The 72,089-nt window shown below is 45.8% G+C and overlaps 1 protein-coding gene across 1 annotated transcript; it reads right to left on the reverse strand.

Moving 5' to 3' along the window:
* Positions 1-26,723: 26,723 nt before the first annotated feature.
* LOC146812606 (uncharacterized) lies at positions 26,724-46,871 on the reverse strand. The gene is made up of 5 exons (XM_085615176.1): positions 46,713-46,871; positions 43,833-45,044; positions 35,782-35,887; positions 35,502-35,587; positions 26,724-27,236 (listed from the first exon to the last, which is right to left on the reverse strand). Exons 1-5 carry the CDS (start codon positions 46,869-46,871, stop codon positions 26,724-26,726), a joined length of 2,076 nt encoding a protein of 691 aa, XP_085471302.1.
* Positions 46,872-72,089: the final 25,218 nt, after the last annotated feature.

The following is a 72,089-nucleotide window of genomic DNA, read 5'->3' on the forward strand; positions in this document are numbered from 1 at the left end:
AACATGTAAAGGGGCTGTTTTGACAACTCCCTCCCACATAGTCATGTGGAGGGAGTCCCCAAACATCCCCCAAGTGCAAAAACGGTTTTATTTTTTTTTCGGCAATTTCGCGGGGTACGCTTACCGTACGCTTACGGTAAGCGTACGGTAAAAAAATAAAAATAAAAAAAACACTATCCACACTTACCCCACCCCCTGTGCTTTTGGTGGCCGAAGGCCACCAAATGTGCTGGGCTTATTACAATGGAAAAAAACACTATCCACACTTACCCCACCCCCTGTGCTTTTGGTGGCCGTAGGCCACCAAATGTACAGGGCTTATTATAAGGGAAAAAAACTTAGCATTTAAAAAACCGTACTAATTCACTGAAAAAACCATAGGTTTCACACACGTTATAGTTAGGAATTAGCATTTAAAAAACCTTGCAAATTCACTGAAAAAACCATAGGTTTCACACATGTTATAGTTAGTGGAAATTTTACTGATAAAAAACCAATGAAATTGCCCCGTTATAGTTAGCGCAGGCAACTATAACTCACGCGACCGCAATCCTCTGCTGATGACATATGTGTCTTTAGGAAAAAAAAATATTTGTAATATATGTATAGCTAAAAATGTATGGAAGAAGACATGGGCAAATAAGTGTCTAAATACAGTATTAGCATCAGCAGAGGATTGCGGTCGCGTGAGTTATAGTTGCCTGCGCTAACTATAACGGGGCAATATCATTGGTTTTTTATCAGTAAAATTTCCACTAACTATAACATGTGTGAAACCTATGGTTTTTTCAGTGAATATATATATATATATATATATATATATATATATATATATATATATATATATATATATATATATATATATATATATATATATATATATATATATATATATATATATATATATATATATATACAAAACACCTCATTTATTCAAAAGAGAGGAAACCGGCACTCTGTTTGTTTTCACTGCGGCTTATTTATTCTTGCATGAGTGTTATCATGTACACTTTTTGACTGCCAGCCGCAGCCTTGTTGCCGATTATAAATATATATATACACACTGCAGCTTTCACTCTGTAGTTATAGTTATATTACAGTTGCCATTGGAAGGCATTTTCTGTTTCTTTAATAATTGTGGCGACATTTGATGAATCTACACAAAATGTTCCAAAACCAAGGTCATCCATTTTGGCTCCTTCATGGAAAGTTTTGCGCTGATTCATCAAGCAGTGACAATATAAAGGGGGCCCCAAAAGATTGATGTATACTAATTCCCATCTGTGTCTTTGCTCTCCAATACAGATAATATGGCTGAAGGGAATAACACATATTTAGCAAACAGTTAGAACTTTACTCAGAAATCATGCTTTTTGTGTATTTTGTACTTTGAAGTAAACGTAGTCAGCCACTTTCTAACAAAATAGCATTTTAATGGGGGCTTGGGACATGAAGGGGCTAACTGTCAGAAAAGGTGTGACATATTAGGGTGGTTGGTCCCGTGGGAGTCTCAGAAGATCATTGTGACACAAGATGTCCCCCCTGGGCTCGGTGAAGTTCAAAGGCTTTGCGCAGCAATGGGTTGGGTGACATAGGTGGTTGGGTGGAGGGCTTATGACCAACCCCCACTGCGTGCAGCCTTTGGGCATCAGGTGCTCTTAGCCTTTATCTTATTTTTCATTGAATGCTATATTCACCACAAGCTTTACTGGTTTCCAACAGTGCACCATATATCTTTGAACATCTACAACCACACTTGGCTTACTCTTTTTCCATTCTATGCATTCATGCTGTATATACCACAATCAACTTGAGTAACAAAAGAGAACGGAACTGCTAATTGCCCTGGCCATAACTCTGAGTGGGCACACAGGCTGCACACAAGGAGAGAAAGGTATCCTGATTTGGAGTTGTGATGGTGAGGGGCCTTTGAGATTGTTTGCAGTAAGGCAACCAGGAACTATGGGAAAGTGTATATGGTTCTCCCCGGGAAATTTTACTCCATTGGTTTGGAAAGGGACAGGAGTCATCCACACCCATTAGCCACCCATTAGACGGTGCCAAGCATAAATGTAGCATCCATATGAACTCTTCTCAGAACACTTTGTGAACCTCCGGAAGAGAAGGATCAAAGGAGAACTGGACCTGCAGTATCTGACCTTAGAGAAACATTGAAGGACTGGCACTCCTCGAACCCAGTACAAAATTGTGGACTTCAAGAGTCAGTTGGCTGATCTCCTAAGTGGCTATAGGGACACAACAAGCTGCAAGAGGCCTTTTCCCTAAAATGTCCAACTGACCAGTTGCAAATGGATTTGGACTGAACATAGTCTCTTCCTGACACCTGAATCTCTAGGTGCATATCCTGAGCTCCCAGGGGTCGAAGAAGTGTACTCCTTAGGTTGCTGGGGCACCAGAGGAAACTTTTGAAACCTTTTGCTCCAGAGCTTCATATGGACATACTGTGAAAAGTATCTGAGCAGTAGTTCCACTGCGTCAGATTGAATTTGTCCCACTCAGGCTTCTAGCACTGTTAAAATAAGCATTTGCACTGAACTAGGTCTCACATTTACGAAATTCTCGTAAATGTAAGACCTATTGCATTGCAAATGCTTGTTAGTAAAAGCGCCCATATGGCGCTTTCACTTTAATATCAGCGGCACCACTTTCCTTAGACGAGCTACGTCTAAAGAAAGGGCATGGCTGCCCTTAAAGTGTAAGTGCAGTATGGGGCACTTTTACAAAAAAAAATAGGATTTGTTTGTCAAGTTGACAAATAAATGTTTTTTTTAGGAAAAACGCCCCATGCTGCGGTTTCACGTTAATGGTAGCTGCGCCCATTTTCTTAGACGCGGCTCATCTAAGGAAAGGGGGCAGCCTCCATTAAAGTGAAAGTGCAGCATAGGGGGAAGTTGTAAAAAAAGAATATTAGAAATAGTTTAAAAAAACATGTAGCTGCGTTCGGCGCCTCAAATAAACCAAAGGCCCGGCCGCCACTGTACGAGCGTGTCGTGCAGTGCTATGAAAAAAACAATTAAAGCATTTGGTGAGAGCGTGTAATGCCTGCAACAGCTTGCAGGAGCAAACTATTTAAGCAAATAGTGCTCGGAGGCTGTAATTAAAGCCTACTGAGTAACAACACATGTAACAGGGGGTGTCCTCATGGGAGGTTATAAAATAAGACAAGGCAGTAGTAAAGGAGGAACAACTAACCCTATTGACCAATGAAAAGCCACAGTTTCCAAAGTACAATGACACAAGCCAATGAAAAATATGCGCTGCCCAGGCTCAACCTAAAAATGACTAAGTATCTTTCTGCGTTGGGACATAGAAATTTTTCAGCATGAAATATTATATGGGACGGTAAGGTTTTTAAATGTTACCTAACCCCTTTGTCTTGAACCGGCCAGGAAGGTAAGAGGGTTAAAAAAATGTCTTTTGTTAGATCTCTTTTCCGTCGGTATGGCAGGCCAGATGAAGAGTTCTGCAAAGGTGAGCGGGGCCATCCTGCTGCATTGGCTCTTACAGTGATCTGCTCATTTTTCGTTTCCTCCCAATGTTTGGTAACATTGGGCGCGTTGGACACCGAGAAACTGCTGATCATGTGGATAAATGGCACATTCATGTTTTTTAAAATGTTTCCTACTTCAAAATGTATAACCCATTTTCCAGTGATCACAAGCATTCAGGGTTACATACATAGTTAAAGCATGTGCACTCAAATTTTGGTTGACATTGACAAAATATTCAAACAATAATTCACATTTTTCTGAATTTTTGTTTATTTTTTTCGGAGTTACTCAAGGAGACGCTTTCTTGTTGGAAAACCAGGACCCATCTCATTTGTAAAGGCGACACGTTTTCAAAGTTTTGATCTGCTTGAGCAATCTGTGCAGATTTAGGCTTGCTGACCGATTGCATACTGCCACTAGCATAGAAAGGGTGCCATGGGCCCTGGTGCAAGCAAGGAAAATTGCCCATTGGACTCTTGTAGGGGTGGTAAAATACAGCAATTCTCATGGTACGATGGGGCCTTCAGGGCTCTGGGCCCCATGATCATTGCGCTTGTCCCACCAGAGATAGTTATGCCCCTTTTGTACTGCATGTTGTTTTCTCGAAGTCTGGTGGAAATTTCACAAACATTCTCACTCTCTCTCTGTCTTTCTCTTTTCTTCTCCCCATGTCTTCCTCCCTCTGACTCTTTCTATTTCCTATATCTGATGCCATTTCCTCTCTCTCACTATGATTGTCCTATCCATTTTTATCTCTCAGCTTCTCTGCTCTCTCGCCTAGTGAGTGGGCGTTGCTACTTAGCACATAATTGCTACATCTAAATCATTCTCAGTGTGATTGTCTGCAGTGCCTTGTATTCCTGGTGTGATAGTCTTCAGTGCTCTGTTATTTCTTCCATCACTCTCTACTGCACTCTTGAATCTTTGAATCTATGACTGCTAAATGCCTACTTACATCATCAGTCCATTGTCTTCAAGGCAGCTCCCACCATTCCAGTGTTCTAATAACTGTTCCAGACAGGGACCTTTTTGCATGAAAATAAAATATAATATTTATACACACTTGTGCTGCAACTATACTGATAAATGGCTAGCATGCTTCATGCTCAGCACATTCTTAACACGTTTATGTAACGCAGATCTCCCATTGTACGGCTGCCCGTAGCTTACATTTCTAATGATGAATTAAGAGTAATAAATGCAGAGTTTATCTCTCCCATACAGAGGAGGTTCTGCGAGGCCACCCACTAGTGTTGGTAACTAGCAGGGATGGATTGGTCATTTATCCAAACAGGCATTTCCCCGAGGGAGAGGAGGTGGGTGGAGGGGCGGGGGGCAGGGAGCTGGAGCCAGGCTGATTTTAAAACCCAAGGCCACTGCCTCTGTCACTCTCTCAGACTCCCTGGATTTTACGGCAGCAGGCACAGGGTGGGGGGGGGGGGGGCAAGGCAGTGCCGTAACATAATATGATGTGTGGGGGGCTAGAAATGTGGTTCGGGCAGGGCTTTAACTGAGCTGGGTCCTGCCAGTGTTCAGCACCGACAGTTCTAAATAGCAGGTACTGAGACTGGTCCCTCTCGGGCTCTCCATTTTTGCCCTCACAGCAGGGTAAAAAAAAAAAAAAAACCTGCGGTAGTGCCACCCTTCACTTCCTTTGAGGTAGCTTCAAAGAGACTCATAATAGTACTTTCAGTCACATCATTTCAGAAAGTAAGCATTTTCAATCTTATATAAAACGAATCTATAGTTGTTGCTTATTTATCTTATGCAACTAACAACCATTGACAAAGCTAATAGTCCTGGCTTGTTGTTGGTGTAATCTTCCTTTTAATATATAGCTGAATACAAGGACAGGAGCCGCAAAATACCAATTGGGTGGCACACCATACTTAGCTTAGTTAGAATGTGCGCCCCTCCCTCTGAAAAGTGTGGGTCCCCTCCCCTGCAGTGGTTGGGAGGCCCTGCGTTACTCCTTGGGGTGAGGAGGGAGAGAGAGAGAGAGAGAAAAAAAAGAGAAAAACTAAAAAAAACAGCAATAGTGGGGCTGGTTTGGACATTTCTGCCGGATCAGCATTTGGTTCCCAGTTCAGCCATAGAGATTAGTCCAAACTTCCCAAATTTTTGTATTCCAGTAACAGCAATAAAGCATGTTGGGGCATATTATCAAGCACGGCGTTAAAATTATCGCCGCTTTAGCGGCAGAAAACTGCCGCTAAAGCGGCGATAATGGCCTTGATAATATGCCGCAGAGAATTCCAATAGAAGCCCATGTTGACACCAGAACATGGGCTTTTCTGGGGCATATTATCAAGCCCATTATCAACGCTTTAGCTGCAGTTTTCTGCCGCTAAAGCGGCGATAATTTTAACACCGTTTTTTCATAATATGGCCCGTTGTTTTTGGGGGTTACTTAACCCCTTCAGTGCCCCGCCCTTTCCCCGCCCTGTGCCGGCCCTTTCATTAGTTTGCGGGGTTCATGACGAGATAGTCTCGTCATGGGCGCAGCGCAACCGCGCTCCATGACGAGACCATCTCGTCATGGGCACTGAAGGAGTTAAGTCTATAGTTTCAGCAGTTTTTGGCAGAGAGTAAGGAGGGCGGTCCATATTATTACTATGGATGATATTTTGAGGGGCAACATTTACCTGGGCATTTATTTAAGGAGAATTTTTGTATTGTTTTTGCTGATTTTAGTTATTTTCTTACTGACATGAGAGTAAAGATGGACAATGTTAAAAGCGATATTTTAATCACCTTTCACAGAATTGCATGCTGGGATCAGCAAGCTTGCATGCTGACACAAGTATTGGGAAATATTTACCAAAGTTTTGCAAGGGGGCTCACGCGACACAAATCAATGCATACTCCAACTCTGACAAGCTTCCATGCACAAAAGATTTTTTCCACCAAAAATCTGCACAAGTGCATTGCTACATGGTATTGCATTACGTAGCATACATTCCAGATAAAGGTTGCAAAATGGTGTCATGGGTGGGATCTATGCAGTTATCCATTGGCGTTTAGGCAAACTGATACCTCTTAAAGTCACGCTAAGTTCTGCAACCTAGAATTGTGTGGAATACTAGTTCAAAATGAAAACTCGTGCAAGCAATGGGCAAAAGTTGTGATCAGCAACAATTCATGATTTTACAATGTACAATACATGTAAAACTTGAACAAATGTATACAAGTTATGCAATGTATCCTTCGATTGCGGTTTATTTAAAGACAATTGTACTCAAGGGTATGCTTCGTGCACAAATGTCATGCCAGATACTGCTCAATAGATTTTGCACCTTGGTACAACAGTAAATTGTATGTCCGATTATGTCATCAGCACGCAATGTTTTTGAGTACAGCACAGCATGAGTTTGAGCAAATCGTCCAACACAGCTGATTTGTGTGCAGATTTACATTGTGTTAATGAGTTGCTTAGTAAATCTGCCCCATAGACCGGATCTTGCACCAGCTTGCAGATAGATTTTGCACCGTGTTTTGCTGATTTCACGTTACATGAAGTATGCTACATTGTGCCCATGCTTGGTTTCATATCAGCTTTGGGTAACATGATATTGTTTGCAAGACTAAGTGTGCAGGTTGACTACACTGCATGTGAGAAAATGCCCGTGCTTCAAGGCTTGCATCAGGCGCTCTATTGACTGCACATGAGCACACAGGTGGACTGTGCATGTTAGACCATTTGAAGAAGTGATGGTCTAAGCAGCTTATTGATTTCTGACAAATATATCTCCTGCTTAAACATTTTGGACCAGTGACTAGATTGTATGGGGCTTATTTACAAGCCCCTTGCGATGCCGGTACGTCACTTTTTCCCATATTAAAAGTGAAGCACTGGCGGTGCAAAATACTTGTAAATAAGCCCTTGTGTATTATTTACATACTTATGATGTATCATGGTGCTAGCAACGAAGATGTAGGTATGGAAATTGGACATGATGCAACCCATACGAAGAAGCAGGAGCAGGGATCAGCTTGCAGTTTGCCAAAAGGAAATATGGTCCCCAATGGTCCCAACCTACAAGAGTGGGGATTTCATTAGCTCAGTCGTATGAGGCAGAAAGATCGGCCCATATAAGGGAGAAGCCTGAGCTCAGGAATCTTGAGGCAGTGGGGAGAGACAGGTATCAGAGGTCTTTCTGGTACTTGCAGGTTTAATTGTATTTAGTGAAAAATGTAACATGTGCTGCGCCAAGATTGCATGGTGCTGGAATATAGTGGTCTACCATGAATATCATACACTAAATGTTGATTAAAAAATAATTTCTCCATTAGAATTTATAACCATTTGGACGGCATTTTTGTAAAGGATATATAGGGCACCATATTTATGTCTGTCAATACTTCTGTGCAAGATATTCTGAAATATAACTGACAAGATATGGCAAAACATAAGGACACTTCTCAGATCCTAGCACACAGTTTGCCCCAGTGTCTAGAGAGACACAGCACTGGCTGCACCAACACGGGTGAAAAACTAAAGACTGTTACTGAAGAAAGTGTTATCATGCACTGCATTTACCATGATGCATTGGGGCAAACTGAGTGCTGGGATATGAGGCAGTGTGTGCCCACCCTACTCCGGTTTGAAAAGGCTCCCTAGAGCTAATGAGCTGATGAGCTCTGGTTGATGCACCTGCGCCCATTAGTGGTACAGAGACCTAAGAAAACTTTCAGCAGCATCTCCAGCATTACCAAAAGGATGTGTTTCTCTCTACTGACATAGGACAAGTATTCTGAAACGTGTCTACAGAGACACAGCACTGGCTACACCAACACGCACTGCATTTACCATGATGCATGAGGGCGAATTGAGTGCTGGGATGTGAGATAGTGTACTCCCACCCTCCTTTCATTTGATATGGAAAGACATGCATGACCCTCAGGTCATAATCCAAGCTATGTAGATTGAATGGATTAACCCAGATATGTAGATTGAATGGATTATGTTCCATTTTTCATCAGGTGTTTGTGAGAGCATTGCATTGTGTGCAGGAGCATATGTGTAGGGTGAACATGTGATATGTGGTCATACCATAGTCTGCTTTGGAATTCTGTGCCAGTCATTGTGTTGTTTACACAGACAGCACAACCTTGCTCACATTTGTTTACAGGAGGAATTTACGGAAGAATTTCCCTGTATGAAGGAGTATGGGGGCATGCAGATTTGCTGCTACACAGAAAGGTTTCACACGACATTGTAAACTGATCGATTCTGCCTTGATGTTGGACCTCCTGTCCGACCCACTATCTTTCCTGTCAAGTGGACTTGGATCTAAATCCCACCAGGTAATGTTCTTGCATTTCCTGTGACTGCTTCCTCTAGCAGAATTCTAGGCTCCACTGTACAGGAGGGACCCTCAAAGTGAACCAACACCCATAAATGATGTTGGCTACTATTCCCTCACCAGGCTGTGGGAGACTGACATTTGATGCCAGCTGATAATCAATTGCAGGGGTCTATTTGCCTGCACACCTGTGTGGTAAGACACCAGAATATTGTGTTTGAAATCATTTACAAAACTAGAGCCCCAATGGAGTTACTAGTAGAAATACTACACCACATGGGCCAATATTTTTGTAGTCAATATTTATGACATGATATTTCTGTCAGACAATATATTTGTTGATGATATTTTAGCCTACACACCCTGGGTAAAGAGGCTCCAGTATTTAGACCCCTTCTCCTTCTTTATGTGTTGTGGAGCGTGTGCAGTGCTTTGCAGCAGTAACGGTACGTCCCCTGCCAAAGTGGGGGGGTGGGGTGGGCCTGGATCAGATGAGGGATGCAGGAGGTAGGATGGAGGAAGGAAGGAGGTGGGAGGGGTTTGAATAAAAAAATAAGAAAATAAAAAAAATTATAAACTTAAACTTAATTGCTCTGGGTCACAGATTCCCAGCCTGGACTGCGGCCAATCCTGAGGCTGCTCTCACATGAAAGCAGCTTCAGTATTGGCCTGAGTGTCGGCAGCTTGCTCTCCCAGGCAGACTGGGAGCCTGTATCTACTCTCTCCAGCCCCAGCAACGCAGCTGAGGCTGGAAAGAGCTTCACTGCGCATGAGGGGTTTGGCCGGGCTGAGACGGCCAGCCAAACACCTCATGCACAGTGAAGGGAGTGCCCACCACTCCCCCACCATCAGTGTCATCCCCTAGACTCGCCCCCAAGACAGGTCAGAGTCCTGGGGGTGGGTCCAGGGGATTAAAATAAAACGATAATAAAAAGGGTTTAAAACTTGTTATATTATCGTTCAATTTACTGGTGGTGGCAGGGGGGGCGGCGCTCCTCCGCTCTTATGGAACGGCCGCCACTGCTTTGCAGTACTGGTGCAAACTGGAGTCCATTTAGAAGGACAACATGACTATAAGACAAAACCTGATCATTCTCCCTGGAATGTGTCCCTTCCTGTATTCTCAGAGATGTCACTTTTTGTCAGGGAGTAGGTGTAGGTAAGTGTGTTGCTGAGACATTCAGCCAGCATTAGGCCCAAATTAGAAGAGCCAACCCACCTGCTGTTCCCTGCACTGTGAGAGTTGCTTCCTTGATGAGGTATATGCTGGCATTTGCCATTTGTAAAGAATAAACATCAAACACACTAGCAAAGTAAATTTACAATATTTCAGAAAATCAAAGAAAAAGCAAAACAAATGTTAGCTGTTACAAAAAAAGACATTTATAAGTGAAGCAGATTTCAAGATACATTATTGCCAAGCAAGAAACACACTTGAGAAAAGTGAAGAACGCTTGCTTGAGTTTAACGAGACAACAATATCTGAAAATGTAACTGATTCACTTACTCAACAAGGCGACCCGCAGCGAAATGCGCTCTCTCGCAGATGTACTCTGGCACTGGTGTCATTTAAAAAGATGGCAAACAAAATGGAACAAAAATACATTTGATATATTGCGCTGATATGCTTGCAGAAAATTGAAAAGTGTCTTGAGATCGAACGTGTGAATATTGCAAAAGTACAAGTTCCGTAATTGCAGGTGCAATGTCAGCAGAAATGAGGCCACATACTGCTTAGAGAAATTGAACTATATTCTTGAGAAACAAGAAGAAAATTGGTTGTGGAAGTATAGCAGCATAACCTTCTTTGTAAATGTAACCATTAGTCGTTGAACTGAACTGAACCTGGACACAACAACATCATTTTGGACACAGTGTTTGGGATGACATTTTCAGACACGGTTATTTGATGGGCGAGCAAACTCGCGCCCCGGCTCCAACCAAGGGTTTATGGGGTGAAATGCCTGTCTTGCATTTTGTCCAAAGGGACCGCGTTTGAGGGTGGATGAAGTTTTAACTTTGTTAAAAAGTCCACGGATGTTGGAATATTCTTTTTCACAAGGGTGGTGGCAGATTCCTGACTTAGCCAGAATTTGTCTGTGGAGAAGTTAGTTTCGACCTCCAGCATATGTTCCACCAAGGAAGGGTAGGACATCGGCTATGGGGGTTCCTGACATTGGCTGCCAACAAGCTTGTTTTACTTCCTTCCAATCAGCGCTGCCCTTAGTCTGGAGCAACAGCGGGCCAACAGCTGCTGAACTGTAGCTGTGCCTTGGTGGATCCATTGTGTTGGTAATCCTGCACTTTAGACTGGATCCTCCAGCGGTGGGGTATTGCCAGTGCTTGGCTGCTCACAGTTTCAGTGCCTGGATACCCTCACAGGTGACAAGCAGCACTCTACAAATCCATCTTACACTGCATTACAGTTCTGAGTTGCACAGGAATAGTTGTCTGACTGTGGTGCAGAGCTCCTTTATCTGCACTCCTTTAGCGTTTCACAAAGGTGGCAATATTTAAGAACAAATTACACAAAGGGCCCAACTTAGATCTTGTCGGATGGGTTACTCTGTCATATCCTGTATGCAGAAATATAAATCTTATAGGATATAATGGGATTACAATTTAGGTGAACAGGATATGTATCACCATTCTGACGAAGTAACCTGGCCGCTGAGATCTAAATCAGGTCCAAAGTTGCAAGATGCTCCCCATTGTAACTTTACACACCACAAACCTCCCAGTGAAATGGCTGTATTTTAGTAATTTTTAATAGCGATATGAGCCGTCTGCCTACAATGAATAGAGAAACATTGTACAAGGATCATTGAACCTTTAGAATTGTATCTGCACACCACAAAAATATTTTGTGCTTAGTCAGGCACTAACTCATCTGGAAATTAATTGACAAGTTTACCAGTTTTGCTGCTATCACAGGCGTGGTCCAGACAAAGCAATTTCGTATTATCTTCTCATTCTAATTAGCAATCTCATTTTAGTTTCTCCGGTTGACTGTCACGCACACAGCCCCGTGTTTCCAGCACCACAGTTGGACCATAAAGGCTGTGGTAGACTGCAGCTGAACGAGCAGACAAAATATTGAACCTTCTCACTGGCACCGGGCACTTCACAGCTTCATCATTGTTACTGGAAGCCCCTGAACACCCAGAGTGGAAATAACCTTTCACCATGAACTGTAATGGATTGGGAAAGTGCTGGGATGTGCCCAGTTGAGGGACTATTGTGCCAACCTGGCCTCCTCCATACCCCTTTGGTTTCTGATGCTCAGGATATGGGACACGGGATTCCAGACTCCACGGGTGAGGCTTCAAAACAAGACCCATGGCACAGCTTGAGTTTCACTATAGACTTTGAATAAGTCCCCGGTATTAGCATCTCTGACACACTGCTACAAATATGTTCACCTGGCAATTACAGACTGACCATGAGAAGAGGATCTGGAAAATGTAAGGGAAGAAGAAACTGTGGTACACAATTGAGAAGCAAAGACAACTAAATCACAGAGCACCATTATTCATTTAATTCCTGATTGTCTTTACTTGGTGTAAGGGAAGTTCCCTTCCCCAACTACCCTGTGACTAACACTTTAGATGGTAGGACATGGTCCTTTAGCTGCAAATAGGCAAGGGGACACTTACTCTCTCACCTGACGCAAGGTAAGTCTACTTGGTTCTTTCCTGGACATATACATCTAAACCATCAGGGCAAAGGCTTGGTGAGTACTATGTATGCAGTTTGCAGGGGTTTTATTGCCTCAGGTGGTCAACCTTTATTGAACTTTGCTGGATCCCCTTAGACCGGCCTTAGTTGTTGTGGCAAACAGCACTCCATTCAATGGCAATACATAAAACAGCACTCCATCCAATCGCAATCTATCAAACAACACTCCATCCAATGGCATTTCATCAGCCAGCACTCCATCCAATCGCAATCTATCAAACAACACTCCATCCAATGGCAATTCATCAAACAGCACTCCATTCAATGGCAATACATCATCGGAATATTAGTTAACTTAACTATGCATAAACCCCATTTAGACCTTGCAACTACTCCGGCCCATTCTAGTTAACTGTCCAACCGCCTGTTTACATTCACATTAACCAATAACCACTGAAATGTGAACAATAAAACACATTTTTTAATGCTCAGCACGTCTGGCAGATTATAAAAATACATTTAGGAATGCTTGGAAAATACAATGTTTCCGAAATCATGTTACTGCATTGGTTAACGTGTTAAGCAGTCTTACATACACTTTTGGTAGTGCATGTGCAATTTAAACCACTCCAAAGCGCATTGTCATTACACCCGGAGGACGTTGGGTAATAAAGTTTATATGTACATGTATCAAAGGTTTCACCCCTCTGGAAAAATAAATGTTCTTTTATGAAAAATAAGCTAGGTTTTTTCATAAGTAGAAGATGCCGCCACGAACAAATTCTCACCTAATATATTTTGATTCTATCCATGCACATTTCAAATGATAGTAACCTCCGAATAGAGGGGCATATTAGCAACGAACTGCGATAAAGATCGCAGGGCGCACTACGTGCGATTTAGCTTAACGCCGGCTATCGCCTGATCAGATCGCCGAGATATCGCGTTATTTACAACGCTTATCTCAACGGCGATGTGAAATCCGGTGATAGCCGCGAAATGCAGGATTATCGCTGGGAATCCAGCGATAGGGGAATTCTTGCTGATAGGGAGATGTGGATTTAGCCACTCAATCCACCTCCCATGTCAAAGATAGGTTAGTCAGGAATGTAAATACGGAGAAGGACAGTTAGCGATCATTTTCAATCTGTTTTCGCAGGGAATGCCTACTTTGCATCTCATTAGAGATGCAAAGCCAGGTGTGAACAAAACTGGAGCTGAATCAAGGAAACACGCGCTAGCTTGTCCTTGTAAATAATGCAATATAATTATCGCCGCATATCGCCCGAAAACGGACTCGAAAGCGGCGATAATTATTTCGCCAGCCCTTGATGATATGCCCCAGAGTCATGCAAGAAGGAAAACAGTTGTTTGCTGAAAGCAGTTCCCCTGCACCGGTGCAACTTTGCAAATAGTAGGGACTTCTGCATGGAACAGTCAAGCAGAGGCAGTTCAGCTGATTGTGGAAGTGGTTTCTCTGAGCTTTCATTTGCACAGCCGGAGTAGTGAGAATTCTCAATGGAGAGGATTCAAACTTGATGTCACGCGTCCAAACTGTAGCAGAAACCAAACTGAAAAAAACTAAAAAATGTCTTTGGGGCACTAATGGCTTAATCACAGTGCAAAAAGAACACAGCATCAAGAGCATCCCAGATGAAATAAAAAAAATTGGTAATTGCCCCTGCTTCCACAATAAAGTATTTGGGAGTGATCTCTATAAAATACTGCCTGGTGCCAACTATCCTTTCCAGTAAAGGTGTGCAATGGTGTCAAATCGCATGAGCAGCAACTTTGCAATCTCTTATTTTCAATGTTCAAGCTTCACAACGTGTGAGGATCACATTTTTAAAAGACAAAGGTGGAATCAGTAGCTCTTTATGGCAGGAGGCCACATTCCTGCTGCCACAAGAGGCCAACCATAACAATCGCCTTTTGACCGCCACCGCCATCCCTTCACTGAGTACCTTCCACTGATGGCAAAAACATGGAAAGACCCCGGCTCTTTTATGCTCAGCTCACCACAATGGTAAAGCACTGTGGGCTGTATCCAGGGCCACTGGAATTATGCGATTGTGGGGCTGCGGCGATTTTTGCATGATTAAAGATCTGCTGCATTTCCCACATAATCCACCACCTGCCGCATAATCTGAAGATTTTAACCCAACGCATCTTTTGTTTCTAGCTCAAATGGTTCAAAAGTTACTATAAATGCAGCAATAGCTGTTGCCACACAGTTTACGGCTCTTTGCAAAGCTGCACTGGTCACCTCTCTGTAACTTATTGCTATATTTGTGTATTAAACTAGTACTAATGAGGTGCAACCAATGGTCAGACAGTGTTTCCTAGTCTAAAAATGACGCAATAATGAAGTAATATTGCTACAAAATGTACTGCAATATGCCGCATAATTGTCCTTTTCTTGCTGCATAATTTACTTAACCCTGCCACATAATGTGTCCCTCTCCTGCAACATAATTCCAATGGCCCTGGCCATAGCCCTACAGGAGGACTAGCCCTGACGTGCACTCTGCTCCACCATTTTGCTCCTCTGACCATAAGCGTCCCCCACTCTTTCACCAACAGCTCTTCCTGCCCCCCCCCCCCCCTTGGGCACCTCTTCTTTGGGTGACATGGGGAGGTCTGTATGCTGGGATGATCTTTTGCTTCTAGATACATTCTAGAGCCGGAAACCATCACGAGAGAGGAGGAGGCGATGTCACTAGGTTTGCTCCGTTTCGGGGAAGTCCGGAAACTTTACTCGAAGTCACACAGGCGGCAGTTTCTCAGCTTTACCCCATTGTGAGGACGTAATTGAGATTTTGCACACCCCTACTATTGTGGTGTGGTTTTCATACATCCCAAGGAGGATTTAGTCATTACATCATTCCTTGTATCACGTGACAGAAAAGTATCCACAATATATTATATAGACCGGGCCACTGACATTATGCGGCAGGAGCGGACCAAATTTAGAGGCAGGGTTAACTAAATTATGAGGCAGGAAAAGGTAAATTCTGCAGGGCAATGTGGCACATTTAGTGTTATACGACCTCATTATTTAGCAATGTGTACACGTTAACACTATCTGGACAAAGGTTTCATCTTATTGGTACCATTTTGACACCCAAATAGAGACATAAGCAAGAGAAAGGTGGCCAGTCAGTCTTTGCGAAGGCCCTTCCAGCGTCCACACTTTTAGTAACTTTTGATCCCAGTGAGCTAGAAACATGTTTTTTGCTGCAATCCGCAGAATATGCAGCAAATGATGGATTGCATGGCAAATGCGGAAAATCCATAATTTTATGTAAAACACCACAGTCACAAAATTGCATACGTTAAGTGGCCCTGAATAAAGTGACTTTCTAATTAGGCTACAATGCCTCACTAGCTAGCCTTACACACCTCCTTCCAGGGATAAGCCCAGGGCTTTATTTTGTTTGTGTGCTTATTGTCATAACAATATGATGCCACAATGCTTTCTTTAAAGAAGTGCCTTCGCTAACTGGGTATAACTACAATATTACTAATCATTACTAACGTACAATTCAGTGATGTTTTATACCCTGGTGTTTTGCAAGAACTTCTTAGGATGAGTGGTTGCCATGCTACTTTGCTCAGCAACAGTTTACTAAGCTACTGAGCCCGGTTGCAGGCTCAAAGCTCCCCCAACCAACAACGTGTCACTAGTTACTAAGCACTTACATATAGCAATGGGTTCCCATGCAATTCTTACCAGGTAAGCACTGTTTCCAGGCACATCTCTTTTTCAGTCACTAGACCTGTGGTCCAGCCATACAGACTCCTCTCCGATATGACCAGACAGTTTTACGTAGCTTAGCATGTCTGAGAAGTAATGTAGGCCAGGATTCTCCCTACAAAACCCTAGGGGCATATTATCAAGAACAGCGTTAAAATTATCACCGCTTTAGCTGCAGGAAACTGTCCCTAAAGCGGCAATAATGGGCTTGATAATATGCACTGGAGAATTCCAATAGAAGCCCATGTTCTAGTGTGAACCTGGGCTTCTATTGGAATTCTCCAGGGCCCATTATCGCCGCTTTAGCGGCAGTTTCCTGCCGCTAAAGCGGCGATAATTTTAACGCCGTTCTTGATAATATTCCCCCTAGTGTTTGATGGGTTTTTTTTGTTTTTATCTCTGATTGTATTCACCTTTGCTGTCCATATTATAATCATGACAATTCTGATCCTTATGTTCTACAACATTTTAGGGTAAAACAAATTTATTATATCCTGCTAATGTCAATCCAATGTTATTCAATCACAAGTGGAATGTTAATGTGATGATGCTATCAGAATGTTGGGGAGTCTGTCAGAGAAGGGACAGTTGACTGGGCTGAGCTGCCTGCTGGCTGCTCCTGGTGGGGTCTTTATCTGATCTAGACTTGATCTTGATGTATCTACTTATAATCTACCTGTGATCTTTTATCAACTTGAAATAAATCTCTTTGAAACATCTCAACTGAGTGGACTTGATCACTACAGAATTTTGGCGACGATTTGAACTTAAAGAACCTGCTACTTCAACCTCATCAATCTTCAATCAACTCAAGCTGGCACCGCTCTCTTCTCTCATTCTAGACCCCACCAGTGACCCCCCATCGGTCGCCTTCTATGCTAAGTGCCAGTTCAAGTCTATTAGCAATCTTCAATCAAAGTGCCTGTTCCAGTCTACACAGCACAGACTGCCTTCAACTTAATGTACCAGTTCCTGTCTGCACAACACAGACTGCCTTCAAATCAAAGTGCCTGTTCCAGTCTACACAACACAGAGTGCTTTCAACTCAATGTACCAGTTTCTGTCTGCACAGCGCAGAGTGCCTTCAAATCAAAGTGCCTGTTCCAGTCTACACAGCACAGAGTGCCTTCAACTCAATGTACCAGTTTCTGTCTCCACAGCACAGAGTGCCTTCAAATCAAAGTGCCTGTTCCAGTCTACACAACACAGAGTGCCTTCAACTCAATGCACCAGTTCCTGTCTGCACAACACAGACTGGCTTCAATTCAAAGTGCCTGTTCCAGTCTACATAGCACAGAGTGCTTTCAACTCAATGTACCAGTTTCTGTCTGCACAGCACAGAGTGTCTTCTAATCAAAGTGCCAGTTCCACTCTATACAACACAGGGTGCCCTCAAATCAAAATACCAGTTCCTGTCTGCACAATGCCCTCAACTCACTGTGAGCCCTCAGCTCAAAGTGCCAATTCCAATATATAGAGGAGCAGAGTACCCTCAACGTGAGCTGCCAGTTCAAGTCTCTAAGCAGCTCCTGCTTTTGTTTGCTGCTCCCACAGTTCCAGTTTCTAAGCAGCTTAACTCTCCACTGCACAGATGATCCTACGTTTATAAATGTTTACAGAACCTCAACAATCATTTTGGGAGCCACATCAGATGTCTACAGTGCCTCTTCTTGGAAGGTAATCTGTGGTTGCCTGTGTTTCTGCCCCAGTGAGGATTAAGCGTTTTGATCATTGTGTGCTACATTTGGTACACAAGAGAGGTACTTCTGGGATGCTCTTCTCTTGTCGAGATGTTAATGAGGGGACACTCGTTTTGCTTATTGAAGTGGGACTTTCGCTTGTCAAATCTACCGTTCCTCAGGTTAAGGTGGGCATGAACTTTTATCGTGTTGTGTCTATGTATGCTTGGGAAGCATCCAAACAGTCTGCGAGGAGTTTGTTGCTATGGGGGAGACATTTCCAAGTTGTAATCTACAGTTTTTTTCGACGTTTAAACTGCCATTTTTTTTCAATATTTTTCAAACTCAGCGCGTGTCTCCTTCTGCATGCGCACCCTCACCTGTGTTTCCTCGAGGACTTTCCTTGCTTGTGTGTGACGCCATGCTCAGATCTCCTCAATTGGGCGTTTAACCGCACGGAAACACCGGGAGCCACCCGGCACGGCGTCATTGTGCGTGCCGCCATCCTGTGGTTGGTGGCCATATTGGACATTGCAGTATGTCTTTGGATGCAACGCGAGTCTTGCCAACCACGTTTTTTTCACCTTTAATTAACTTTATTGCACTCGACGTGTGATGGAGGAAGGTGTACGTTCAAAATGGAGAAGCTAAGTGTTCACTTGTTACTCGATCTCATTTTGTGTCATAAGAGGCGGAGCTGTTATTCAACATGAAGTTGTTTATTTCAGATGCAGCAACAGTTTTTTTGAGCACACCACGTTAACTCAAGGAGTTTGTAAGACATAGTTTGTCGATTTTATGTTGCTGTGCTATTATATTCTGTTCATTTGTTAGTGTAAGAGAGGGGCTGCAATGGTATCTGGCAAGGGTGTTACTGTATTGTGCATGGAGTTTTCCTGTAGGATCTAGGAGTGTCTGTTTGCTGTGTGCTTTGCTTATGTTGTTTTTTTTCATTTAAGCATGGTAGCTCGAGCAGAGTGTTAAATGTTCGTTTTTTTCCAGATATATATTTTTTTTTATAGGTCAAAGACAGCCATCCTTTTGGTCACAAAGTTATGCAGGTTTTGCATTGTCACTGGTTTGTTTTAGAGGTTGCACACCTCGACAGACAGTCATATGGAACGTGAACAAATGTACTGCTAGCTGTTTTAATATCATATGTTTTAAATGGGTTATGTTCCATCTTCGACTAGTGCACTACACGGGCAATTATGCAAAGGTTACAGTCCTTCCGCATAAATCAATTTGCGGGTTCTTATCCGTATGTTTTCTAATGTACCTGTCTACATGGTGCGTCTATGCAAAGGTTACAGTCCTTTCGCATGAATCAATTAGTGGGTTCTTACCTGTACGTTTTCTAATGTACCTGTCTACAGGGTACGTCTATGCAAAGGTTACAGTCCTATTGCATTAGTGGGGGTTTTCAAACATTTACATCTAGTTAAGAATTTTATTATACACTGTTGTCTTTAGATTATATTTTAAAGATTTTATTGATGATGGTGTTTCTTGTAGGTGAGGATCGCCCTTATTTTATCCTCATCTTCCTTGTTTTTTCCTCTTTTCTGTTTCCTTCTGAGGTCTTCTTTTCCTGTCTCTTGTGGATTCTGGACTTTCTTTTGTTTTTCTGTCAGGTTTTCTTCCTCTGTGTTGTCGCAGCCTGTAGCTCTATGTTTTGTTGGTTTTCCACTTTCAGCCCCTTTTCATTCCTGTTCTGGCCAGTGGGTGCGTTTTGGGGAAGTCTTTTGTACTTTCTTATATCCTCTAACGTTGTTTTTCTTCGCTGTTGAGTGAGAAGGGAGGATGGTTTCTATGTTTCATTTCTTTTCTGTTCCTTGATTTCTCTTGGTTGCTCTCCTTTCTATGGTTGTTCTCACATTGCTCTTCTTTTGATGGATGTTCTTTTATTGTTGTTCCTTTTGTTTTGTATAATCATTCTGTTTTCACTTCATCAGGGTTTTCTGAAATTTCTAGTTTTTTTTGTTTCCCGTATAAGAAAGGGAGATATGTTATATCCTGCTAATGTCAATCCAATGTTATTCAATCACAAGTGGAATGTTAATGTGATGATGCTATCAGAATGTTGGGGAGTCTGTCAGAGAAGGGACAGTTGATCTTACAAATTTAATTAATTTCAGGGACGTAGCGTCAGGGAGAAGGGGGGTGTTTGGGGTGTTACACCCCCCTCCCCCCTAATAAATGTCTTTTCAGGTTTTCAGATGAATAGCCAGGTGCTTTCAGTCGGGTATGGTGAGGTGTCTGACAGACTCCACCTTAAATTGCTGCATGTGCACACTGCACACTGCCACGTACACACACACACTCTCTCTCATCTCTGTTTTGAAAGCCCTAAAAATGTTTATTTTACTAAATATTGTGTTTCTCTGACTTAATACTCCTATTAGTCCGTATTCCTCTCCCCTCCCACTGCCTCTTAAGCCTCTCTCATGCGCCCTGCTTGTCATATCATGCATTTTAATATTATATGCCAGCGTGATGATCGGGAAATCTGATGCTCCCCCTCCCCCATCCCCAATCCTATTGACTAACCTACGCCCCTGATTAATTGCTGTGTGCATCTTGCTTTGAGGGCAGGGTAGTTTTGAATTGGGGTACGCTCCTCATAAACCCTGTGAGTCATCAGTAGGGTCTGTTGTTCTCCAAATGCTTCTCATAAGATGGTGCTTGTCCCACGAGAAGGGGTGAGAGATGCCTGTCCATTTTCTCCTTTTCCATCAGACAGATGGCCGCATTAGAAGCTCTGGGGCTTTGGGAGGGAAATCTAATCGTGTAACCTCAGTAATAGGGCAGAGCACAGCACTGTCAATCTTCTTTCAGTCTCGTCATGGAGTCACAAACGAGGCACATTGTCCTTTTGTTCTTGGCAATGTGATATCTGTCTCTCTTCTCTGGGAATGGTAGGTGTGAACTGAGCCACAGAGGAAGGATGCAATGACACTGGTCGCGGTCTTCTTTTTGTGGATTTGGAGAAATTACTCTATGAGCAGGAAATAAGGACCAGCAGCCTGCTGATGGATATTCATTTCTGACAAAAGGGACCAAGGGGGAGTGAGGACTATGACATATCTCCACTGGACTTTTTGGGCAGTTAGTACATTCCACTCGATTTGGGAGTGTGCCATTGGCTAAGTGAAGAGATGGGTGGGTTCAGGTGGGGTTTAATTTTAGTCTATGGGCTTTGTCACACCCAGATGCTGTTAAGGAGATTCTGCTTGTCAGCCAGGCTAGTCTGTTAGGCCAGAGACAGTTTAAGGTAGGTTGAGGGAAAAGATAGGCTATCTGGGCGGGGAAGGCTCCGCTCTATGAGAGTAGTTGAAGCCTTAAAGATTCTTCAGGATTAGGGCAGGGAATAACTCCTGCAGCAGGGGGTGTTGGGATAGGCATTGATGGGCTAGAAGAGGCCAAAGAAGGAGTTCATCTGGGGGGGTTGTCATGGTAGGATTAGCGTATTCACCGCCATGGGGAAGAGTGAGTAGGGGCATGATGAAGAAAGGGGATAAGATAGCGGATGTATTGAGAGGGCTGCAGTATTGTCATGTACCATGAAAAGGTTAGCATGCAGAGTGAGGCTAGAGGCCTACTGGTGTGCCTTGTAGCAGTCGTTGATCTGTATGGGGCTGAGGCCTTACGGAGACAGTTTTTCAAGCAGCATAGGTGGAGGTGAGATTTCTACGGGGAGACATCGGAAAGGAGGGGTGTCTGGTAATGCTGAAGCCCAGCCGTGCATTAACATTACAGTGGCTGTGCATGGTCAGCAGGGGGCACAGGTGCTATCAATGACATGGGGCATAAACTGTGCAACAGAGAAAAGCCCGTTGGTGGCATCCACGGCACCTTGCATTACCGAGTCCGAGCAACTGTAATATCAGACATCAACGAAGGGGAGATAGCACAAGTTTAAGGACATTGGATTAGGGTGGGAATGGGGGCAAGAATTGTTAAGCTTAGTTCAGACAAGGCAGATTGGTGGTGCCTCCAGTATGGCCATGACATGACAGAGATGGCCCTGAAATTCTGGTAGCAATTGCCCATGGTGGTATCCTGACACCAGCCAATCTAGAGACACCCGACGGTACTGGCCCAACATGAGGAAGGGGTATGACAGCGAAAACCATCAATAAAACACAGTGGATGGGCAATGGGATTATTGGTGATGGAAAGTTCTCTAACATGAGTTTGGGGTGTGTTTTACAGAAAATATAAATAAAGTGCAGTTGGTGGACCGGCTGGATTTTGATTGAGGATGAGAGTGAATTAGAGCACGGTGAGATAGTGTAACATAACCAGGTGGGTGATGGAAAATTATTTGGAGAGATTGTGGAGTGGAGGTAAAGGGAAGGGAAGAAGTGTTAACAGTTAAGCAGCGTTTGAGCTTTGCAGGGATATGGAGAGTCCCAGGATGACTGTGAAAATGTGGTGAAAGCAAGCAAGAAGTTGTCATGGTGCACCAAAGGGCGCAAAATCAGTCAGCCCTTATGAGGCCAAGAGTGACAAAATGGTAGGCATCCTTGGATAATGTGGTGAGACAAGATACATGTAATGTTTTGTGGGTGGCTTCGGTTGGGGTAGGCGTTGATGTGATTGATGACAATGGCAGAGCAAAGGCTGCAGGTAAGAAATGTAAAATGGATGGAAAGGAATACATAGGGCAAAGTAATCCAGACTGACATAGCCATGGTAAAGATGTTAAGAAAGGTGAGGGGAAAACAGTTTCAGAATCAGATGACTTTGGTGTTGGTCAAAGTCTTGCAACAGCCAGCCATACATGCATACTTTAAGCCTCTCAAACCAGCTGTCTTGGACCAAGCAAAGGCCTCCAGTGCTCTTAGGAGAGGGCCTGCTCCATCCAATCCTACCACTGCTCTCACAGCATGAGAGCAGCACAAGGATTGTTTAGGGGACTTGGCTGTGACTCGCAGGAGGAAAGGAAAACACCAGGACCAGAGCTAGGATGGAGGTAAGTGATTTTTATTTCCTTTTTGTAATATGTATTTTATGTCTGTATGTATCCCCAAATAGCCGAAATGCAATACATTACGGTTTTACAGTTAAACATTATGTAATACATGTCAGCATGAAGTTCATCTAGTTTACTGTTTGCCCGCCCACCACTCTCCCTCGCAGGCAGCCGCCACTGAATCTGAGCCTTGGAGAGGCGGCGCGAGAGGAGAATCAGTCCCCTTCGGGAGGGAAGAGCGCAGCTGCAGAAAATTCAAACAGTTCCAAACAACCCAGGGAAAACACTTATATAAAACCAATGTGCGCTTTGAACTACTCTAAATCAAACCAACTTTCGCACTTAAGGTGTTCAAATTATAGATTAAGCCAGCAAACAGTTGTAGCCTCTTAGGAAAAACTGACATTGATTAATTTTCAAGTAGGACTGCATTCTGCTCTCCGGCCTTGGATCATGCAACAGTAATGGCGTTGTTTCTGCAAGGGAGAAGGAGGGGAGCTGTGTTTGTGTAATTATAGGCATGAAAACTTGATTACCTATTTCTTAGCACAGGAAGGAAAGTGGCCCACAGGGGCTGCAGAGTTCTTTCTCATTTCCTTTCCAGGCTCCACTTTCAGCAAGGAGAGAGGACATGAGTGCACTTTAATTTACAGACTTTTACTTCACTGTCACCACCCTCTGCCAGCACCTCTGTTAAATGCCGACCTGTGCACAAAAAAAAGCAGCAGCCCCTGCCCCAAGCAATACTAAGGGATCTACAGCACATTACATCGAAGGCTGGGGGGTATTCTCCTGAGTGCTAACCAACAAGAACCTCCCTAGTTTTCTATATCACATATTCACAGAACAAACTTATCAGTCAGAACATCCCAGAGAGCCAGAAATCACAAATAATGTATGAAGTTCCTGAAATAGATTTTCAAGAAGGTATTGTGAGACATTAACAAGAATTTTAGATAAACACAATCAAATTAAAACAGTGAAATGAGGAAAGAACTATAAACCTGATAATGCCTGGTACTAACCAGTAATTTTCATTACTCTGAGTCCATGTCTTCCATGTCACAGTCCTTAAGTATGAGTTTATCTCCACTCATGCAGTACCTAATTACCAAACTTGCCTTTACTTCCCAATTCAAGATGGCCCCCAATCCATTTGAGTACAAATACCTCACTTCCTGAAATAATTCAGCAATGAAAGAAATCAGTAGAACAGTGAGAGGTGGGCGGGAACACAGGACTGGCATTACCTCCACATCTGTCTTCCTCTCACAGTGCTTACTTATGAGTACGTTCCCAAGTCAAGAAACTGATTGAGACAACATATATCATGAATAAAGTGAAACAAGTTAATTTAATGCGATGACCGAAACAACATTACACTTCAGGAGGACCCACAGAACACAAAGCATCAACACCAAAATCCAAGAAGATATCAATACCCAAATGCAAACAGTTCTGGGTCATAAATGTGTGGGGCAGGGCCCAAGTGGTAGCAAAGCAAATGCCTTGAATTGAAGCCCCCTTAAATGCTGTCCAGGAGGCAGAAACCCCCTTAGTAAAACTCCCAGGCAAAGACTCTGGGACAGGCTGGCCCAGACAAGGAATAGGAATGAGAAATGGCTAACTTAATCCAATGGGACAAGGTAGAGAGAGAAGGCTTGAAACACCTCTTTGTCAGACTATAGGAGACAGACAAGGCATCCGCCTTGCAAAGCAGAGCAGTGGAAATGGAGCACCCTGCAATCTCTACAGAACCAGAGTCAAGTCCCAAAGTGGCACCAGGGAATGAACAACAGGACGCCTAAGAAAAGAACTCCCCAGCAAGCAAGCTGCCACAGGGGCAACCGACAAAACACCAGACCCGTAAAAATCTTGAAAAGCCACCCACAGACTACTGATGGTAGTGACAAGTAAACCCAGCTGAAAACAGTCCAGAAGGAACTATTACACATCTGTAGGATTCCAAGAGGAAGATGACAACCCCTTATCCTGATACCAGATAGACAAAGTCTGCCAATGATGGCCATAAGTCTTCAGAGTAGAGGGCTGCCAGGTCTGCTGGATCAGCGCAGCAACATCCAAACAGCACCCTTGTTCTAAGAGGAACTGCCTCTCAAGGCGAAATTGCAAGACTCAACTTGTGAAGGGTGTCCAGCGGAAGAAGCAGATGTGACAGCGGGGATGGCTGAAAAGGCAAAACCCAATGGGGCCTTACTGACAGATGGAGAACCAAGGGTGCCTCGAGCAAACAGCGGCAATGAACAGAATTTCCACCTGGTTCTGAACCACCTTCTGAACCACCCGAGGGAGAAGAGGGATGGGTGGAAAACAATAAAGGAGACCCCTGGGCCAGCGAACAGGACTGCCGCCAGCTCCTTCCAATAGGAAGAGTGAAGAGCCTCCATTCGATTCCATCACCCCTGAGCTGCGAATCCCCCCGAGTGGCACCTCATTCCATCCCACTAGCACTGAAATTGAGGACAAGAACAGGAAGAGGAAGAGGAACCAAAGAAAAACTCCTGTACAGATGAGCGGGATCCAGCCACCACTGGAGATCTCCGCAGATCTGAGGAGTCGGAGGAACCATTGTCTCATACTATCATACACCCAAGATAATGGGTTCCAATGCCTCTGGAGATGGTGAATAGGGGAATACAGGTGCCACCTCCCCCAAGGAACCATGGACAATGAAGAGGACATCTCTCCCTGACTTCAAAGCCATGTCCTTGCAGATGCTGATGGGTGAAGAAGTAGAGAAGACAAATGGGAGTGGACACCAAGACCTCCCCCACGTCTATCCTGAAGCGTGCCCCGATGAAGAGGAGATCTTGGGATGGCTGGACCTGGGATTTTCTTCCAGTTTTTCCAGTTTATCAAGAAGCCATAGTCCTACAACAGCATGGTCACCTTGAGAACTTCCGTCTGGGCGTTGGAAAAAAACCCAGAGGCAGTCGGCCAGTCATCCGGATATGGGAAAATCTGGACACCTTTAGCACGTAAAATCCTCACCAATGGTGCTAAAAGCTTGGTGAAAATCCTCGGTGCAGATGCCAGCCCGAAGGACAGGACCCAGAACTGGTAGGGTTTGCCCAGGACAGCGAACCAGAGGAATTTCTGCTGAGACGGATGCACCCGGACATGAAGGTAGGCATCTATGAGATCGATGGAAGTCAGGAATTCGCCCTTCCACATGAGAGGCAGAATCATCTGGAAAGACACCATCTTGAAGAATACATGAGGGATATACTGATTGACCCCCATTATGTCCAGTACAAGGCAGAACTCTCCTGACGCCTTCTGCATCAGGAAAAGCGGGGAAAAACAATCATGGAAAATCTACTCAGGAGGAACCGGAATGATGGCAGCCTTCTGGAGCAGCAACCGAATCCCCTAGAGTAGTGCAGTCAATTTCTCCGGGGAGCGTGGAGCGGGAGTCTCAAAAAATGGTGGGGAATGTCACAGAAATGTATTCTGTATCTTTCAGAGACCACTTGCATGCCCCATGCATCCGAATTGGTACAAGCCCAAATGTCCTGAAAGTACTGCAGATTGCCCCCCACAGGACGAAATCTGGAACAGTCATGACTTGGGAGGGGTAGGGGTAGATGCTGCAGATGCACAGTATCAGGATTTGCCAGCATTAGGGGTGCCCCGGTCATGACCCCTGACTCAAAAGGGCAGGTGCTAAGGAGCCTTGCCCCCAAGCTGTCAAAGCCTGTTTGTAACCAAAGCCCCTGCCCTAGTGACAGGCCAAACAGGAGTAACCAGCTTCATGTTCTCTGCTGATTTATTGATCAGCTCCTCCAAATCTCAGCGAAAAACCTTGGAAACTCTAAAAGGCAGTTTCAAATGGATCACCTTCTGAACAGCATCTAATAACCACGAGCACATCCAGCTGTTGCCACGGGCTGCAATGGCAGTGCTAGAAGCCGCCACAGATGAGCGAAGATTGTCAGATTTGATGTCGGAGAGAAACCGCACAAGTTGTTCCATCAATGCCAAGATGGCAGAGAAATCCACACCCTCCTGTACCTTATCCATCAAGGAATGGAAATCCTTAAAGTGGGACTGAATGGCATTAGTGGAGTAGGCATTAGCATGGACCACAAAGTTTGAAGCCATATAGGACCATTTCACTGCCCCCTCCACCTTTTTGTCAACAGCGTCAGATGGCAAAGCAGCCTCAGACAGCAGAGCCCCCTGGGTAGACAACCTAGCCATTAAGTTATCAGTTTTCACAGAAGCCGGGAATTCCACCCCAAACTTCTCCAGAGTGTTAAGTTTCAATAAGAAATGAGGGAACGACTGCTTTTCAACACCTTTCTATTCATTCATAAGCAAATGTTAAATAAATCACTTCTAATTACCGTCCAATTGCACGTTTACCTCTCCCGCCGCAAAAATCTGTGGGGCCGATTCACAGAAATAATCTGAGACAAAATCGTAAACTTACTACTTGTGGTATTCACAGAAGGCACTTACGATTTATGGTATTCACAGAAATCACTTACAACTACTAATTTTCCGGCCGGAATTTCTGCTCCCGGAGTGGAATTTCCGCACCTGGAGCGGAATTTTCACACCCGGAGTGGAATACCTGCTAATGGCCCGGAATCTCTGCCTCCGGGCCGGAATATCCGCTATTGGGCCGAATCCCAGCATTTTGGCCATTTGAGCATTACCCTCAATGCTAAACACCTGTCCAAGTGCCTACCACCCCCCACCATGCATCAGCTGACACACTGCAGCCAATCCCAGCCCTGTAGCACATATGAAAGCAGAGCAGACACATAAAAACTCTTCCAACATGTTGCTGAATGTGTTTGTTGCTCTGCCCCTTGCCATGCGGCAAGAAGACTTGAGGATGAGGAGGAGAGTAGAGAGGATCTTCAGACCAAGGATCAACCTATTTGGGATGTCCAGCCAAGATGACAGGGCCAGATACCGTTTCCCTCCAGAAGTCATCTTGGAGATGGTATGTGATTGGGAGGAGGAACTTGACTCTGTGACATGCTGCTCCCATGCCATTCTAGCCTATCTGAAGTGGGCCTGGGCGACAAATTCCGTTCCGCTCGCGGAATTTGTGGAATTTCGGTAATTTTGCGTTCCGCGGAGAACGCGAAATTGCCCAAAATTCTGCTATCCGCGACTTCGCGAATTTTTTTCTTGTTCGCGTTCTCAAAATGCGTGTTCGCGAGATATTTCTCCCCGAGCACGCAAACAGCAACTGTGAACAGGAAAAAAGCATCGCGAACAAGCAATTCTGCATGTTCGCGGAATTTCTGCATGTTCGCGGAGATTTTTTACCGTTTCGCGGAGATTTGCGTAACGCGTTTACGCAAATTCCGCCCACCCCTAATCTGAAGGTCCTGAATGCCACCTTATGTTAACAACCATTCTACAATAAGAATCACAAAACCACATACACGGTCTCAACAGACACTGCATGTACCAAAGTATAGATCATGTTCAGTTCAAATTTAAGATGGAAATATAACCTATTGCCCTATCTTCCCTCCTCAGGCGATGCTGGGTATGCACTCTCCCCTCAACTCCTTACACCTTACAGACATCCAACCACTGTACCTCAGCGTAGGTACAATCGGGCACACATGAGACCTCGAGCCATCATAGAGCACAGTTTTGGTCTGTTGAAGTCGCGTTTACGATGTCTTGACCGTACAGGGGGTGTGCTGATGTACTCCCCTGAGGTCTTGTGTAAGATCATATTAGCTTGTTGTGTTTTGCACAATATTGCTTTAACGCATGGCTTACACATACCTCTTGAACCTCGGCTAGCTCTGAATCCGGGAAACCAGAGCCATTGCTCATAACCGAGGTCAGGGTATGCAAGTCCGTGATCAACTGGTTGCCACGTTTTTCACGTGAACAACCTGTTGTGTCATGGACAAAATGTGGTTTGCTGTCTGTTGTCAATGATGAAAGTTGTATATTTACATCTCCTTCCAAAAATTCCATCCTGAGACTACTTTGCAAACCCCACTAACTGTATGTAAGCCACAGCTGTTGACAGGAGTCAAAAGATTGACCGTGCATCAGGTCATTTGCTGATGTCAGCAATCAGTGCAGTGGATGTCCCAAGGAATCTATTGACTCAGGGGATGAGATGTATATGTTCTGAGAGACCCTCCTGTACCTTTTGACAATGGGGGTCTGGATCAAAAAAGTACATAACTATAGCATTGTTGAGTTTTTGCCACCAACTGATTTGAATCCACAGAAAATGTTGGGTCCACAACATGAGTGATGATGTTCTGGCTTGATCTGCCACTATTTGTCTGGAATACACAGCACTGCTTCCTCCTAATACACTGTAACACAACAGACAACTCTTGTGTTGAGCACTAATATGGACTACATGTACCATAATGCAAAGGAGTAGAAAAGTAAACTGGGGTGTGATGTTGTGCCAACCCCCCCTTGTCCCAGCCCAAATCTCATTACATGGTCTGTTCTCCATTTGTGTCATGTCTATGATTTTCTCTTACACTGTCATTTCACGTTTTTCCACTACAGAATAACAGGATGGCAGCGGATTTGATCTGTGATTGGGGATGAATCAGAATGAACACAAAATGGCTGCCATATTTGGTTCCAGATCAATTTTGCAACTTCCGGCACAATAGCTTACAACAGCACTTACTCCTGGGTCTTGAGCCGGGAGATAGTTAATAGGGACAATTGTATCGTGAATGAATCTCTGCTGCTATATCACGTTCAATGTTAAAACTTCTTTTTAATTGAATCACTGCTGCAACGGCTAAGTTCAACCTTCATTTTGATTTAATTGCTGCTGCTTTACTGTGTTAAATTCAAATCCATTTTCATTGGTTTTACTTGGTTTTAAACATGTGCTGCTATCTGTTCTGACCGCCCACTGCCAGACAGTCTGTTTTTACCTTAAACCGCTGTTGCCTTTTAATTGGACTCACCTCATTTGAGGTCTTTTTATCCGTTGCTGCTAAAATGTGTGTAATCCGCTGACTGGCAACATAGATCTTGATGCACGCTGTGGGAGGGCGGGGCACACTCCTGGAGCAAGCGGTTCCCGCGTGACAGTGCGGGCCGCCATTTTTTTAGGTCAGCAGGCTAGTCTTTTGCTACACCGGCACACTACAAATGTGCGTGCTGACGCGGAGGCGCAGCAAACACGCGCAGCGGGCGCGCCGCTTGGGCACCAAAGGCGCACCTAAGGCAAGCCCGTCTGTGCCCATCCGCTCACTGACCACGCTCAGCGCCAGCCACGCTTCCCGTTTGTGTCAAATCAGATAAAAACAAGGGCCTGGAATAAAGTGGTAGGATCTGAATTACAGAAAATACTTAAAACCACCACGCAGCCAACAAAGGTCGAATACGCTGCCAGATGGTACACTGAATGGGTCGAGTCAGTCTGTAAAAAGCTAGCCCCGGTTAAGCTTGTGTCTCCCAAACGAGTTTTGCCAACTGCTCCTTGGTACGCACAGGAGCTTAGAAGACAGAAACTTACCTGCAAATGGCTAGAACGCAATTAGCGAAGAAAATATCACACAGCTGATAAAGAACCCTATAAGCAAAGCCTCACTGCATAGAAACAAGCCGTTTTTAATGCACAAAAACTTTTCTTTATAAATCAAATCAACCTAGCAAGAAACTCCTCCAAAGAACTTTATAAAACCGAAGCTAGGCTGGCAACCCCAAACAAACCTAGGGTCGAATCAAGCCAAGAACTGAGTGAAGAATTTGCAAGGTTCTTCCAGAACAAGGTAGAAGTCATTTTCTCTGCCTTCATCCAACTCCCGCAAGGAGCTACAGGAAATTCAATGACATGTCCTAAACAAGGCACAGGAGTGTGTCCCACACTGGAGGAATTTACCCCGCTTGGTATCAATGAGACAAAGAAGCTACTGGGCTCCATCAAGTCAGGATCTCCCTACGACCCCTGTCCAGTGACAGTAGCCAACCTAGCCACAGAACCCATTACATACTGACATCAGTATTCAATACCATGTTTGAACTAGAAGACTACCCCAGTTCATTGAAAATGGCCTCAATACTCCCATTACTGAAAAAAAATAATCTGGATCCAAACAACTATAGACCCATCTCCCACCTCCCGTTGCCAGCAAAAATGGTGAAGAAATAAATAAATGCCCAGCTGAGGGTCTTTCTCTACGAGAATAAGCTATTGGATCCCACTCAGTATGGGTTCAGAGAAGGGCACATTACCGAGACTGCCTTGATTAAATCAACAGAAGAAATTAGGGAAGCCTTGGACCAAGGAAGCGAGGCTGCCCTCATTATGCTGGACCTAACCGCAGCCTCCGACACGGTCCATCATGACCTCCTGATGGACCGCTTGTCGGAGGCTGGAGTCAAAGGCAAGGCGTGGAAGCTACCAAAAGCGTTTCTAAGAGACAGGAAACAAATAGTAGCCTTAGGCAAATTTTATTCCAATCCTTTTTCGCTGCCATGTGGACTCCCTCAGGGATCGTCCCTTAGCCCGACCCTTTTTAATATATATGTGTGGCACCCTTGGCCCCTCTAATCAGAACTCATGGATTTAGCCTTACCTCCTATGCAGATGACACACAAATTGTAGTGTCGCTGCTACCAGGGCAGGAAGTAGGGATAGGCAAAAAATGTCATCACTGTATGGGGGCAGTCAAATCTTGGATGTCACAGAATTGCCTAAATCTAAACTCAGTGGTAAACGTAATGGGGCAACCGAGTGTCCCTCAGAACCTGGGTATACGCATTTTCAAAGAAAGATTGGTTCTGTCGGGGTATCAATTACTTAGGACAAGTAGCAACAGCTTACTTATAACCAATATTAATGATTTACAAAGAAAAACAAATAGAGATATATAACACACACCAACATTTTTGAATCAATAATGTATTAAGAGAAAATCAAATATTAAAGGCTGTCGCAATTTACAATTTCAATTGCAATATGAAGTACGTGACTGTGGTGAATCAGTGACATGTGGTGAATGGTGATAAATATAGTCCACTATATACAGAAACAATTGTGCAAAAATTGGGGAGGAGGAGGGAGAAAGATTTCATAAATGTCCTTATTATTAGCACATATGCTTAATGATCCAATGACGAATGGGACTGTGATCCTAAGCTTTGTGTACACATATACAATACGCCGACGTTTCGACCCTGTGTATCGCGCAAGAAGTGAATGAACCACGGACGGAAGGAGGCTTGAATTCCAGATCACGAAACACATCGGACTGGCACAAACACGACTCCAACCGACGGGTGGAAGTCAAATACAGTTTATCTTTGAGGCTCCAAACCGGCTGGTGGAGTTCCTTATGATTCATTTTCCTACCCATACCTGACCAAGAAATTATTACTCGCAGGGCCACCTAGGAATCTGCTTTTGGGCTGCCATCTCCCCCCTCCTGCCCTGAGGAAGACCCGCCAGGACGCACTTCCATTGTTTTTTTGCTCACCATGCCATTCCAGTTTGAACCCAGCCATATGCAAATCAGTCTTGACCCTGTGCCTCATGGGAACAGTCCAGCCCGAACTGCCAAGCCAGGTCCTCCCAGGACTGGAAACAAGCATCCTAGGACCGGTTTCGGGTTTTCACCCCTCTTCAGCCAGGATAGCTTGATTTCAGTGGCATGGAGAGCAGGGGACCCACATTTGGGCATACCCGTCCCACTCGGGGTGACAAATGCAAAAACAACAGTTGATGGACAGAATGCAGAACAATGTCATACATTCATCCCAATACAGAGATCTGGGCCTAAATCCATCGTTTTTTTGCTCACCATGCCATTCCACTTTGAACCCAGCCATATGCAAATCAGTCTTGACCCTGTACCTCATGGGAACAGTCCAGCCCGAACTGCCAAGCCAGGTCCTCCCAGGACTGGAAACAAGCATCCTAGGACCGGTTTCGGGGTTTCACCCCTCTTCAGCCAGGATAGCTTGATTCCAGTGGCATGGAGAGCACTGGACCAACGTCTGGGCATTTCGTTTTGCTTTGTTCGCCCTAAGTTGGCAGGGTATGCCCAGGCGTGAGTCCCTTGCTCACTTTGCCACTGGATTCAAGCTAGCCTGGCTGATGACGGCTGATTAGCCAGAAACCGGTCCCAGGATGCTTGTTTCCTGTCCAGGGAAGACATGGCTTGACAGTTCGGGCTGGACTGTTCCCATGAGGCACAGGGTCAGACTTATTTGAATAAGGCCATGTCTGAACTTGGGTGGTGGAGTGAGCTAAAGAATGATGATGGATTAAACCCAGATCAGTTGACTGGGGGTGAGTGCTTGCATTGTTCAACACTCCGTACATCATCCCCTTTGGTTTTGCTGCGGGGAATAACTGGACACCTCTGGCCAGGAGGGGTGAAGAGCTACTCTCCCTCAGACCATTCACCTGTTAGTTTTGCCGAGGTGTCCCCGGGGCAGGCCACTACGCAACCTGGGCATGCCATCAGCCCCTCCCTAACTCTAGAGGCCGCCATTCCATCAGTGCCTCCAACTGCATCCCCTGCAATCAGTCCCCCTCATCATAGCTGCCAGGTCGACACCAACATTGGCTCCGAACCCGAGGCACCACACTTCTCATGTTAAACACTAACCCCTCCCTGTGTTGTTCCTTCTGTGGCTGTACCAGAGGACTTGATGTGGGCATGTGAGGATCAGCCAGACATGTCTCCATCATGCTGCAGATGTGTCTAGAGGTGTGCATGATGCGAGAGGAAATTGCCCAAGCTCTGGCCACACCTCACTGCTGGTGTCAATTCCGTGACTGCAGCCATGTCATCTTTTGTATCCCCCCGTACTTCTCATGTGTCCCGACCCCATGTGGTACCTGTTCTTGCACTGGCCAGCCAGTAGCCTGCATCTGACTCAGAGGATCTGGACATTGTGGTACTAAAGGATGACAAGAAGGAAACTTGACTTGTTGGACATATTTTTCTTTGTAGGCAAATATTTACCTTTCCCCTTATAAATAGACTGGTTTCTCTGACACTCCTTGACGTGTTATATTTATGCTGCCCCACCCCAATCCAAGTTCCCTTCTCCTTCTGCAGTAAGAACATCATTTGTTTTCCTTTCTTCCTTCCAATCGGACTGTTGTTGTTTTTCAAACCCCAGACTCTCTTTTACATACAATCTTATTTTGAATCATACTTTCTCTTTCTTGTGAATATCTTGTACAAAATATGGACATGTATTTTGGAAGTCATCTGCTCTGCACATGAGGGCTTGCTGCAATGACAGGGTTACGCTTGTACATGTGTCACACACACACACATCCTCACATCTCTAGGCCACCAGAAGTGGTGAACATTAGCCTATCATGACATGATACGCAACAGAGTTTTGATTTGTGAAGAGAATTTCTTTTTATTTACCCATTTTTACACTGGTCAAAAAGTTCCTGGGTTGTGATCAATTGGGATCATTCTTGCGGCTTCGCAATTTTGGTATTGAGGCTCGCTGTGAGGGATCATGTCTGGGTTGTTGCCGAGGTGCAGGTTGGTGTGGTGCATCTGCCTGCACAGGGTGAAGTTCATGTGCAGGGGCGGATGGTGTCTGTACAGTTGGTGTGTGTGTGTGGACAGGGTTTTTTTGTGCAGGTGGTGGTAGTGCCTGTTCACGGGGTGGTGGTGGTTGTGCAGGCAGGTGGAGTGCCTGGATAGGGGGCGGTGGTGGGTGTGTACCCTTGCTGTGGTCCTGTACAGTTTGTGGTACAGGTTTATGGGTGTGATGTGCTGCAGGAAGATGTGATGGCTCCCCTCCTTGCATTGACCGTGAAGGGAGACTTTGAATCATTTGCATCATGCCCTCCATCATCTTCATGGCCAAGGCATGGTGTCTTAAGCTCTCTTCCCTTTGGATAGATATGCTGTTTCTGATATTCTTAGACATGTCTTGCCATGATCTATCCATCCTATTCAAAACATGGGTCTGTCTGTCCACCAACTGAGGGAATTGATGCAGGGTCTCAGACATGTCTGACAGGGTGAGCCCTATGGCACGAATGTCCTGCCTCACATCTGCCTGCTGTTGGAAGAAGCCCTGCTTCCACTGGGCACCATGGCCATGTGTAGGCCATCTCAGCAGGGGTTAGCCATGGAGGAGACCGCCAGGTCCAACAGCAGGGGGGAGGGTGGCATGTGGAAGCCTGTGGACAGGAGAATGGTGCCCAGGGGATACCTGCACCACAACAGGGTTGGTACTTTCCTCAGATGGTGAAGAGAAGGCCTGGGATGCACTGTATAGGGAGGAGTGTGTAGGGGAACCACCACATCTGTTCCAGATGTGAGGGCTGTGAGGGAGTGATGTCTGTGTTGGTGTGTGTGTGAGCTATGGCTGGTTAGCTCTATGCTGGGGAGAGGCAATCTTTTGTTTTGGAGGAGGCTGACGCATTTTCCTGGGCGGAGGGTGTGAGGCTTTGCAAAATGTGTGCGATGTGGGAATATTTCTGTCCATGGCATCAAACTCTTCATTCTCTGAGAGGATGAACAGATAGTCACCATCATCATCCAATCCTTCATCCTCCTCAGGTACTTTCTCCTCCTCCTCTTGCGCAGTACTTGCAACAAACATTACTGCCTGGAGGAGCAGTGGAATTTCCCCTTTGATTGCCCGTCGCCCAACACTGGTGGAAGGTCCATCCTCCTCATCGTCATCATCACCTGGAACACAGAGGTTGCAACAGGATAAGTAATCGACCTAGTATAAGGTCTGTTGCCACACAAGGGTTGGTTCTACGGTACTTTGATCAACAGATGACCCACATGTGGTCTAGTTTGGGTACCCCTACAAGTGACAGCTCACACCATAGCACTGAGGGGTGAAACAGAGATGTACATTGCACAAGCAAACTCACCAGCTCCAGCCACAGCTTTGTGTTCCTTTGCGACCCCCCTGATGTAAACTGCTGAACCATGCTCCTCATGGGTTTTGTTGACGAAGCAGTCCCCAATCCAGCAGCACTAGAGGGAAGTGACACCATTCTCAATAATCTGCATTACTAATTTACAGACAGGCACATGTGACACGTATGATATGTATGTAACTTTGTAAATACCAACTGCAGGTTCTATGCGGAAGGGGATTTTGATCTTAGTCATAGTTTTGATAGGGAAACACTTCACGCCTCATTTACCTGATTGACATGTGTGAGAGGGTTTCACTGCTGCAGCCAGGATGTCTTGCATTCCCTGGGATGGTGTTGTGCGCTGCACTGGTGTCATCCTGTCAGCAGCTGTGATGAGACATACATGTTCATATTTCAGTACACCAGATGGTAGCTATGAGCTAACATGTAAATGTACTTCGCAATAACCATTTATAGTATATTCCTGGACAATGTGCAGCATGTTTACCTCATAGACTTTACATGTGGGCCCCTGCTCACATGCAGCAATTGCCAGCTGTAACCTCCACACAGCACTGACATCAATGAGATGACACATCAACAGACAAACGTCTATGAGACGGTTACTGATATTTAAAGGAAGGGGAGAAATATTCAGGACGCCGCCACATTACATTGATTACACCTTCACCGTTAAGACTAACATGTCTCATGAGTATGATGTTGTCTATTGACAAGTTGAAAGGAGTGTACATCACCAGGCTGACCAGTTTCACATTTGCACATCAGTTCAAACATTGCATTGCAGAGTTCATATGTGAGATGTGCAATAGTCAGGTACATTTTGTGTGTCATTTGTGCTTCCCTACCCATGAAGTCACAAAGCTTATTTTGGATTGAGAGATCACACATTTGTAATGTCCATCCTTTGAGTGTCCTCTGTTCCCATAATCCATTTCCAACATCATGGTATAACTAAGCTGACAACGAATGATGTACAGCAGACATCCTAACCTCATATATTATACACTCACTTATGTGAGTGGATAGAGTAGAAGAGGAGGCAAGCAGAATGCAGCATTTAACTCAGTTACCACATTTTGGGTAAGTTGCGAAGATTTGATGCTTGACGTCTACCCTGGATTTGTGTTGTGCCTGTCAGCCATGAAACTTTATAATGTAACTTCCTGAAGATTCACCTTAGCATCCGATACACCCATCACAAACGTAGACAACTGGCATCAGTGCGACCCTCATCCACACCAATTTCCATATGATTTGTCCATTAGAATTTTGCTAGGGAGTTTTCATATCATTCAATTACAATCCAGTTGTGTAAAGTACACTCAATATGACACAAGATACTATTTTTATGTCCATTCAGCACTCACTTGTCATACATTTTGTGTCATCCTTTCACTAGCCACCATGGTGTGATCTGGTATATGGTTAAATGCCATATCAAGGCACAGGACCGCTTTAGTGCTGGTGGCGCCGCGTGCAACAATGTTTGTTGACGCCCCCCCAATGATCACCTCCACCACCGATTCTCTCACTAGCACCCTTTAACAGTGACCTAGTCTCCATAACCACTATCTCTCATATGCATTGAATTAGTTATAGCGCCACTCACACCAGTGTAGGGTGTCAGAGCACTTTGCATCACACACATATTACACAGAGACAATTAATTATACCTGTGTGAATCAGTGTATAGGAAATGTTACATAAGCCAAACGACTAAAAGTGTAGGAGTCACATGTCATCCATACTGGTAGGCAGTATAGTTTAAGAGTGCTTGGTGTGGACAAGCACAAACTCAGAGTTGAAAAAGAAACAACAAAGTTGGGAGTTTTCTTTAATAATAAAAATCGATTTCTAGCCAAATTAACCATTTTTGCAACATTAATCATGGTCTAATGTATACTTTGCAGTGTGTATGCAGGTCTATGATAAACGTTAATAGCTCACTGTAGTATATAAGGACTTTAAGTTATAATTTGCAAGTAACAACATGATTTCTCTTTTAAAAGCAGTAACCTGCTGATCTGTTAACATTATATGCACTTTGTAATCTACTTGGTACACGTTCTTTGCAGCAGGCATATTAACCCTCTGCATTAACTTCACATAAGTCAAAACCTCAACTATACAAAACACTGATCTCTCTCCAGGAAGATAATTAATCACAGGAGTTATCTTGACTTTTTTGTGAGGCCTGGTAATTGCCGGAGGAAAGGAACGCTGCATCAGGTGCTTTAAAAACATAACATTCTAGCAAACACGGAGCCCACGGGAAGCGAGCACCCGGTGCTGTGGCACTGGTCGCATCACCACAGAGCTGGCCCTGTCTATATATATTATGATGTGGGACAACAGTGATTTAAAACACATACAACATACAGAGGAGATTAAAGGCACATTTCATGGGAATGAGCATTCAGGTACGTTATTCTTGGGTTTACTTACCATGGCCCCGCATCTGCCCAGTGTTATGTCCCTGACCAGATGTCACAGCCAACCTTGTAGCAGAAGTCACTGTGGGTCTTGGAATCCGGGAAGACATCATTGGACCTACATTGATAAGTGTGTTTGCAACTTTACATTTCTGCTGCCACGTGTGATGCACTCAATTTCAGGCACAAAGGATGAGCACAAGCAGTGGGTGCCCTACCGTTGCAGAAGTGTGTAGCACTAATTATCATGAGTGATCACACATTCAACTTATTATGGCCCCACTGCCTAGATGCAATATCTATCAAATTGACACAACAACAATTCCTGAAGTAAGGTCCACTATCATGTTTTGTTAATAGCCAAACAACATATCATCCGATTATGGCATCGATAACCAGCTGGGTGGACTGGACAAATTCATGTATGGAAAAAACATTCTAAGTTGGACAGTAGACGCATTCTCAATCCTACTGACAACTGAATCTCACTTCTTGTTCATCATTGTTATATTTGTTAACATAGGATTTCTTGATTTAGTCTACAAAAACAATTACAATCTAGTGGAGACTCCTTTTTGACATGATGTGGTACTCGATTCCAGGATAGAGTTCACAGTTCTGGAACTGTTGGTGGAATACATGTAATGTTCAGAAATCACAAAGGTATGATGAGCCTAGATATGTTATATTGTGTCTTTCGCTATTCACAAATGTCATTTGCTACCGGTAAATGTCCTTTGAGAATTCCAATAGTTGTAAAGCTAGTTTTTCTTCTCAGGTTACCTTTGAGATTTGGACACTATATGTCCCTCTGTTGTCTGCTGACAATGTATGCATTTTGACCATCTCCTGACCAGTTTGACTTACCAGTTTTTGAGGGTGGTGTGCATTGCTCTGGATGATGTTGTTTCCTCCCAGAAGATGCAGGGACCTTTGCTGCTGTGTCTGTCTGTACTCTGGCTGAATGTGTCAATAGGTGAGAAGAGAGAAGTCAGCAAATGGAAAATGTACATGTGGAACCTGTCAGACATTTCCTCATATCTTCTGCATGCTAACAGTAGGGGCGCACTTGCAAGAACGCAGAGTTCAAGTTTGATAGAATGGAACCAAGGGCATGAACTATAAGTCCATATAAGGTAAGTGCAAAAGTTCGAAGAGAAAAAACAAAGAAAAAAATAAAAAGGATTGAGAAAAAACATTTAAAGGATAAAAAAACAGCATTTAAGGATGTATGACGAAATGAAGGTGCAAAAAAGTCAATCCATCAATGTATAAGCACAATAAGTTGCAACAGCTTCCAAGAGGAAATCTTTGGAACGTTCTGCAAAATTATCTGCCATCCAGTTCAGCACGGGGAAGGAACACACATGCTCCTCGACAACCGGAGCCTCCAGCACCATTCAAGGACAACTGGCGTGTTCTTCAAGATAACTTCTCGCTAAGAAATCAGTTGCAGCCGTTCCGATGTCCCAATTCCCAAGAACTCCATGCGCTGCTCCACAGGCCATAATCCTGACGCCAGAACAGTCCAACACATAAGCCACCAAGGGGCTCATTAGCCGATCATAATCCGGGGCAGGAGACACCGAGTTCGACAGGCACAAATCCAGAGCCCATTGGAATGGACAATCTAGGCAATGAAAGACAGGCTGTACACAAGTAAAGTAGGGAAACCGGAAGGACAATCCATAGGCAATGCTTAAGGTCGCCAGTGGTAAAGTGCCATAGTATTTAAGCATCCGGTTACGAAGATGGAGCAGCCGGGACCTGCTGTCGTGAGACGCAAGTTGTGCATCCATAGCGTAGTATGCAGATCAACAAACGTACCCCAGCTACGAGGGCGAGAAGCAAAGGGAGACCTCCGAAGACGCTAGAAAAAATAGAATGAAAAAATGCCGGGATCACACCAAAAATAGTTTGAAAGGAGGTCACGAGGCCGGAGCCCACAATTTTAAAAAAGTGAGCCAGGCCACTTGTTGACGAGGCATTAAAGATAGTCTGAATCAGGGCCCCAAAATGAAGTGGGAGATCAGTATTCAAAAGCGCTTGCACCTCTGTGCGCGTGTTTGCTACGTGAAGGACAAATGTTTCCCGGGATGAAGTCAACGCAACTTCTTTTTGAGACAATAGAGCCCTTATTCTGCTCATCTTGTTGAACTCTGCTTTTAAGGTTGCAATGGAAGGCCAGATGGATACATCGAGCCGTCCATGTGGGGGTGGGAAAAGGACGTTGTTACAGCAGACTACTCTCTGTGATACAGTCACTATGTAGGGAATTCCCACTAACATCCCACAGCAAGCTTCATTATTTAATAGCAAATAACTACCGTTAGCAAGCAGCGTAAAAAACGGTGTTATAACTGGCACAGGGATTCCTTTCAGGACGCAAGCTAAATTAGGAGCGTGCACATTACATGCACCATGCAATTGAATGTGCCTACACACTACAGAGTGATCCGGAGTGGAAGTGCACTCTTCACCTTTTAAGTATACCTCTTTTCCGTCTCTCACACATCTATACGTGAATGGGAGTGACCAAACTTCGTGCAGGAAGGCAGTACCAAGTTTTTCATATCTGCCAAGGGCATAATGTTTCATGCACGAACTGAACTTAAACAGGGGGAATGGTAATGTGATCAACCCGTGGATAAGCCACACAGCGGAGTTTAATTCGGCAACAGAGAAAGGTAAAGGTTCTAACTTTTCAATGTGCAGCAATGAATATGTCGCATCTTTCATGGACATAAATTGTTGTTTCGCAGTTAAATTAAAAGGGAGGAACAAAGATGAAGTATTCATGTAATCCCAAGGTACTTTCCCAGCAATGTCCATGCAAACTGCATAATGGAACGCAATTGATTTTGACCATGATACAAAACAGACAAATCATCCTGCACAATGTCTACCACAGATGAAACAATATTATCTAAGGTATAAATTCTGGAAGACAGGGTGTTAATGCTATTATCTGTTACAGCCAATACCTTTTCCATATTGGCTTGATCAATAGCTCGTAATCTGGACGCAGCCTCAATCTGTGATAGCTTCCAAACTGCGTTGTAAATAGCATATACCCATCTTTTGGACCTGCCAACCGCAGGACCCATAACAAAATCATTCAAATCTATTTTGTCGTTTAATTGTGATAAATGCAGTTTAACAGCAGCTAAGGTGGAATGTTGCAGCCAAGATTGGCATAACTTCCCTACAGAGTAGGTAGTGACAGTGTGAGAAGACTCAAAACGGGGGTCTACACGAACTTGTGTATACCCCGGCGCTAAATCCAGAAACCGGTGTTGACAGGAATCCGAACTCGTTTGCCACACCAACCACCCTTCCGGATTCAAATCAGAAATATTGAAGGATGTGTTGGAAATGTATGACTGCAACGTAGCAAGGGACAGATCCGTATGATTACCCCAATTAGGATAAGCACCCAGACCGGAATGGAGGGAGAATTTAAGTTTTTTAGAAGTAGCCAATCCAAAACAGGTGGTCTGAAAAATTTACGAATTTAAAAACAACATGTGGTTCGGGATGAGGCAGGCACGATGCAAAGCTTCTGTTCCCTGTACCTGCCACGGTTCAGAACCCCAAACCAATTTAAGATCGATAGTAGCTTTCCACAGATCATATCCACCAATTGCCAACTTGTCCATAAAGGACTTGGAATACAATAATTTGGTGTGTGTCAGTCTAACTTTAGAAGCAGACTCAGCCGCAACCTTAAAATAAAAGGAGGCCGGATTTGACACACTGAAATCAGAAAAATATGTGAATTTGTCCACTAACGTGGTGGAGCTGCCCAGCCTAGGGGTGGGACAGTGTTCCCATTGTGTATAATTTACGAAATTTCTAAACGTATTTGCTTTGTGTAGGAAATGTGTGCCATAATGTTGATAGCAGAATTGCTCATCATAATTAGCAGTATCTAAATACAAATCTTCAGCATCAAATGCAGCATAATATTTCAAATCAGAAAACAGTGCTTCTATTGCTTGCACATCCCAATCATCCGAGTGGATGTTCTGCTTGACTACATCACCCATAGAAACACGAAATACATTTGGCACATTAAATACTTCAGTGGGGCCATGAATTTGAAATTTTACAGCATCCCAAGCGATCCCATCACGTACAGGCCAGGCAGTAATGTTCACAAAAGTCTGGTCCCTTTTCATGATATGTGATGAGGAGTGGGGGGCCAAAGTTCCATTAATTAGTCGAATTGTAGATCTTTCTTTCAGGTAGTGTCCATTGATAAGTCTAAAAAACACTACTACAAAGCCAATGGACATAAACAAAAAAAATACATATGAGCACCAGCCAAATGTAAGTCCAAGGGGGAATTAAAAAGTGTCTTTTGAACCAGGCCACAAAAATCGAAACTTTGGACGGGGCAATGGAAGTCATTGAATTAGAGTCAAAAGAGTATCGTGACTGGGTGGATTGTAAAACAGGCAATGGAACATCCGCAGGATAAGCATACTCAATATCTTCAGGTAGGCCACCAGGTGTCGGTGGCAATAAAGGACCAGTAACTGTATGCATCTCAACGGCAATATCAGGCAAGGTGTGGGCCTCAACAGAATTTCTCAGCATCAAAGGGCAAGAAACTGCCGGTGTCATACTAAGAAGAATCGGCCACTCACTGTAGCTTGACATTGTCAATAGAGATGTACCTGTTATCCTTGCGACCAGTAAGTGGAGGTAAAATGACTGTACGTGTACCCTGTACTCCAAGCACCGGAACTGGTGCACGATAAGAGGGGCCGAACTCCTTCTTGTTCTCCACCTTCTCACGGACCAGATCACCAACTCGAGGTAGCCAGCCGACTACCGGAATCTGAAGCACAGCATCAGATGTGGAGGGTACGTGTTCCTTCGCTAGACTGTCTCTGGCTTCTTGAAGATTCTGCAATACAGCACAGTGATCATCCACGTCAAAGGGTGCGGCTGACGCCGCCATGTCTAGACCATCAAGGTCCGGGACAAACATTCGTATGCCAAAGAGCATCATGTATGGGGTCCGCCCACCCAGAGACCTTCTAGGGAGATTATTACGTGCACGTTGCAGTCATACAAGTGGGCTAGCCAGTTCCGGCCAGTACCTAAAACCCTGGCTGTCAAAGATTGCTTTAAGTCACGGTTCATTCGCTCCACTACACTATTACCCTCAGGTCGGAATGGAGACGAAAATCTGACTTGGACCCCCAAATTTCTCTTGGCTTCTTTGTACGCCTTAGAGGCGAACGCAGGGCCCTGATCAGAATGAAAGGTACCACATGCAAAACTTCCAACAAAGACACTCAAATCCTTGATGACAGTACGGGCATCAGCACTCCTTTGTGGCCACACCCACAGAAAACGTGTGCATGAATCCACTGCAACCAAGATGTATTTGTACGCAGTATCAGAGGTAAATGGACCGCAATGATCTAAATAAACACAACCCAGTGGTTTATTAGATATGTACAACTGAGTTTGAAGTGGGCGCGCCGCAGTTGTAGGTTTTATCTGCTGGCAAATGTCACCATTAAGAACATAAGCTCGGGCTTGTTTATATAAATCGCACCACCAGTAATGTTGTTGTAACAGAGATACAGTAGCTGCAACGCCGGCATGCGCGGACGCCATGCCCTCGTGAGCTGCTAATATCAAAGATGGTCTGCAGTCCGCGTTGGGAATCAATCTGTCACCAACGTCATGAATCCTCACTAATGGGACGTTATCAGGACTTAAGCGATAATGGTAATGAGAAGGGAAACCTCTTGGATATTTTGTTCCCTTCTCTGTAGCAGCAATAGCTGCCAAGATGTCATCATCGATCTTACTTTTGGATCTTGTAACTGCTGCTACTAAGTATGTCGCCACTGCTGTTTTTGCTGCCTCGTCAGCTAGGCTGTTGCCGACAGCATGGACACCAACTCGTTGGTGACCAAGAGTGTGAATAACATTCACGAGAGGCAGATGTTCTTTAAGTTCTGCCACTCGAACCCAAAGCGTTTTATGCTTAATCGTGCTACCTTTGGAATCATGGTAGTCATTCTGAGACCAAAAATGTAGATTGTCGTTGTATGACTGGACACAATAAAATGAGTCACTCACTATAAGAGTAGTGACTCGGGGATCAGCAAACTCCAGTGCAAGCACCAGAGCATGAAGCTCCGCCCACTGTGCGGTACAATCAGCCAATGACTGCGTATGCACGACATCGGATTGGAATTCACCATTCACGAAAGTACCGACCACAATTGCGCAAGTCGCTGAATAGGTATGCTTCGATCCTGTAGCCGGTTGAGCAGAACCGTCCGTGTAAATGACACAATGGTAATCCTCGAGCGGGCGCAAAGACAGAGGAGCTGGATGAACGTATTCATACTGCAAAAACTCATGAGTCTGAAGTGCCGCGTCAAAGATATATGTGACGTCAGGCGATGTCAAGGAAGTGGCCCATTGTATCCACCTTGGATGCAAAGCCTTAGAATTAGGTACACTTGCTTTCGTCACCGCCTCAAGGGCAAAATATGGTGTTACCACCAACATGCGTTTGCCTTGCGATAGCGCTCGCTCTTTCAGAATCGCCATCTGTACTGCCGTCAGAACTTTCTCGACAGTGGAAAATCGCAGTTCAGCCGAAGTGTACAAGTGTGATTTGCAGGCAATGGGGACGGTGTCGCCCTCATTGAATGTTAAGTATGTGAAACCCACTGCGCCTGGCACAATTCTTATTACCAGGTTAGTGTGGTTTTCACGCGTCAGCAAGTATTTTGAAGCAAGAAGGTCAGCTTGCAATGTTTGCAATATAGCTGAATGCTCCGGCAGCCAACATGATTTGGAAAAAGTAGGTTGCACCAAGGTATAAAGCGGCTTGATACGCTGGGCATAATCTGGAATGTAAGTTTGACCGAAATTCAGAAAACCCAGCAGAGATTGTAATTTCTTCAGTGTCGTGGGAGCACGTAGGCATGCGCATTTCTCTAGGAAGTGCGGAGCCAATCCTCGACCTTCATTGTTGAGTTCGTATCCCAAGAACAACACTGTATATTCCGCAATGTGAGACTTCGCAAAGTTGAATTTGTACCCGAAGTCTGCAGACAAAACAATGATGCGATCAATGCGACGGAGATGCGGTCCCAACTCGTCATCTGTGAGATAAATATCATCCACATACGAGTACGCATCAGGGTCTATGCTCTCTAACAGAGAGACCACGCGAGCGGCGTAGACACCAGGGCTGTTTTTATAGCCCATCGGTAATATTTTGAAATGTTTTTGTTTGCCACCCGAGGTAAATGCCGTCCACTTACTACTAAGAGAGGACACGTTATGGCTGTAAAAGCCATTGGAAATGTCAAGTGTGGTTTTAAACCGTTTTCTCACGAGACTATCGACGAGAGCCGAACTGTGGGTATTCTGTACTGCGCATGTCCGGCAATGTGAGTTTAAATGCCGGTAATCCAAAACTAGGCGATACGACCCGTCAGGCTTCGTCACAGTGAATAAAGGACTATTCATTGGTGACACACAGGTTTCAATTGCCCCTTGATATTCCAATTGTTCAAGGATAGCCGCGACGTGAGGTCTTGCTTCGCGACACATGGGATATTTGGGTTGTGGCTGGAGCGTGGACTGCAACGGAATTTCATGGCTGGGGGAGGACAATTTATCCCAGCCGACCTGATTATGATACAGCACAGGTGCAAGCACCAGAGCCCACTCCTCGGTGAACTTTTTAGCTTGGTCCTTTGGCACTGTGTGCGCAAAGGACGGGAGGATTACCTCCTCCCCTCTAGGAGCATCTAAAACGAAAGCCGGGGGCCAATCTGCCTCTGCCAATAGAATATCATATGAAGTGGTCAGATGATCCCAAAAAATCCCTTTAATCGTGTGTTGTATGTCACCCTCAATTAAAAGGACTCTGTTATATAGTCTGTCAGGGGGAGCCACTCTAGTGTCAGCAGTTTCTACAGTTATGAACGTATCAGTTGCTGTCGCCACCAGATATGGACGCAGTGCTTGTCGCACTACTGTAAATTCTGCCGCGCTGTCGAGCAGCGTTAGTGCCCATGTCAGGTTCTGAAGCTACGTCCGCACCATCTGTGGCATACCTCACTGTTAGCGCAGCAACTTTCTTCTTCTGAAACGGAGGTCGTTGACGTGCAGACTCGTCCTGCTTGCCTTTGCCGTCAGTCTGGCGGCTTGCTCACGACTTTGGGCACCCCTTCCTTTCCCACGGTCTCTGCCAAAGGATTGTGAAGCCGATGTTTCCTGTGAAGAACGAGGAAAGCGTTGTTCAGAAACCTGAAATCTATCAGGTGACTTAATACGAGATCGATCGCGCAGATCATATGTGCGTTCGCTGGACGACTGCACGGGCGAGGCAGGACGAGACCCCTGTTTCGGTTGCTGCTTCCCCTGTTTCTTTGCTCGCCAACTTGGTTTAGGAAAGTTTGGGCATTCGTCTTTAGTTGACGAGCTCACCTTAGTTTGCTGTACTATATCAGGAATTATTACGGCTAGTTTAACACCCAACGTACTACGGCCCACTTGCCTGTAGGCTTGCGCAATTATTTTTGTGAACTCCTTGGGCTTGTCAAGCTCATCCACGCTGTCCAGCTTAATTAGTACTTGGAACTGCATGGCATCGCCTTTAAAGTTGCCCATTACCATGGAAGCCACCACATCGAACACTCCGACAAGCCGCATTCCCAATTCAACAGCAGCCTCCGCACCGTGATTCTCCTGAACACGTTTGATAACGGAGGGTAGTACAGACATAGACGGAGTGCCGAAGCACTTCGAGTAGGTCGCGGCAAAGACCTTGCCCCAGTTTGTGCAATCAGCCATATTTGGGACTAAGTCTTTCGGCAAACTAATGGTGAGTATCCTGTGTTTCTCCACAGGAGTGGTATGCGGAAAAACCGCCTCCAGTTGGTCAAATTTCTCAGCAAGCCAATAAGGAAAATCATCCTTACTCTGTGGGTGCTTGCCCATTACCGAATTAACCATAACAGGACTAATAACCACCGCGTGGTGGTCCGTTGGTTGTCCCACAACAGCAGGTGTCCCCACCTGCACGTTGCGCGACACGTACTGCACTAAAGCCCTATGAATTGTAATCAGGGCTGTGTGTAGTACCCGCAACTCAGCCACCGCCACCGTGAGATAGTGGGGATGAGGCGTATAACCAGCCAGCACCGGCCATGTGGCCCCTGCAATAGACAACGGGCCCATTCTTGCCGGTGCAACCGCATGGGGAAGGGCGCCATTAAACCAAATGGTATGCTGCCAGGCAGAGATTGGAATTTCTTGTGCCCTATACGGGGTATAGACCGCAGGTAGCTGTGTGGCAGTAAAGAAATGAAACGTATCGTCGTCATCCACCGCCGGAAAAGTCACCCAAGAGTAAAACAACTCATACGGGTAAGACACATCAGCGCTCACCACAAAAATAACAGCCATCCCATCATCTGGCACCCCATACGTCGTCAAATGACGGCATTGAGGTGCACGACTATGCGCGGCTATCTCGACCACCATTAGGACACACTAAAGAGTATCAACGATATCAACAGTAGCACTGGGGTTCAGTAAAAATAACCTTTTTAATGATCAAGCTTGAATTAATCTATTAGTCGAAACACAGGTAGGTTAAACCATCACTCCCGTCAGCCGGAAACCAGAGTGAGGGTGTTGTGGACTAATACAAGCACTACTAAGGCGTTTCAAATCAATAGACCAAACGTTAGGTGCGCCATGTTGCAGGGATTCTGCTTATGCACAGCACTATGCACAGGAAACCAGGACCTCAGTGAATTGTGGTGTACCAAAAACTCACCTCAGAACTAGGGGTGGGCGGAATTTGCGGAATTAACCTTCGCAAATTATCGCGAGAATGTTTAAAATTATCGCAAACAAGCAGAAATATCGCGAAGATGCGGAAGTTTTTTTCCGGCATGTTCGCGCGATTTTCTGCATGGTTGCGGGTCGCCAACTTACCCATGTGGCTGCTTGCGGGCGCGGCCATCTTGTTTTGAGTTGTTCTCGCGGTGCATGATCGCGAGAAGAAAGACGTGATCGCGCGACGCATGACGTCACTGCGGGCGCGAACTGTCGCGAGACAGCGCAAATGGCTAAAAACAATACAACATCTCATGGAGAACGCGACCGGATCAAGAAAACTTGTCGGCGAACGCAGGGATTCAGGTAAGGCGATCGCGCGCGCGCGAGAATGTATCATTTTACAGCGCGAGCAAGAAACAAATTATCGCCAAGCTGCGGAAACCGGAATTTTTGACATTTTCGCGCTCTCCGCGGAACGCAAAAATGTCAAATTATCGCAATTTCCGCGAACGGAACGAAATTTTTGCCCAGGCCTACTCAGAACCCAGAACCCCTTATCCGACCAGCATCAGTGTCCCATTCGTTATCCGAGGTTTATCTCGGCTGTCCCAATGTATAGACAACCCAGAACAAGCGACTTAGGGTATTCTCAGGAATGGTGGGAATCAGAAATACCTGTTCGTAATTATTCTCATATCAGTCCACAACAGAATAAACAGAGACACTGTACAGTTTAAAGAGTTTATTTTATAAACCTCGTGTCCTAAGATGCAGTACTTTGGCTAACATATGCAGACAAATGATTAAGATCAAAACCATCAGCATAGTTACAATACCATAGATAATGAAAGCAGTAATCATACTGACAGTGGATATCAGCCACCTTCCTTTCGCTAATAAACTAATAGTATTATTATTAGACTAATAAAAGGTCTCTAGGCTTGAATGGGGAACCCCATACCGTAAAGATCAGCTCAGTGAGATCACATCACAGGATCAGCTAGACTCTGCTCCTGGGAAAGCTCTTCTTCCGAATGTAATGAAAAACATGCAACACTGCAATATTAAAAGCACCCGACTTTCAGGTATTTGCAGCTGCGTGCGTGTTATGGCTAAATAGTGTGCCGATCAACCTTAACCCAACAATATGCACCGTCTAGCGACCCGGACTGTTTCTTTACACGATGTTCAGACCAAGGTCGCTGCTCACTGTTCGGGATGTGAACAACAGACAGTTCTCATGTGAAGCAAAGACGAGCAAGCATTTCTCAATTAATAACATGTAACTACAGTGTCGTGTGCAAAAGCAGCAAAAGCGGCAAGATGGCTTTCTAACATCTAACGCGGTTGTGCTAACTTAGCATTGTACGTATATAGATAGCAATCTTCACTACAGTACGTTATTCTTGGGTTTACTTACCATGGCCCCGCATCTGCCCAGTGTTATGTCCCTGACCAGATGTCACAGCCAACCTTGTAGCAGAAGTCACTGTGGGTCTTGGAATCCGGGAGGACATCATTGGACCTACATTGATAAGTGTGTTTGCAACTTTACATTTCTGCTGCCACGTGTGATGCACTCAATTTCAGGCACAAAGGATGAGCACAAGCAGTGGGTGCCCTACCGTTGCAGAAGTGTGTAGCACTAATTATCATGAGTGATCACACATTCAACTTATTATGGCCCCACTGCCTAGATGCAATATCTATCAAATTGACACAACAACAATTCCTGATGTAATATCCACTATCATGTTTTGTTAATAGCCAAACAACATATCATCCGATTATGGCATCTATAACCAGCTGGGTGGACTGGACAAATTCATGTATGGAAAAAACATTATAAGTTGGACAGTAGACGCATTCTCAATCCTACTGACAACTGAATCTCACTTCTTGTTCATCATTGTTATATTTGTTAACATAGGATTTCTTGATTTAGTCTACAAAAACAATTACAATCTAGTGGAGACTCCTTTTTGACATGTTGTGGTACTCGATTCCAGGATTGAGTTCACAGTTCTGGAACTGTTTGTGGAATACATGTAATGTTCAGAAATCACAAAGGTATGATGAGCCTAGATATGTTATATTGTGTCTTTCGCTATTCACAAATGTCATTTGCTACCGGTAAATGTCCTTTGAGAATTCCAATAGTTGTAAAGCTAGTTTTTCTTCTCAGGTTACCTTTGAGATTTGGACACTATATGTCCCTCTGTTGTCTGCTGACAATGTATGCATTTTGACCATCTCCTGACCAGTTTGACTTACCAGTTTTTGAGGGTGGTGTGCATTGCTCTGGATGATGTTGTTTCCTCCCAGAAGATGCAGGGACCTTTGCTGCTGTGGCTGTCTGTACTCTGGCTGAATGTGTCAATAGGTGAGAAGAGAGAGAAGTCAGCAAATGGAAAATGTACATGTGGAACCTGTCAGACATTTCCTCATATCTTCTGCATGCTAACAGTATTGTGAAGTACTGCCATGGCCGGTGCAGGTCGGAGCAGTGGGGCGTTGGGGATTGAATGGCGTGGCAGGGTGGGAAATAGACAATGGAATATGGGAATGAAATGTTTTAAAATAAGGATTCTCTCACCTTCTGCTTTGTGATTTTGGCAAGCACAAGGTGAGTTACTTGTAGGATAATTTGTAATTATTTTTCCCTTTCCGTTGTCTGCTGATTTTCCTCTGCACCGCACCCCCCACCCCCTTAACGTTCTTGACTGACCCTGCTGCGTCTGGATAAGTGGAAGGAGCACTTTGACAATTGCTACTTAACAGTGTTAGGTATAAGCGGCAGCATTACTGGGCCCATGTTTTAAATAGTGGGAGAGGGATTTGCCATTTCTGATACAAAGGATTCTGGGACTTGTGGCGCAACATACAGAGTGAAACACATGAGCCTCTGACTGACTATATTTTTATAGGAACTTTGGACAACTTCCTCATTCACAATGGCAGTGCAACACAGACATTCATTTTATATACTTGTTCTTGTCATCCCATTTACCTGGTACCACGTTGCGAACATCACTCACAGGCAGCCCATGGAGCATATGGGGGTAGATTGTAGTTAAGATATCCTCCTCAAGTGGGGTGAGACATAGGTGGGTTCCAGAGTGTGGGGCAGGAAGAATACTGTTCAACTCAATCCTGGAGTACTTCTCCTTCACCATCTGCTTTTTGTCCTGCCACTTCTTCTTGATGTCCTTGACTGTGCGCCTATCCTCCCCCAATTCTGTGACAGCAGTGGCTAAATGCTGCCATAGAGCTGCCTTCTGTGTGCCACTGGTGCAGTAAGGTGGCACACCATATAGGCATGTGTGGTGCCTCACAATGAACTCCACAATCATGGTGGTCTCCTCAGTTGTGAAGTTGTTCTTTCTCCTCATTTTGTAAATTTTCCAGTAGCGATGAACAGCAAATGAGAACAGGAACTCTCTGTGGCCAAACTTGTTCCATGGATGAGTGCTGCTTTTATGTGGTTTGTGGTGCTGGTCTTGCAGTTAGTGTTAATTGACTTTAGCTGGAGCATGGTGGGGAATGGTAGGCACTTGAAATGATCATCAGACCCAAATGCGGGTATTCCGGCCCGATAGCGGAGATTTCGGCCCGCAGGCGACGATTCCGCTCCGGGTGTGGAAATTCCGCTCTGGGTGTGGAAATTTCGGCCCGAGTGCAGAAATTCCAGCCCGAGTGCGGACGTAAAGTTAGTAGTTGTAAGTGATTTCTGTGAATATCATAAATCATAAGTGCCTTCTGTGAATACCAAAATTAGTAAATTTGGGATTTTGTCTTAGATTAGTTCTGTGAATTGGCCCATGTGAGAAGATAATAAATTCGGAGCTATCTAAATACATTTTAGACAATCAACTCCTAGACACCTCTCAGTATGGCTTTCGACCAGGGCATAGTACAGAAACCGCCCTGGTCAAGGCAACGGAAGAAGTGAGGAAGGCAGTAGATAGTGGAGGTTCAGCAGTTATGGTCCTACTGGACCTATATGCCGCCTTTGATACTGTTTATCATACTGCTCTTATTGGCTGTCTAAAGGAAATAGGGGTGAAGGGGGACAGATCACAAACAGAGGAGTACGTGATGACCAAGAGTGTTCGGCCGCTGAAGGAAAGCGCGAACACCGAGGCTGCTCGGCCGTTGAAGGAGTGAGTGAAGACCGAGGCATCCTGAACCTCGGAAAGCAAAAATCAAATTGAAGTTCAACAAACCGCCCTAAAAAAGTCCACAGCCCTACAAACACGGCAAGGCATATATAACGGACAGGATCCCACGAAGGGACTAGTCCAACACCAATTATAAGACAAAATTTCACAAATCGGGAAAACGTGTTGTAGTGAGGACATGGGATTAACTGCAGACCTTGCTAAGTTAGCATACGTTAATATATGCTTGGCCGCCATTTTGCCAGCTTTGCACACGGTCCTACATGGCTCTGTTCTCTTATATACTCTGCTTGCGCCTTTTCACATGAGAACTGTCTGCCTTTCACACATCTAGTTGTACACTGTGCTCCTCTTCTGCACAGTGTGTTCAAGGTCGAAAAACAATGTATGCTGTTGATTCACTTTGGTCAGTCCCATGCTCATAGACATAACATAGAACACAGCTGCACTACTGAAACTTGGGTGCTTTTAATATGGCATTGTATGCGTGTAGAAGCACTTGGAGAAGATCATTCCAACGAAGAAGAGCTGTGTTTATCCGGTGATGTAAATCCTTGCATCTAAACTTGGAGGTATGGGGTCCCCCTGACAAAGCCTAGAGGTCTTCTATAATTATATTAGACTAGCTCATAGCACAGGGATGGTGGTAAGGCGCTGTAGTCCTCTTTCCACTGTCATTATAATATGGTTTTCCCTTTTGTGTTTTATGGAATTGTAAAAATGCTGATTATATTGTTCTTATACATTTTGCTGCTAATATTGGCTTGTGTACTGTATTATAGAGCACGTTAGTTAAAATAAACATTTTAAACTATACTGTGTCTCTGTATACTCACGTTGTGGACAAGTATGAGTGTTTGGACGAAAGAATGTTCTTGTTCCCACAATTCCTGAGAGGGGTGGAGTGACGTGTTCTAGGATGTCTAATGATTGGTAGCTTTGCTGTAGTACGGAGAACGAATGAGACACTATAGCTAGTCGGATTGGGGTTCTGGGCACCGAGGTGGGTTTTTTGGTACACCACTACACACCGAGGTCCTGGTTTCCTGTGCATAGTTCTGTGTATGTGCAGAATCACTGCAACATGGCGCACCTAACGTTTGGTCTGGTACTTATTTACAAGGCACTTTAGTAGTACTTTCACTTGTCCACGATACCTTCGCTTCTACCCAATTGCGCTGTCACGCATTAAGTTGGTATTCTTTCTTAGTGCTTATGGCTGATGTCGTAATTGCGGCACATAGCCGCGCTCCGCTCCGTCATCATTTGAACGCATATGGAGTGCCAGAAGCAGGTATCGCTCTTATTTTTGTGGTTGGAGCTGATCCAGCTTTCCACTTTGAGGTGTTTTACTCTTGGGTAACATTTCCTGCAGTGAATGGGGATGATAACTTGTTCCATTTATACACTCACACTGCAACACCTAATGTATATCGACCATATAGATCTCTTGAAGTTCCGATTTCGGCATGGCAACACCGTATTTGGTTTAATGGCGCCCTACCCCATTCAGTGACTCTGGTCCGTTTAGGCCCTTTGTCAATTCCAGGGGCCACTTGGCCAGTTTTGGCCGGGTACATACCACATCCATATTATCTAGCAGTCCCAGTAGACAAACTATGTGTCTTCCACACCTCCTTAATCGAGATGCATAGGGCTCTAGTACAATACGTCTCATGCAATCTCCAGGTAGGAGCACCTGGGGTTGCGGAGCAACCAGCTGGACCTTGCGGACTGACTATTAGTCCTGTCATGGTTAACTTAGTTATGGGCAAGTGTCCACAGAATAAGGATGATTTACCTTACTGGCTTGCTGAGAAATTTGACCAGCTGGAAGCAGTATTTCCAAATACCACTCCTGTGGATAAACACAGGTTTTAACAGTTAGTTTGCAGAAAGACTTAATACCCGAAGTAACCGACTGTGAAAATTGGGGTGAAGTGTTTGCGGCGGTGTATGCAAAGTGTTTTGGCACACCTTCTATGACTGTGCTCCCCTCCGTGATTAAGCATGTTCAAGATGAGCACGGACCGGAGGTGGCTGTGGAGTTGGGTATGAGGTTGGTTGGAGTGTTTGACACAGTTGCTGATCTAATCCTTGCTAACGTCAAGGGAGATGCAGTTAACTTTCAAGTGTCTAATGCTTTGCGCCTTGTCCCAGAGGACAATAAGCCCAGTGAATTTCCAAAAATTAATGCAGATGCTTATAAGGCCATTGGACGCAATAGTTTGGGTGTTAAGCCTTTTGCTAGAATACCAGCACAACAGCAAACACAGACGGCACAGTCTACTAAAGACGACCGTCCTATCTTTCCTAAAAAGAATTGGAAAAATAAAAAGTAGGGGAAGCAACAACAGAAACAAGGTTTGGGTGCAGCGCCACCGGTACCTGAGTCTTCTGAGCGCACTTATAATTTGCGCGACCGCACGAGAATTAGGTCTCCTGACAGGTTTCAGGTTCCTGATCAGCGTTCTCCTCGTTCTTTGCAGGAAACATAAGGCTCACAAGCCGGTGGCGGGGAACGCCAGGAGTGTGGCAGAGGTCGAGGTGCCCTACAAGGACATGAGCAAACTCGTCAGACTTTTCTCATCAGCGCCCACAGTTTCAGAAAAGAAAGTTGCTGCTTTAAAAGCGAGAAATGCCACAGACGGTGAGGACCCGGCTCCGGAACCGATCATGGGCAGTAACGCTGCAAGACCGTGCAGCGAAGGTTACCATAGTGCGACAAGCACTGCGTCCATTTCTGGAGGTGACAGCAACTGAAACATTCATCACAGTTGAAACAGCTGACACCCGTATGGCTTCCCCTGACAGATTATATGATATTGTTCTTCTGATTGAAGGTGACATACAGCATGTGGTAAAAACTGACTTCTTCTTTGACATTTTGTTGGCAGAGGCAGATTGGCCCCGCCTTTTGTTCTGGCAGCTCCACGGGAGAGAAGGTTATACTTCTAAGTTTTTCACATAACGTCTCCAAGGAGCAAGCAAAGGCTTTTGCAGAAGAGTGGGCTTTGGTGCTTGCACCGGTTCTATACCGTACTCAGGTGGGTTGGGATGAAGATTCTCCCCCGCATGAGATACCTTTATGGTCTATGCCACAGCCACAACCCCAGTATCCCCTCCGGCGGGAAGCAAAAGCTCCAGTTTCTGAGATTCTCAATCAATTAGAGTATCAAGGAGTGATTGAGACATGTGTGTCACTGATGAATGACCCTCTTTTTACCGTAACCCAAACCCGATGGGTCACACCGCTTAGTTTTGGATTACCGACATTGGCTCTCACTGTGGCACCTTTGCAGTTCAGAATACCCATAATTCTGCTCTAGTAGACAGTTTTGTTTGTATTTCCAACGTGTTTTTCAGTCACAACTTGTCCCCTGAAAGCAGTCAATGGACCACCTTTACCGCTGGCGGAAAACAAAAACATTTCCGGCGTTTAGCCATGGGCTATAGAAACAGCCCAGGTGTATTCACCGCCCGTGTCGTCTCTTTGTTAGACGGCATAGACCCTGATGCGTACTCGTACGTTGGTGATATATTTATCTCAGAGACGACTAATTATGGCCGCATCTTTGTCACGCGGATCGCATCATAGTTTTGTTTGCGGACTACGGCTATAAGTTTAACTGTGCAAAATCACACATTGCAGAGTACATAGTGTTGTTCTTGGGCTGCGAGCTCAATAATGAAGGCAGAGGCTTGGCGCCTCACTTCTTGGAGAAATGCGCATGTTTGTGACCTCCTACAACCCTGAAAAAACTACAGTCTTTGCTGGGATTTTTAAATTTCGGTCAAATTTACGTTCCTGATTATGCCCAGCGTATCAAGCAATTGTATGCTTTGATACAACCTAAAGTTTCCAAAGCCTGCTGGCTTCCGAAACATTCAGCTATCCTGCAATCTTTGCAGTGTGATATTCTTGAATCTAAATACTTGTTGACATGTGATAACTATACAAACCTGTTGATACGTATCGTGCCAGGTGTGGTGGGTTTCAGTTACTTGACGTTTAATGAAGGTGACACAGTGCCTATTGCATACAAATCACATTTATACACTTCAGCTGAACTGCGGTTTTCCACTGTTGAAAAAGTGTTAACAGCTGTCCAGATGGCGATCCTGACGGAACGCGCACTGATGCAGGGGAAACGCATTTTGGTTGTGACACCATATCCTGCTCTAGAAGCAGTGACGAAAGCAAGTTACCAAACTTAAAGGCTTTGCATCAGCATTGGATACAATGGGCTACTTCGTTGACATCTCCGGATGTCACCTTTATCTTTGACTCCTCATCTCCGGATGTCACCTTTATCTTTGACTCCTCACTGTAAACACAGGAGTTTGTACAATATGAATTTGTTCATCCTGCTCCTCTGTCTATGCATCTGTTGGAGGAGTACCATTGTATCATTTACACCGACGGTTCCGCGCAACCAGGGACCGGGTCAAAGCATTCTTATTCAGCAGCATGCACGATTGTGGCAGGTGCAACAGTGCAGGTAGAGTTCAAGTCCAGTGTTGTACACACACAGGCACTAGGTGACTGTAATGCCCAATTAGCAGAGCTGCACGCTCTGGTGCTTGCAGTTGAGTTTGCAGACCCGAATGTGACTACTTTAATTGTAAGTGAATCTTACTACTGTGTTCAGTCTTTCAATGACAACTTATTCTTTTGGTCTTAAAAAGACTCGTGATTCTAAAGGCAGGGCAATTAAGCATGAAATGCTTTGGGTTTGAGTCGCAGATCTTAAGGAACGTCTGCCTCTCACACATGTGATTTATACTCTTGGCCACCAGCGCATAGGAGTACACACGGCAGACAATAGTTTAGCTGATGAAGCAGCTAAATCGGCAGTAGCCACGTGTTTGGTTGCAGCAGTTACAAGATCCATGAGTAAGATTGATAATGACATCTTGGCAGCAATAGCTGCTACAGAGAAGGGTGGCAATTACACGCAGGGTTTCCCTTCAAAATACTCTTATCATTTAAGTCCCGATAAGGTTCCTTATGTGAGAATTCATGATGTTGGTGACAGATTGATTCCCAACGCAGTCCGCAGACCATCTCTGATAACAGCAGCAACGAAGGCATGGCTTCGGCTCACGCTGGTGTGTCAGCGACTTTTTCTTTCTTGCAGCAGCGTTACTGGAGGCGTGGTTTATATAAACAAACCCGTAATTATGTGCTTTCTTGTGACATTTGTCAGAGGATTAAACCATCTACGGCAACCCGCCCACCACAAATGCAGCTGTGCATTTCTAATAAACCTTTTGGATGTGTTTATTTGGATCACTGCGGTCCGTTTTCTTCAGATACTGCCTATAAATTCATCTTAGTTGCAGTTGATTCGTGCACGCGTTTTCTTTGGGTCTGGCCACAACGCAGTGCTGACGCACGAACTGTCATCATGGATTTGCGTGTCAGACTAGGGTTGCGCGTTTGCCTCTAAGGCGTACAAGGATACCATGATGTAGATAATCATTCTGCTGTATTACAGAACCTACAAGAGATCCGAGACAGTCTTAGGAAGGAACATTTACCCTCTGTCACTAATGCAGCACTGCAGATTCCAGTAGTCGGCTGGCTACCCAAACTAGGTGACCTGGTCTGAGAGAAGGTGGAGAACAAAATAGAGTTTAGCCCCTCTTGTCGTGCACCTGTCCCAGTGCTTCACGTGAAGGGAACTTGTACACTCATTTTACCACCACTTCCTGGTCGCAAAGAAAACAGATTCATCTCAGTGGACAATGTCAAGCTACAACGTCTGGCTGATTCTGAATAGTATAACACCAGCGGCTTCTTGCCCAGCAATTTCCAGAAATCCGTTGTTGGGCGCTTATGACAACTCACAACGTGACACTGCCATAGAGATGGACTCTGTTACTAATCCCTTGCTAAACCCCCCCTGCGTCATAATGAAGGAACTGAAAATCCCACTGCCGAGTCATTGCCTGGTTTGCAACCGGATACCCTTAACCAGTCACGTTTTTCTTTTGACTCGAACTCGACATCATCATTAGCCCCTACCAAATTCTCTATTTTTGTCACCTGGTTTGAACAGACTTATTTAGTTCCGCCTTGGACATACATCTGGTTGGTGGTCATCGCCATTTGTCTGTTCATGTCAATTGGATTTGTGACATTTATTTTCCTTCTAATCAATGGTCACTTCCTAGCTGAATGCTCTGATGTAAAACTGGTTGATGGAACTTTGGCTTCACGCCCCTCTTCTCACATCATGAAAAGAGACCAGACTTTTGTCAACATCTCCGCCTGGCCAGTTGCGGACGGAATAGTTTGGGATGCAGTGGAGTTCCAAATTCATGGCTCTACTGAGATAATTAATGTACAAAATGTACTTCACGTGTCAATGGGTGATGTAGTGAAACATAACATACGGTCTTATCATTGGGACGTACAAGCCGTATTACGCTGCATTTGATGCTGAAGATTTGTATTTGAATACTGCAATTTATGCTGATTTGTTTTGCTACCAGAATTATGGACATCATTATCTGCATAAGGTTAATACATTTAGAAATGTTTTTAATTACACACAATGGGAACATTGCCCGACTCCATTAGAAGGCAGCTCAAAAATGCTTTTGAAATAATATACACATTTTACAGAATTTGATAAGTCAAAACCGGAATCATTCTATTATAGATTAAATGCCTCGTCCTATCCAAAGGTAATGCTCACCCACACTAAATTATTGTACTCCAAATCCTTTATTAATAAATTGTCGGTGGGTGGCTATGATCTGTGGAAGTCCACAGTAGATCTTAAATCTGTTTGGGGTTCTAGATCCTGGCAGGTGAGGGGCACAGAAGCTTTACATCGCGCATGCCTCATCCCAACTCAGATTTTATTTTTAAATGATTCGGTCTATCAGACTACTTGTTTTGGATTGGCTACTTCGAAGCAAATAAATACCCCTACAATTCCTGCTCTGACTACATACACTGGAGCACTCATACCGATTATTCCATAGAAGACTTGCAATCATGGTTTACAATGGTTTACAAATAATACCTTTAAAATTTCAAGTCTAGACCCCCTAGGTTGGTTGGTTTGGCAGACCAGTTCGGATGCTTGCCAACTCTGTTTCCTTGACAAGGCCCCTGGCCACACACAGGATAGGCCTGATTCACGTTTTTCCAACTCACATTCGGTTACCACCTATTCAGTGGGAAAGCTATGTCAAAATTGGTTACAACATTCAACACTATCATCAGTAAAACAACATTTGTCGTTGTTATCAAGTGACATTGATTTGACAGATTTCATTAACGGGCCTGCTGGTCCTAGATCAAAAAGATTAATATACACAGCTACAATGAAATCTGGAAGCCCTCTCAAATTGAAGCTGCTTCACGTTTGAGGACAATAGACTAGGCTAATTTAGAAAATGTACTTGCAGTTGGTGATAATAGTATTAACACACTATCCTCCTGCATTTACACATTGGATAGTATTGTTTCATCTGTTGTTGATATTGTACAGGATGATGTATCTATTATATATCATGGTCAAAAGCAATTGCGTTCAGTTATGCAATTTGCATGGACTTTACAAACTCTGAAAATGGGGAAAGTTCCATGGGATTATTTGAACGCGCCATCTCTATTTTTGCCTTTTAACTTGACAGACAAACAGCAAGTTATGTCCATGAAAGATGCTACATAAACTCTTTTACATATTGAAAAGTCAGATCCCTTACCATTCTTTGTGGCCGAAACAGACTCTGCTGTCTGGCTCATCCATGGGGTAATAACCTTTGTTTAAATTTAGCTCCTGGATGAAGCATTATCCACTAGGCTGCTTCGAACCCTTAGGCAGTGCTTTCCTTCATGAGGTGTGGTCGTTACCATTCACGTACAGATGCCTACGGGATGTCAAAGAGGTTTACCTACTGGTGAATCATGCGATTCGACCATAGGTCATTCACGAGTTTGCAAAAATATACAGTTGCATAGAGCTTTTAACCTTACAGCCCCAAATCTTGCATGTGTTTTGAAGGATAATCCAGTACCAGCTATTACAACTACTTTCACTCTGCTTGCAAATGGTAGTTATCTGCTTTTAAATAATTAGGAATGCTGCGGCATGGTTGCCGGCATCCTTCACATTGTAACAGTCTCATAACGTGTGGTTTGTTGTAAAAATGTACTTTTTCCACCCCCACACGGGAGGCTCAATAACTTGATTTGGCCTTCCATTCCAACCTTAAAGGTAGACTTCAATAAATTGATCAGAATAAGAGCACTGGGGGAGGAGCCTAGCGCGCAACCAAGATGGCCGCGTAGGTGCGAGGCTCCCGAGGACCTCCGCGACCTCCTGCATAAATCCTGACTATATCCTGTCCTAGATGAGGGGACTGTGTTCGTGAGACCGAGCTGAGGTGCCACCCGTTTTCCGTTTCCAAATCGGACCTCGGACACCGGCGGGAGCATCGATTGAGGTTTGCGGCCTTCTCCACGCCGGCCCCCCGGATTGGAGTTGTGGGGCGATCCGGAGACAAAGTGAACAACAGCGGCGGGCGAGGCTGGGCGATTCGCGTACCCCGCACTTTCACTTTCGCTTTCGCGCCCTCCTTGCTGCCAAGCGAGGAAGGGTCGCGAGGCGGCGTGCGGTGGTGTGACTTCATCGGGGTGCCATGCCGGCCCGCCAGCTGTGATCCGCCCTTCGGAGCTGTGGTCGCCCTCCCCCGGAGCCCGTGAACCGGTCTGTCAGCCCTTTTCAAGGAGATTGGCACGATTTGGGGACTGGAGCCATGTCCACGAAACAAGATGGCGACCGGGCAAAGGTGAAATCGACCCGCCGTGGCGCAGCCCCTCAGTCTAACAACATGGACCGCTACACCCTCCAGAAGGGATCTCCAGAGGCGCCGCGTAGGTCCCCTGTTGGCCCGACTGATGCCCCTGCTTTGCCTGCGGATCTGACCCTCCGGGATGTCATGGGCGCCATCGCCGAGATGAAGGCCTCAGTGGACCAGCGCTTTGACACTCTGGCGCAAAAGATTGACTCGGTCCTCGTGGATGTGGGCCTGGTGAGGGCCGATCTGTCCAAGACGAATGACCGGGTCGACTCTTTGGCCCACACCACCTCGGGCCTCACAACGGACGTGGCGGCCCTCCAAAAGGAGGTGCGCCGACTGGGCCAGGCGAGCGCCCTGATGGATCGTCGACTGGAAGATTCCGAGGGTCGGGCCCGGAGGAACAATGTTCGCATTGTCGGGGTGCCGGAGGGACGTGAGGAGGAGGCAGCGGATCTGTTTGTGGAGGACCTGATCCTCACCCGTCTCCAGCCCCGGGGGCTGAGTAAACTCTTCGCAGTGGAACGTGCCCACAGGGTCCCCGGAGGGAGACCTAAGATCGGAGCTCCTCCGAGGCCTCTCATTGCCCGGATCTTCAACTTTCGGGACAGAGACGCTATCCTGCAGACTTCTAGGCAACAAGGACCGGTCAGACTCGACAATATGGACGTAAACTTCTATCCTGATTTTACTCCAGCGGTTCAGAAGCAGAGACTGAGTTTTCTCGGAGTCAAACGTCGCCTACGGGACCTGAACCTCAAGTATGCGATGCTTTTTCCAGCGAAGTTGAGGGTAGAGGTGGATGGCCGCACGCACTTTTTTGATCGTCCCGAGGCGGCCGGGGACTGGTTGGACACTTTGCCCGGGGACCGGGGCCGGGGGGGTGGGGGGGGCGCGGTTGGTGGGGAGGGCTTGCCGGATCAGGACTGAGGGACTAATAGTAGGCCTTGCTCTGGACAACATTATTGTCATCATTGACTGATTGTGTAAGTTCCCCTCCCGTGGAGGTCGTACGGGGTCTCTTGGGGGCTTTCCCTCCTCCTCTGGGGGACTAGTTAGTGTTTTCATCTATGGGGCGACAGGCACACTGCACTTTGGGGGGGCTGTTCGGGCTCATGCAGGGGTGCAGGGAGGGGGGAGTTCTGTTGGGACGGGTGGGTTGGGGTGGGGTGTTGTTCGTTTCTACCGCAAGGCAAACCCTTTACTGTATTGGTGTTTTTGAGGTGCTCTCGGGGGGACGAGTGATGGCTTCTGTATGTGATGGGGGGTAGGGACTTGACTTTGTTGTCTTGGAACGTTAATGGACTGGGGGATAGGATTAAGCGAGGTGTGGTCCTGCAGTATCTGAAACGAATTTCGCCAGATGTGGTCTTTCTGCAGGAGACACACCTTATTGGTAATTCCTTCTTTGCCATGAATCGGCGTGGCTATCGTTTGGTGGCCCACTCGGGCTTCACGTCTGGCTCGCGGGGGGTGGGCATCATGGTTAAGAACTCGCTCCCGCTGGAAATAGATGAGGTGCGCCATGATGAGAGGGGACGCTACATTGCCTTGGTGGGGAGAATGGAGGGCAAAGTGGTTGTCTTTGTTTCAGTGTATGTCCCACCGGGGCTACAGTCTACCACTTTTGCGGACCTGGGGCGCCTCCTCCTTGACCTTCCGGGGGGGCTTCTGGTGGTTGGGGGGGATTTCAATGCGGTGGTTTCTGGGACTATGGATCGTCACCCCCCTAGGGACCTCCCCCGGGCGCAGGCGTGGCTGTCCGGCCTTTTAGATACATTGGGATTGGTGGACTGCTGGCGCTTAAAACATCCCACGCAGCTGCAATACACCTTCCATTCGGGTGCCCATGGTAGCCTCTCACGGCTTGATCATATCCTTGTCCCTGCGGCCTATGCTGGGAGGGTGGGAGAGGTGCGCCATCTGGCGCGGGGTATTTCAGATCACTCCCCGCTCCTGTTGCACTTTGGTGTCCTCCCGAGGGGGGAGGGCAGGGTAGCTCCAATTAATGCCTGGTATCTGCGCGACCCCACTATTCGCGCTGACTTGATTAAATCCTTGCAGCGGTATTTCGAGGAGAATGTGGGGTCTGTCCCTTCGGCTATCTCCCTTTGGGAGGCCTTCAAGACAGTTATTAGGGGGGAGGCCCTCTCCTTCATATCCCATGCCCGGAGGCGCGAGCAGGAGGAGGTGACCCGAGTGGAGGCCGAAATTACTGAACTAGAGGGTGATTTGGGGAGTGGGGTGACGGATGCTGCACTGCATGTTCTACACCTTAAGCAAGCGGCCTATAGGGCCCTCGTCACGGAGGCAGCCAGGGGCCTCAGTAGAGAGCAACAGGGGCGACTGTATGATGTGGGTGATAAGGCTGGTAAATTGATTGCGTGGTTGGATAAAAAGGAGAGAGCGAGTCGTGTGGTTCCGCTGATTGAGAGGATGGATGGTGTACGTGTCACCGAGCCAGAAGACATTGTCTCTTGCTTCGCGGATTATTTCCGCGAGGTGTATTCCCCGGTCTCCCCCTGCTCGGAGGCGGATTCTCATGCCCTGCTTCGAGATATCGCGCTGCCCTCCCTTTCGGTGGAGGACAGGGAGTCGTTGGATGCTGCTCCTACCTCGGACGAAATTGCCCTCGCTATACGCTCGGTTGCATCTGACAAGGCCATGGGCCCGAACGGCATCCCTATCGAGTTGTATAAGCTGCGACCGGACGTACTGGCACCCCACCTCCGCGCGATGTTCCTTGCGGCCCACTCGCGGGGCTCCCTCCCGCCGGACCAACGTCTGGCTACAATCGTGGTGATCCACAAGGAGGGGAAACCCCGAGACCGGGTTACCTCCTATCGGCCTATCTCGCTCTTGAATGCGGAGCCCAAAATCCTTGCCAAGGTGCTTGCCAACCGGCTGGTCGGCGTGGTGGGCGAGTTGGTCCACCAAGACCAGTCTGGCTTTATCCCCCATCGCAACACGGCCCTCAATCTGCGGCGCTTGCACGGGGTGCTCGCGCGTGTTCCGTTTGTGCGGGAGCCGGCCATCTTGGCGTCCTTAGACGCCACCATGGCGTTTGACACGCTCGAATGGCCATACATTTGGGCGATGCTGGCGAAATTTGGTTTTGGACCGGGATTCATCAGCTGGGTCAAATCGTTGTACTCGGGCCCGTTAGCGCAGGTGGTAGTGAATGGGCGAGTCTCGGCCCCGTTCGCGCTGGGACGGGGCACGCGACAGGGTTGCCCCTTGTCGCCGCTCCTGTTTGCATTGGCCTTGGAACCCCTGGCGAAGTGGTTGCGGTGGCACCCTTCCATCCGTGGTCTCCGTTGGACCCCCGAGTATGAGGACCGCGTGTCCCTCTACGCTGATGATATCCTTTTGTACCTAGCCTCCCCGCGCAAATCCCTGATTGTCCTGGTTGATGTCCTGCGCTCCTTTGGCCGTAACTCAGGCCTTGTCATCAACTGGGCTAAATCATGTGTCTATGTGCTTTCCGGGGAGGCTCCCGTCCTCCCGCGGGGATGTCCGATCCAGATTGCCTCGCAGGGGTTTCGGTACCTGGGTGTCTATATCACGCTGGACCCGGCGGCCCGCTACGAGCGAAACTTGCTTTCCCCCCTCCAGCGCTTGAAGGAGGACGTCGCGCGCTGGCGGCACCTGCCGCTTTCGCCGCTCGGCCGGGCGGCATTGTTTAAGATGATGTCGTTGCCGCGCTTCCTGTACGCTCTCCAGAACACTATGGACCTAGTCCCGGCGCGCTACTTCCGTGAGGTGGAGAGTCTACAGCGCCGCCTGTTCTGGGATGGGAGGCCGCGTATAGCCCTGGCGAAGTTGACGCTCCCGTGGTACGACGGGGGGATTGCCCTCCCGGACATTAAGCGGTATTACTGGGCCTCCCAGCTAGCTGCAATTAATCACGGCCTCTATGGGCCCGCCTTGAACCCGGCATTTGAAATGGACAAGATGCTCCTGCCCGGTGGCGACTACAATCGAGCACTCTACTTTGGCGCGCCGGATCCCCGCTTGACGGGGCCCACGCGTGTCATGGTGCGGGTGTGGCACGCGGCCAATGCAGCTATGGGGTGGAAGGACCGTTTGACCCGGGCGTCGCCGTTGTATGCGCCTCAGCGGTTGGGCTCCCTGTGGACCTCGAAGGGCTTCGAGAAGTGGGACACGATTGGCATCAGTAAAGTGGGGGACCTCTGGACGAGAGGGGGATTTAAAACATTCGAGACGCTGCAGACGGAGTTTCAGCTGCAGGGCAGTGAATACTTTCGGTACTTGCAGGTCCGTCATGCGCTGGGCTCCGTCTTCCCAGACGCCGCCTCCATCCCGGAGTCTTCCCCCCTGGAGGATAGAGTGCTGGATGGCCACGTTCCGGATAGCACGATCTCCCTCATTTACAAAAAATTGATTAATGACCGCTCGGGCCTGCTGACCGGCCTCCGTGAGGCTTGGGTTGCCGACGGGCTGGAGTTGGACGACGAAGACTGGATTTCCGCGGTGGCCTCTCCGAAGGAGGTGGCCATACCGGCTCGCCTTCGCTTCGTCCAGCTTAAGATACTCCACCGGGTTTACATGACGGAGCCAAGGCTTCTGCGTATGGGTTATGCTGAGGATGGGTTGTGTAAGCGTGGGTGTGGTGCTTTGGCGACTTTTTTGCATATTTTGTGGGAATGCCCGAAGGTGGAGCGATTCTGGCGTGGTGTGCATGAGGTCCTGCGTCTGGTTACGCATGTCGCACTGTTGCCTGAAGCGAGGAGATGCTTGCTGAATGTGTGGGAACCAACTGATTACTCGGTTCCGCAGACGCGATGGGTGACTCTGGGATATATGATAGCTAAGCGTGACATCGCTCAACTGTGGGGATCCCAGCGGCCCCCGGCGGTGTCGGCCTGGAAAGAACATATGGATTGGTGCATGTTCCGAGAAAAGGTGGTGTATGTGGCGAGGGGCAAGCCTGGGGCATGGGTGAAAATATGGGGCCCCTGGAACGCCTACCGCGGGGGTATTTGCGAGCCACCACTGCTGCCTGCTGCCTCACCGGCTCCGTCCCCCTAGTTGACCCCCTCCCCCAGCCCCGGGCACAGAGTTCCCCCAGTCCTGGACTTGTTTCCCTTCCCCCTCTTCAGATTCCTGTGGATGGTCGGGGTCCCTTATTCGAGGAGCACGTGTGGTTACCTTCGATTGCGGGTTGCCTTGCGGGTGTGTTTTTCTATGTTGTTGCGTGTGTATAAAATGAAACCGTATTGTGGGCTTAGAGTCATGTGGCTTACGTCGTTGATGTCTCCTGATTTGCTTCTCTGTAACGCCAAGTGCCCTTTTGTAAGTTTGTCAGGTGCTCCTGTCACTCTAGCGGCCGGCCGGAAGGTTGTAGGCCCATACTTGTATATACTTGAGATTGCAATAAACGGTTTCACAAAAAAAAAAAAAAAAAAAAAAGAATAAGAGCACTATTATCCCAAAAGGAAGTTTCTCTCACATCTGCCCGGGAGACATTCGTCCTTCATGTAGCTAACACCCAGACAGAGGTGCAAGCCCTTCTTAATACTGACTTCCCACTGCATTTCGGTGCGTTAATTCATACCATTTTCAATGCCTCTCATACTACAGGCTTGGCCCATTTTGTTAAAGGTGTGGGCTTTGGCCTTGTGACTTCTTTCCAAACTATATTTGGTGTGATACCGGCATTTATTCATTCTATTTTTTCCAGTGTCTTCGATGGGTTGCCACTATTACTTGCGTTAGCTGCTGGAATCCTGCTGTTGATTTGTGTGCTGCGAAATGGCTGCTCTTTCCTGTAGCCCTGCATAGCCCAGACTGGCTGCAGATGCTTCGTAGCTGTATACTTGAATGCTATGGTACTCTGCCCCTGGCCACACTCAGCGTGGCTTATGAATTATCCTTTCGTTTTGCATACTACACTTGCGTGCAACCAGTCTTCACCTGCTTGGAATGTTTATTTGAATGGGCCTTGGATCTTTGCCTCTCCAATACGGTATCTCCTGCACCGGATTTTGATCTTCTAATGAGTCCCTTAGTGTCCCATGAGCGAGAGTGTTCTGGTGTTCAGATTATGGCCTGCGTGGCTGCGCTCTGAGTTTTGGCACAATGGGATATCTGTGTGGCTGCACAGGATTTCCTCCAATGGAGTTACATCGAGTATCACGCAAGTTGTCCTCTGATGGTGGTTGTTCTGTTTTTTTATTGGATGGCGTCTCTTTTTTCTGACGATAACAATGACTTCCTCTTGGAAGCTGTTGCAACTTATTGCTCATACACTCTGATGGATTAACTTGGCTGGCGCCCATCATCTGCCGGATATTTTGTGCAACATTTCAAATTAACTCTCTTTGCCTAAATAAGAGGTCCCCTCGATATCGATGTTCTTGATTCTTGCTCACATTTGTTGAACTCTGCGTTCTCCATAAACCTCTGTCCGATGGCCTAACCAGGGGAGGGTGAAGTGAGGACATGGGATTAACTGCAGACATTGTTAAGTTAGCATACGTTGGTATATGCTTGGCCGCCATTTTCCCCGCCTTTGCACATGGTCCTGCATGGCTCTGTTCTCGTAAATACTCTGCTTGGGCTTTTTCACATGAGAACTGCCTGCCTTTCACACATCTAGCTGTACACTGTGCTCCTCGTCTGCACAGTGTGTTCAAGGTCGAAAAATAGTGTATGCTGTTGATTCACTTTGGTCAGTCCCACGCCCATAGACATAACATAGAACACAGCTGCACTACTGAAACTTGATGCTTTTAATTTGGCATTGTATGCATGTAGAAGCACTTGGAGAAAATCATTCCAACTAAGAAGAGCTGTGTTTGTCCGGTGATGTAAATCCTTGCATCTAAACTTGGAGGTATGGGGTCCCCCTGACAAAGCTTAGAGATCTTCTATAATTATAATAAACTAGCTTGTAGCATGGGGAGGGTGGTAAGGCGCTGTAGTCCTGTTTCCACTGTCATTATAATATGGTTTTCCCTTTTGTGCTATATGGAATTGTAACAATGCTGATTATATTGTTCTTATGCATTTTGCTGCTAGTATTGGCTCGTGTACTGCACTATAGAGCACGCTAGTTAAAATAAACATTTTAAACTATACTGTGTCTCTGTATACTCACGTTGTGGACAAGTATGAGTGTTTGGACGTAAGAGTGTTCTTGTTCCCACGATTCCTGAGAGGGACGGAGTGATGTGTTCTAGGATGTTTAATTATTGGTAACTTCGCTGTAGTACAGAGAACGAATGAGACACTATAGCTAGTCGGATTGGGGTTCCTGGCACCGAGGTGGGTTTTTTGGTACACCACTACACACGAGGCCCTGGTTTCATGTGCATAGTTCTGTGTATGTGCAGAATCCCTGCAACAGTGTCCTATGAAAATACTTGCCCTGAAGAAGACCTCCCTCCAAACATCAACACAGGCCCACCCCCGCAGGTCGAAACGCGTCAGCACAAATATCTCAGAGGCAAAGAGCTACCATTCACTGTAACACATAGTGTACAGCGTAAATGTACCACGGGAGAAGAAAGTTGGGAATCCACCTCAAGATATTATTAAAGCTCTGACCTCCATAGGGCCATAGAGTAGTAGGGATACACAAGTTATAGAGAGGATCAAGAAACAGGTCCCCATCAAAACTACCCCAAGGACACCAGTCAGGTTACAGCAATAGATGGTTGCGATATTCTGGATTTATCCTCAGAAACAATGAGGTGTTAGGAGTTTGTAAATACTTTTTGTAGATAAAAAATGGAGAAGTGTATTGTCAGTCATTTTGTGTCCCCTTGAATGTATCATTGGTCTAACCAATTTGTTTCGTATGAGTTAAAGTCTATAATGGTGTGTAAAACACAGTTAAGCACTGATCAACAAAGTAAACAGACAAAACTGCAATTGTTAAAACTTTTTTTCGAATGAAAAATAATTGCGGGGTAGCAATATGTATCTGTAAATGTTTACGGAAGAAAAATCAATTTACGGACAACAATAGGAACACTTTGTAGTTTCCTGTATTGGAAATGTATTTAAATCCATGGTCTGGGAGGCACCACTTTGTTAATAGTCTATATTGATTCCAGCCTCCACAGTCCTGAACTGAATCACTCCCCTATCCAGGAGACAAAGAAACATGGAAAGCATTGTTAAACAGAAGTCCATTATTTTCCTCATACTTATGAAACTCTGACTTTCAACATTATTTGAGCTGCAGAACACTGGTTCAGAAAAGTCTGGGTAGATTTCAAATAAGATGGAGTCATGCAGTTGTGGTAGATGTTTAAAACGTACAAATTTATGTGATAAATTATTTTAAGTACTAATTATTTTTATGAGTAATTCTAGTCATACCCGAAGAATTATTAGTGTTGCAACTGATACGATTTTCTTAACTTGTGTAGAAGTGCATTTAATAATGTGTTTTATTGATGCCCCATTTACTATTAGGGAGCCATTTTAATAAAATGGATGTTGTTTCTGATGATCTGTTTACACTGCTCCTGCTTCTTCTCATTATAATCAAAAAGTTGGTCCCTATGGGGGAAGTGTGGCCTTAGACTTCCACGGCAATAGTATAGTAAATAAACGTTTCAGCAAGGTGACTTAGTTATGGAATAATGCATTTATTTTTGTCAATTAGTGTGAAGAAAAGGGGACCTCTGCTATATATGGACATTCCAGAGGCAGAGAAAATACCAACTAGTGTACAACAACCTCCCCCGGCAACTTAAAATGTAATAAAGTAAATTCTTAGCTGGGTAATGGGCTCAAAGAGGAAAAATGCTGGGGTGAAGTAAACTTTTTATTAACATTGAAGATCAATAAAATAATTCATAGAAAACATATATTGTGAACTGATATTATTAATATGTAGCCATAGTTCATACATAAACATGACAATACATGTGAAGGTGCATTATCATCCTAACAAGATCACAACATTCACTCATTCATTCATACTGCTCACCCAATATTGGTTATCTACAACAATATTGCATGATACCAAGCAAGCATGGGTTTGTACTTTAATAGTTTTCATAACATGATCAATATACTAAACTGCATCATCCAGTTTTTATATCTTTGATAACACAGAACTCACTAATGTGGCCCGAATAGTCAATGATCCTGTGTCTTCTATCATTTACGCACGTTTCGGTGGGTAAGTGCCTTCATCAGGAAAGTCATCATCCATGCATATGACAGTGGGTGCCTGCAATCGTATAACAAAATCTATTGAGCCCAATAACTATATATCTATGTGGTAATTAAAAATAATTTAACAGTGGTCAGAACCTTCACCAAAACTGCCCTTCCTCTAGCGTTCTTCTGCCAGATAAGCCCATAGGTGAACTAGTGAACCTGAATGGTATGAAAGAGCATGCACATCATGCTTTTCAATATGCCAATAGTATAAATCAGTGCTCTGCCAAAGTAGATGTTAATACATTGAGCATGCTCATCATGGCGCCCAACAGACCAAGTGTGATGTTAGCTATGCCTAATTACACAGATACCAACCTAAATTGCACAGTTAACACGGTTGGGAGATTGACATCGGAATATGTGGAACCTACAGTGGTAAATGGAATTGCTATAGGGCAAAACATAAAAAAGCAAAACAGAGAGTAAGTATTAATATAGATTCTCGACTCGTTGAGGTGGAAAAATAAAGGAGTCAGAACCAGTAAGAACATACCAAGGTTACCGACACTGTGGGCTGATCAAAGGATCAAGCCTCAACAGAAGGATAGAACACAAAGACCCGCACAGGTCTATTTATTTTTGCCAATTACATTCAAATAGGGGGGCGTGGCTAACCGAGCAGCGAGATGGCCGCTCTTTGAGTGAGCTCCGCCGGCTGCACATGAATTAATCCTTTAATATCCTACACAGCGCTACCGAGGGGCCCGGCTTCCGTGGGTAACTGATGCGGCAGTCTGGAGGCACGATCAACTGAATCCTGGCCGCTCGCGGGTGACTGCGCGCCGAGATCTGGCAGCCGCGGGTGACGCCGGCCCGCATACCAAAGCCCGCCTGCTGCTGAGGAGCCCGAGGCGGCTGTGACACCTGGCCGAGCCTCGGGGATTACTGGGCCTACGGAGATCGGCGGGGGGGAGACCACTCTGGCGCTCTTGGCGCGGGGCTGGAAGCTGCCGGCGGCCACTACGCGGAGACCATTGTGACCGGAGGCAGGGAGCGGAGCGGCCATTGGACAGAGGTAACAGCTCGGGGGAAGGTCGGGGCTTGAGCTGAAGCGAGACGCCGCCATTTTGCGGTGCGGCCGGGTCGATAGAGGAGAAGCTGCGGACCCGTGGCGCGCTGCAGCCCACACTGCGAGAGCCCCCTGCTTGGCGTGCCCCTGAACCCCTGCAGATCGCCGTTTGGTGTACAGGTGTCGATCTTGCCCTGATACCAGGAGCTCCGCTCCCGGGCACAGCAACGTGTTAGCAACCTCAGCCTGATCCTGCCGGAGCCCTTCCCGTGCTTTGTCCTCCAGCCGGAGCTCGTGGGGGGAACTTGGTGGGGTCGCAGAGGGACACTGGGCAGCCCACCGTGGATTGGGGCTGCTGACCCCCAGTTCCCTCCTGCGACGACTCGCACTGCGCCTGTCGGCCCTAAAAGCCTACGCGGTGTGCCGGGGAGTGCTTCCCACCACAGCCTGCACCCCGTGCTCCACGCGTGTCGGAGATGGGGGGCACGAAGGATGCAAAGCAGCCCAAACTGACTTTTGACCATAAGCAGAAGGCCAAGCAACATACAGCGGACACGGGAGCCGCGTCGTCTCCTCCCAAAAGCCCTGCAGCTGAGATTGACTTTGGCGCTTTAATGATGGAGGTTAGATCTAGCCTGAAGAGTATCGACGCAAAGTTGGATGCTATGGCCACACAGCTAGAGGCGGTCAAGTCCAAAGTGGACGTACACGAAACGAGGCTAGACTGCCTAGAAAACAGGCATACCGAATGTGCCGAGTTTCGGCAGCAGGCGAAAAATCACATCACCAATATTG

This window comes from Triturus cristatus, chromosome 7 (genome assembly GCF_964204655.1).
Source record: "Triturus cristatus chromosome 7, aTriCri1.1, whole genome shotgun sequence".
In the NCBI taxonomy this organism is placed as follows: domain Eukaryota; kingdom Metazoa; phylum Chordata; class Amphibia; order Caudata; family Salamandridae; genus Triturus; species Triturus cristatus.

Bases quoted from the DNA above. Each gene is read 5' to 3' on its own strand.
- LOC146812606 (XM_085615176.1), bottom strand. From the start codon at position 46,871: ATGCAGTTCCAAGTACTAATTAAGCTGGACAGCGTGGATGAGCTTGAC. The intron at 35,888-43,832 runs GTATCTCTGTTA...ACTTCCCTCTAG, and splicing joins ATGCCGGCGTTGCAGCTACT to TGCTGCTGGATTGGGGACTG. The intron at 35,588-35,781 runs GTGAGTTTGCTT...TCTGTGTTCCAG, and splicing joins CAAAGCTGTGGCTGGAGCTG to GTGATGATGACGATGAGGAG.